The sequence below is a fragment of the Blennius ocellaris genome (assembly GCF_963422515.1).
Source record: "Blennius ocellaris genome assembly, chromosome: 16".
NCBI classification, from domain to species: Eukaryota; Metazoa; Chordata; class Actinopteri; order Blenniiformes; family Blenniidae; genus Blennius; species Blennius ocellaris.
In genome coordinates, this window is record NC_137665.1 from 23,419,584 (window position 1) to 23,491,672 (window position 72,089).

Sequence of the window (72,089 nt, forward strand, 5' to 3'; positions counted from 1 at the left end):
ACCCAGTGCAGTTTGTCCCAAAAAAAGTCTAATAAAACCCTTTGTGTCTCCTTTATCAGTCCAGGGGGGGGCGCCATGCAGGCCACCCGGTGCCACAAAGTGGAGGCCACCAGGTTATTGATCACCAAGGCTCTCCCCCTGAAAGACATCTTGGGCAGCACCCACCTCCACTTGTTTAGTTTGCCCCGCACCTTGTCCAATAACCCCTCCCAGTTCTTCTCCATAAAAGCGTCCTCTCCCAGGTATACCCCCAAATATCTAATCCCTCCTCTCCTCCACAACAATCCGGCTGGTAATATTGGCAGACCTCCGGTCCACCCCCCCACTGCCAGGGCTTCGCTCTTTCCCCAGTTGACCTTTGCCCCCGTCAGTAAATTAAAAGAACACACACACTTATCTAAAAGGTCAACGTCTTCTTGAGTGGATATTAAAACAATGATGTCATCAGCATACGCAGATAAAACCTTTTTAAAACCTGGAGGACTGAAGCCGCTGACAGTGGACCGGATGTTGTGGAGCAGAGGTTCAATAGACGGGGCGTAGAGCATACCTGAGAGAGCACAGCCCTGCCGGACCCCCCTCCTGACCTTAAAAGGAGCACTCAGCCCCCCGTTGATCTTCAGTACACTCTCAATGTCCTGGTACAACACTTTGATCATTGCTATCAGACCTGGGTTGAGACCAAACTGGGCCAGAACGTTCCACAGATAGAGGTGCTCAACCCGGTCAAAAGCTTTTTCTTGGTCCAACGAAATGAGACCAACATCTGCTCCCAAAAAATTAGAGACGTCCAAAACATCAGGAATTAGAGACACATTGTCTCTGATGGACCTGCCGGGCACACAGTAGGTCTGGTCTAGATGGAGGACGTCGTCCAGCACCCCTCTGAGCCTGTTGGCCAGGGCCTTGGAGAGGATCTTAGAATCGGTACACAGGAGGGAGACGGCCTCCAGTTCTTCATGTCTCTCAGGTCTCCTTTCTTGGGCAGCAGCGTGATCACCGCCCTCCTGTAGCTCGGGGGCAGCGTCTCGTCCCTGAGGCTCTCTGTCAGGACCTCCAGGAGGTACCCCCCCCCCCCCCCGAGCTCCTTCCAGAAAGCCCTGTAAAACTCCACTGGGAGCCCATCGATCCCCGGAGATTTGCCCCCCTGCATGCTCTGCAGAGCAGCAAGCAGTTCTTCCTGTGTCAGGGGGTCTCCGAGGTCAGGGGTCTCCTCAGCACAAGTCCTCTGGAGTCCACCACAGAGGGTGTCAAACAGGGCCTGGTCCTCCTGGTACTGGCTCTCATAGAGCTCGGTGTAGAACTCGGCTGCTGCCCTCCGGATCTCCCCAGACTCTGTTAGATGCTCTATAAGAGGAAGATGCTCTATAAGATGGATGTTAGGAGGAGGAAGATGCTCTATAAGATGGATGTTAGGAGGAGGAAGATGCTCTATAAACTGATGTTAGAAGGAGGAAGATGCTCTATAAAGTGGATGTTAGGAGGAGGAAGATGCTCTATAAACTGGATGTTAGTAGGAGGAAGATGCTCTATAATCTGAATGCTAGTAGGAGGAAGATGCTCTATAAACTGGATGTTAGGAGGAGGAAGATGCTCTATAATCTGGATGTTAGGAGGAGGAAGATGCTCTATAAACTGGATGTTAGGAGGAGGAAGATGCTCTATAATCTGGATGTTAGGAGGAGGAAGATGCTCTATAAGCTGGATGTTAGAGGAGGAAGATGCTCTATAAACTGGATGTTAGAGGAGGAAGATGCTCTATAAACTTGATGTTAGTAGGAGGAAGATGCTCTATAAACTGGATGTTAGTAGGAGGAAGATGCTCTATGATCTCATGTTAGAGGAGGAAGATGCTCTATAAACTGGATGTTAGAGGAGGAAGATGCTCTATAAGATGGATGTTAGGAGGAGGAAGATGCTCTATAAACTGGATGTTAGAGGAGGAAGATGCTCTATAAACTGGATGTTAGTAGGAGGAAGATGCTCTATGATCTCATGTTAGAGGAGGAAGATGCTCTATAAACTGGATGTTAGAGGAGGAAGATGCTCTATAAGATGGATGTTAGGAGGAGGAAGATGCTCTATAAGATGGATGTTAGGAGGAGGAAGATGCTCTATAAGATGGATGTTAGGAGGAGGAAGATGCTCTATAAACTGATGTTAGGAGGAGGAAGATGCTCTATAAAGTGGATGTTAGTAGGAGGAAGATGCTCTATAATCTCATGTTAGAGGAGGAAGATGCTCTATGATCTGAATGTTAGAGGAGGAAGATGCTCTATGATCTGAATGTTAGTAGGAGGAAGATGCTCTATAAGCTGGATGTTAGTAGGAGGAAGATGCTCTATAAACTGGATGTTAGTAGGAGGAAGATGCTCTATAAACTGGATGTTAGTAGGAGGAAGATGCTCTATAATTTGATGTTAGAGGAGGAAGATGCTCTATAAGCTGGATGTTAGTAGGAGGAAGATGCTCTATAAACTGGATGTTAGTAGGAGGAAGATGCTCTATAAACTGGATGTTAGTAGGAGGAATATGCTCTATGATCTCATGTTAGAGGAGGAAGATGCTCTATAAGCTGGATGTTAGAGGAGGAAGATGCTCTATAATCTGATGTTAGATGAGGAAGATGCTCTATAATCTGATGTTAGAGGAGGAAGATGCTCTATAATCTCATGTTAGAGGAGGAAGATGCTCTATAATCTCATGTAAGAGGAAGATGCTCTATAATCTGGATGTTAGGAGGAGGAAGATGCTCTATAAGCTGGATGTTAGTAGGAGGAAGATGCTCTATGATTTGATGTTAGAGGAGGAAGATGCTCTATAATCTCATGTTAGTAGGAGGAAGATGCTCTATAAAGTGGATGTTAGTAGGAGGAAGATGCTCTATGATTTGATGTTAGAGGAGGAAGATGCTCTATAAGCTGGATGTTAGTAGGAGGAAGATGCTCTATAATCTCATGTTAGAGGAGGAAGATGCTCTATAATCTGGATGTTAGGAGGAGGAAGATGCTCTATGATTTGATGTTAGAGGAGGAAGATGCTCTATAATCTCATGTTAGTAGGAGGAAGATGCTCTATAAAGTGGATGTTAGTAGGAGGAAGATGCTCTATGATCTCATGTTAGAGGAGGAAGATGCTCTATGATCTCATGTTAGAGGAGGAAGATGCTCTATAAACTGGATGTTAGAGGAGGAAGATGCTCTATAAACTGGATGTTAGAGGAGGAAGATGCTCTATAAACTGGATGTTAGGAGGAGGAAGATGCTCTATAAACTGGATGTTAGAGGAGGAAGATGCTCTATAAACTGGATGTTAGGAGGAGGAAGATGCTCTATAATCTCATGTTAGAGGAGGAAGATGCTCTATAATCTCATGTAAGAGGAAGATGCTCTATAATCTCATGTTAGAGGAGGAAGATGCTCTATAATCTCATGTAAGAGGAAGATGCTCTATAATCTGGATGTTAGTAGGGAGAAAGAGGCTCTATAATCTGAAATGTTCTCTTGTTTGGTCTGATTTGGTTCCACCTCAAGGACAGTCTGGTTTTCTCAGGTCAGCTGACCAACATCTTCTCCCAGTTTTAAAATCCAGAGTGAAACACAGGAGGGTTTTTTCTTCATTTGTTTCCTCCAAAGTGGCGCAAACTGCCTCAAAATGCATCTCAGATGTATTTGTGGAAACATCCACACCAGAAGAGGTTGCTCAGACTTTTCACTAAACAATACATTTTGTCCATTTTAACACCTTTACGCTATAGAAATACATTTGCCTTTCCTCTGAATGTTCAGGTGCCCCAACTACTGCCTGTTTCTAAATATAGTGTGATTTATACTTTACATCAAGGGTGTTAAACTCACTTTATTTCAGGGACTGCAGCACCATTTTTTCCAACTGTATCATGTTAAACTCTTCAATTAAAGTACACATCACTGTGATCATTCACATCCTTGATTGTTTCTCTGCTTCGTCACACAGCAAACTTCCAACCCGGCGTATACGCAGTATCTGTGTCCGGCAGACTCCCTCCAGGTCCCTAAATATAGCATAGCAGTGAATATTAAGTGTCTCTTTTTGTTGTGTTTACTGACCTGTTGTGTGTTTGATCGCCCCCCCCGAAGGTGTGGTGAGAGAGCTGAAGAGCCGAGGAGTCATCTACAAATCCAGAGACACGGCAGTGAAGACGTGAAGCTGCAGAGGCCGCTGCTTCCCGGCTGTCATGTCCTGTCTTCTTCATTTCTGTTGAGATTAGAATCCTTAGCATCAATATTTCTTACTTCTTTGGGCAAATGAAAATAAACGTCACTTTTATAGCAAAACAAACTTTGTGTTTGCTACGTGATTCTGAGCATCTATCATGTCTATCATGTACAGCAGCCTTCATACAAGTAGACAAGTATAGTTCTAGAATATACAAAATGCATGGACACAGTCTGCCCGCATCCTCGTTGTGAAACACAAGTTTCACTAAAAACTCTTCATCTTTTATTCATCCAAAAAAAGAACATATTAATAATTAGTAGAGCTAAAACCAAAACAAAGGAGAGGAACGAAGTCCAGCAAGTTGATATGATATCCTCCACATCAATAAACATTACTGTCATGAAAATATATTCAACACAAAAACCTAAAAGAATGAAATAAAAGTGATCAAAACACATCAACTCAGAATCAGTGGGTTGCTGTTTGGACACCAGATCGTTTATTTAGCTTTAAAAAGAGCCAAAGAAGAAAGTATTTGAATTGATTTGTCCTTCCAGAAATTCGATGAAGAGGTGATGTTTGGCTGTACGACGAAGAGATGATGGAGTTACTCGTTGGTCTGAATGTCTGATGATAGGATGAAGAAGTAGTGAAAAGCATTTTGAATGACTTGTTTATTATTAATGAATTTACATTTGTAGAGTATTAATGGATGAAATTGGTGAAAGTTGAAACTTTCTGAACAGCGTTCAGAATCAATGAGAAGCTTAATGTGACACTTTCAATAGTGCAATGTCCACATTCCTGTCTGCCAGACAGATACTAAACTAAGATTTCAAATAGATATAAGACAAATAATAATAGCCTTTCATAATCATGGTAGGTCTTTCACAATCTGAATCACTGAGTCATGTTCAATGTAAATAACACTTGAAAACAGATATCTCTGTAAATGCCACTCACTGCTAATACATAACTTGGTGGTTTATTTCATGTGTGTTTTTATTTTTCAGGAAGATGAGTTAGTCCACATGTTCAGGAAGAAGCAGACTGCCTCTGCTGTCACAATAATGTAGTGATAATGTCAATAGTACCTGCTGTGCTTAAACAGTACTTCACAACAGAAGAACAGAATAAGGTATTGGTGTCAGAAATTACAGAAGAAGAAATTAGCAAAGCAATTTCCAAACTAAAAAACAATAAAAGCCCTGGAGCTGATGGATATACCTCGGAATGGTATAAAACCTATAGGAAAACCTTGTCCCCAATGCTGTACAAAACTTTTAACTGGATTCTGAAAGGTGGAGCAATTCCTGATTCGTGGAGGGAGGCAATAATCTCAGTGATTGCAAAGGAGGGCAAGGAAAAATCATTGTGCTCAAACTACAGGCCAATAAGTGTGCTCAATGTAGATTATAGAATGTTTACTGCAATCCTAGCACGTCGCCTGGAAAATGTATTGCCAGAAATTATTAGTCTGGACCAAACAGGTTTTATTAAGCATAGACAAACACATGATAATATCCGTCGGACCTTGCACGTCATGAAACACATCAAAGATAAGAACTTGGAAGCAGTTATAATGGGGATAGACGCAGAAAAGGCATTCGATTCTGTGAGGTGGGAATTTTTATTCAGGGTAATGAAGAAGTTTAACTTTCACGAGCAATGTATTGGGGCTATCCAAACCTTATACACAAATCCAACAGCAAGAATCAAGGTTAATGGAAGCCTGTCTGATCAGATCAAACTAGAACGGGGGTGTCGTCAAGGGTGCTCGGTGAGTCCACTTCAATTTGCCATCTTTCTTGAACCATTAAGCCAATGGATAAAACAAAATAACTGTATCAAAGGGATTACAATGGAGGGTGACGAACAGAAAATAGCATTATTCGCAGATGATGTTATGTTATATCTGGAAAATCCTAACACTTCTATTCCTGCACTGATGATGACTCTTAAAGACTTCGGAGAGCTATCAGGGTACAAAGTAAACGTTAAAAAAACACAAGTTATTGCCTTTAATTATGAGCCCAATCCAGAAGTAGGACAAAATTACAATTTGAATTGGGAACGGGACACTATAAAATATCTGGGTGTCATTTTACCAAAAGAACTTGAAAAATTAAAATCCTCAAACTATGATCACAAAATATCAGAGATAAAAAACGATTTGGACAAATGGAACCTAATACCATTCCTGAGTTAATCTTCAAGAATAGGGGTGGTCAAAATGAACATACTACCCAGGCTACTATACCTATTTCAGAACATCCCAGTGGAGTTAACTACGAAAGAATTTAAAGAATGGGACAAAATAATATCTCGATACATATGGCAAGGTGCAAAACCCAGAATAAAGTATAGAACATTACAATTACCAAAGGGAGATGGCGGTCTAGCCCTTCCATGTTTAAAAAGCTATTTTCAAGCTGCACAGTTAAGGGTTTTGATATATCTCTGTGACCCAGGATACACCGCAAGGTGGAAAGATATTGAGGAACGACTATTTGAGGGGCTCCCAGTACAAACAATAATAAATGATGAGAAATTAAGGTCCCATTGGAAAGAATATCTAAATCCATGGTTAGGGGTATCACTCAAAATATGGTCGAATATTGTGAGGAAAAATAGTTTGGGAAGTCAATGTAGGTTCCTCAGATGGATCGCGTATGATTCGGATTTTGCTCCCAACAAATTAGATAGTAGGTTTAAATTATGGGAGAATGGTCCAAAAATGCATTGGGAAGTTATCAAACATGGGACAGTGATGAGTTTCCAAGACATAAAGGATAAACATGGCCTCAAGAATCAGGACTTTCACAGATATCTACAGCTGAGGCATTATTTAGGACAAGAAATTAAAAAGGCTAATCTGAGTACACCATGGGCAGGCATCATACAGGTTTTAATGGATGCATGTAGCTCCAAGGTACAGCGGAAAGCAATCGCCAGACTCTATAAGGCAATAGAGGATCTGAAGGCAGATGACACAGAATATGTACAAGAAAAATGGGAGAGAGAAGCTAACATAGATTTGTCAGGAGAGGAATGGGAGGAGATAAGCAATTACCAGTGGAAAACTACAAATTCATTGGTTTGGAGGGAGTATGGATGGAAGAATACCATAAGGTTCTTTGCGACCCCGGCACAGAGGAAACACGGGGACACCAAATGCTGGCGATCCTGTGGGGAAGCTAAAGCAGATCACTTCCACATATTCTGGGGTTGCCCCTTGATTAATCAATATTGGGAAGAGATAGCAAAAATAATAGGGGAGATCTCTGGAACTAAGATTCCAACTAGTTTTAAGATTTTGTATTTTGGATTATTAAAGACTTTGAATTTGAAAAATAAACAAGATGGTAAATTACTGAGGATTATGGTTTTGGCTGGAAAAAAGGCAATAACCAAGAGATGGCGCCAGGATCTGGTGCCTACTGTTGATGAATGGATGGATGTAATGTTGAACATTTATAATATGGAAAGATTATAAATGATCTAAGAATTTGTCCACTTCTTAGAATGGAAGTGGACAAATTTAAGTGTAACTGGAAAGGATGGCTACTATATATACAGCAACATAGACCTGACTTTGTGTAGGACCTACTGCAACGTATGTATGCTTCTGTGGACTAATCTTGTCTGAGGGATGCATGTCTGAGGATGGTAATACTTTCTATAGAGGCCGGGCAGATATATACATATATAAAGCATTTTTTTATTTTTACCCCTGGTTCTAAGCTACAACTGTTTCTTGTATTTTTGTTTATTTTATATTTTGTCTTTTTCTTATCTGTTTATTTTCCTTTGTTTATTGTGAGTATTCCCTTTTGTTACAAGTATAGATATCATAAAGGACATTGAGTTTGGGAGAAATGTGCCTGTACTGTGAAGGATTGTCTGTTGTAAATTTTGGAAAATCACAATAAAATACTAATTAAAAAAAAAAAAACAGTACTTCACAGAAACACTTGTTGCCAGTGTAGGTTTAGCAGCATGACGTCTTTACAAACCGCCTGCGTCTCGTCAAGTTTACCATCTTTCTTGTAAAAGCCAAAGTCCTCCTAAACGCCTGGTTTTAAGTGTTTCGGTGCGTCAAAGATCTCATATTTATGCTTTATGCTGTTCTCGTGGACCTCCGTGCTGCGGCACGAGCTTGACGGAGAAAAGTGCGTGCCGGCTGATGGTGCATTCAAGGCACCCCGGAAACAAAGGATATCATTAAATACAACGTGGAAAAAAATACAATGTACAAAACAATTTTACACGGTGTATTTTTGGAAAAAGTACAACGTAAAAAAATCGATTTCACAGTATATTGTACCAATGCACAGTGAAGGGATCGATACACTCATATTTCGCACTTTTGTGTCTTGATACCAATTCATATCGATTAATTTACACATGCTTGGTGTAAACCTGAAAAGAAGTTGGGAAGTTCCATTGTTGTTGGGGGCGTGGTTTAATTTACATATGCTAATGAGAACCTAATTTGCATATGTCAGAACAAAGGCGAGATGCTAGATCAAAGGACAAACTTTGGCTTTGATTGTAACTTGCATATAAATGGTGCTTGTCCCTTCAACCTTTGTCCGTTCAACCCTCTGGCGCGATCGACTCCCTTCTACCTTCACCTGCGTTCTTCCTTCACCTGCGTTCTTCCGAGACTTTCCATACCCACGACATCGCTGGAAATCATGTCATTCACTGACTTTCAGTCCGCTGAATGCTGGTTCCCCCAGGCTGAATTCTGGGCCCCCCAGTCTGAACTCTGGGTCCCCCAGTCTGAATTCTGGGGCCCCCAGCCTGAGTGCTGGGTGCCCCAGTCTGAATTCTGGGTCCCCCAGTGTGAATTCTGGGTCCCCCAGTTTCAATTCTGGGTCCCTGACTCTGAGAGCTGGATGCCCCAGTCTGAATTCTGGGTTCCCCAGTCTGAATTCTGGGTGCCCCAGTCTGAGTACTGGGTGCCCCAGTCTGAATTCTGGGACCCCCAGTTTGAATTCTGGGTTCCTCAGTCTGCTCAGCAGTGGGAGGCGGTTGAAGCTCCTTCTGATGCTCCACAGGTAAGTGCTGTTTAGACTTTTAATAGTAGAGAATAGACAGTCATCAACCCATGACAACCCTGGAAGCCATGACTTTCTCTTACTTTCAGTGTGCTGAATACTGGCTACCCCAGTGTGAGTGGTGGGTCCCCCAGTCCGAAGTCTGGGAGTCCCAGTCTGAGTACTGGGTCCCCCAGTCTGAAGTCTGGGTCCCCCAGTCTGCTGAGGGCTCATGCCCAGATTCTGCTCTGCAGTGGATCTCAGAGGAGGCTCAGTCTCGTGTCCCGCAGGTATGTGCTGTTTAGATGTTTAGTAGTATAGAATAGACAGTCAACAACCCCATGACAACCCTGGAAACCATGACTTTCTTTTACTTTCAGTGTGTTGAATGCTGGGTCCCCCAGTGTGAGTGGTGGGTCCCCCAGTCCGAAGTCTGGGAGTTCCAGTCTGAGTACTGGGGCTCCCAGTCTGAAGTCTGGGTCCCCCAGTCTGCTGAGGGCTCGTGCGCAGATTCTGGTGAGGAGAGAGTCACAAATGAAGCAGAGTCTCATGTTCCTCAGGTGAGTGCTGTTTAGAATTTCAATAGTATAGAATAGACAGTCAACAACCCATGACAATGTTGGTAACCATGACTTTCTCTTACTTTCAGTCTGCTGAATGCTGCATCCCCGAGTCTGCTGAGCAATTGTCCTCGCATTCCGCTCAGCAGAAGGTCACGGAGGAAGCACAGTCTCCCGCTCCACTGGTAAGTTCTGTTTAGAATTTGAATAATGACCAGGAATTACAACTTATGACAAGTATGTTGGCTCAAGACAGAATGTAGACCAGTATTATAAATGCTTAAATGAACATTTCATACACCCTTAAATAGATGATGGGGTATCATAAAACATGCTGTGCTAATTAGAACTTTATAAAATAAAATGAAGTAAAAAAAAAGCCCAAGCCAGGCCTTCCCTTGATTTTGAAGGTGATCGCTGTGACTTCTTCCTCTCTGTGTCCTTCTATGGACATTAACGGTGTCTTTCCTCTCATTTTCTACCTCAAATAGCAGGAGACGTTCCAGTCATACTCCGTGAAGGACCAGGGGGCCGAGCAGCTTCAAGTGGCCCAAGACAAGAAGGCCGAGGAGCATGAGATCTGTGATCGCGCCAACAACTGCCAGACTGATCAGCATAACCAAGCTGAGCAGCACAGATCGGCTGAGCAGGACGAACAGCAGGGGCTGAACCACAAACTTCGGGTGGCTGACGAGGCGGAGCAGCGCCACCAGGTGGAGCAGCGTCGTCGAGACAAAGAACACAAGTTGTCCGATAATGAACGTTGGCTGGACGAACAAGTACAGAAGCGACGGCGACTCGCGGAGCAGGCCAGACAACGACGGCTGAACATTGATCGTCGTCTGGATGACCAGGAGGAGAAACAACGTCGGGTGGAGCAGCTTCGTGAAGCTGAGGACCGTCTCCTTGCTGAGCAGGCCGAACAAAGAAGGCTCAACAATCAACGCCGGCTGGCCGATCAGTCAGAGAGGCGGCGGGACAACAGATTCCCATCAGGCAGTGGGAGGCTCCACACCAACTGGAGACGCGTCGCAGGATGAGGAGGTGAGAATCTGTTGCCATATCATGCAGAATATTTACAACAATAGACACTTCTGAGAGTGGCTGCTGAATGAATTCAGACACACTCATTGATAAAAGCTGGTCTTGTTAGTGTTCAAGTCATTGATCATCTCTCGCTTTTTGTTCCCCTGCAGGAAACCATCTCTTCCCCAACCCAAACCTCAAGGGTTTTGTTTATTATTATTAAAAAAAAAAAAAAAAAACTCACTTTTTTGTATTTGGTATTATTGTAGTTTGTGTGTCAAGTGGAGTCAGCATGAGCTGCACTCCCCAGTGGATCCCACTATTTTAGTTCCTGGCTTATTTTCAAGATAAAGTGCTGCTGTGAGGAAAACATTGGGACAATTGTTGACGTCCCTGTGTCTCCAGTGTCCACAGTGTTGTCAGAGGAAGACAAAGTCAAAGGCAACAAAGGTTAAAAGTTCTGGTTTCGCCATATGAAAGCATCAGTGAACAGTCTAATAATGATGGAGCCCCTCCACCGACACAACCACACTCAGGACTGACCATTGGGCCTGCAGCCATTTTATTGTGAAAGAGGGTTGTCCGTCCACAAATTCACTCCAACTGGTATAAAGAGCTCTATCCTAGTGTGAGGCCCAGGATGTGAAGGGTCTGTTTCTTTTCTGTCTGTCTTGCTGCTTCCAATTGTTCACCAGGGAGGAATGAGAACACACAGTCCCACATACAGTGGGTTCAAAGAAAAAGCTTGTTTACGGTTTTGGCAGGACACTGGGCAGGACAACAGACCCTCAACACACGTCAGATACACGTGTCATCAATTATTTGGAAATCTAGCTATCAAAAAAAAAAAATATTCCAGGACAAAAAAAACATGTTTTGCATCATATGGTAATGAGTGTAAAATAAATATCATAGGTTTGAATATGAAGCAACACCAAAAACTTTCATTTAGCAGGTGCTGTTTTCAACTTAGTAGGAAGAGAATGTAAAGTTATTTTAAGTCGATGTACTGTATGTTGTCTTTTAAATCCCAACCCAGTAGTGTCACAAGGAGTCACTGGTGCTCCCTGCCGTGGCTTTTTGCCCTTATTTGGCTCTACGGAGGCTGAAAGACGAGATGAGAAAATGAGGGGACGACTGGAGGTTCGACCGAGCGCCGTCACCTCCGTCACCTCCGTCTGACGGAGAGAAGAGAAGGACACTGGAAGTTTCTTTGGCTCCTTTTTACAAATGTTTCATGCGGGAGAAAGGGAAGTGAGGGAATGTCCCTCACATGGGGGATTGACATCATTGAAGAACACACACACACACACACACACACACACACACACACACACACACACACACACACACACACACACACACACACACACAGATGTGTGATCACACCCAGATGCTGAGGAAAAGCATCCTCTCACCTGAAGCAAACATTTACATGAGCAGCTCTGCTGGTGATTTTGTCATCAGTTTATATTGTTTATTTACATGATTATATTGTGCATTTGAGATTAAATGTGGCTTTAATTGAGATCATGTACAAAAGCTGGGGGAGAAATTATGTCATTAAAAAAATAAATAAATAAATAAACAACCTGAACCGTCTTATTTTACTTATGATCCCACAACTGATGGGGAAAAAAAATGTAATGGTTTCATTATATTTATTTCAGCGCCACAATTAGGATAACCTGCGTGATTAAAGACTTTCAGAAGAAAAGCGACTAAACTTCATCATTGTGTTGATATAAAGAAATGAATGCTGACACGACTGGACAGAAAAAAAGAAAAGAACCAATTTGTTTCCTTAAAGTTGTTTGTCGTCCTGTTGAATCAAAACTTAAAGAATTAGAAGACGACAGAAGACTTGTCTTCTGGAGACGCGACGGTGTTTTGCGTGCAGTCGGAGAAGATATTTCAATTGCAATTTGTCTGCCACGAGCAGCAGAACGCTGAAGGACAAAACAAAGAAAGAAAGAAAAACAAAGGGGAAGAGTCCCTCCCTGCAGTGAAGCTGCAGCTCACCCACAAAGATGAAGAAGACGGCGCAGGAAGCCACGTCCCAGTCGGACTGGAAGAAGTGTTTGGACTGCAGCCTGGAGACCACGTGGTTGAACTGGTCCTCCAGGTCCTGCTGGACGTCTCTGGGAGTCATGGCTGGGAGACACGGGGACATGATGTCACAGCTGGAACTCCTTTGTTCGACATGTAACCCACGGTTACTCATCTCCAGTGCCATTTTATCTGCCGTCTTTTTTTACAGTCTTAAAAACTTCAATTGAAATTAAACTGATTGTTACACACCTTGTCACAACTGATAATCAACCACTTCTATCCTCTAGACCAGGGGTGTCAAACATGCGGCCCGGGGGCCAGAAGCGGCCCGCCAGACAATCTAATCCGGCCGCCATGTGATTTTTCTAAAACAAATTTTTAAGTATAAATATGAAAACTGACAGAGGCTGATCTAAAAACACTAGATTGGCAAAAATGACATTCAAAACCGCCCTTGGTCAGAATTAATTAATGCGTCCCCGAACGCCCCGCCCCCCGTCCCCCCCCACCAGTATAGTTCCTCCATTCTTTACTTCGTACAAACATGGTTTAAGTAAAAACACTCTCAGCTGGATTAAAGCTGAATTTGAACCTAAAACGGCAAAGAATGGTGCTTCTTAGACGGTAATGTTGGTAGATACCGTAATGTCTGGACTAGAAGCCTCTACGTTTTTCACGCGCTTTGATCCCTGTGGATAATACAATGACGACAGCTACCATTCTGTGGATTTTTAAGGCTTGACAGGCTTATTGCCGCATCATTTTTCACTTTTCACAGCACTCCGTCAGGTTTCTCTTGAATTCCCCGAGAAGATCACATAAATGTGTTGGTTTAGTTTCGGGTCATGTTAGAAAAGAGCCGAGTGTCTTCGAGCAAACCCTCGCAGAACTTTAACCGGCGGTAGTTCCTGATGCACGTTTTGCTCAAAGGCCATTTCCAGTTCCAGAGCTCCTCCCTCCCTCCCTGGTGATATACAAGTTGGTTAATGTTCAGTTGAAAGACCAAATATTTGAGGGCCTTGAAGCGTGGCTACTGCAGGGACCCGGCCCAACACCCACTGACTGTTGTTTCTGGATCAGATCCAGGATGCCAGGAACCACGTGAACCAGGCTCTGCTGCTCCTCAGCAGCCATGACGACAGCGACCACTTCAAGACGGGCGCTGAGGTCAACAAGGTGTGTGTAAGCAGGAGACCCCGTCCCCCCCGCCGGGTTTCTGTGTCTGTCCTCTAAAGTTCTGTCTCTTCTGCTTCTGCAGCTGATGGACGCTGTGATGCTGCAGCTGACGCGAGCGCGAAACCGCCTCACCACGCCGGCCTCCCTCACGCTGCCCGAGCTCGCCACCAGCGGACTGATGGTAACGCGGGAAGGTTGGGGGGGCGGGGCGTCCAGTCCTGGTCCTGGTCCTGGTCCTGGTCCTGGTCCTGGTCCTGGTCCTGGTCCTGGTCCTGGTCCTGGTCCTGGTCCTGGTCCTGGAGGTTTTACAGGTCTCCTGCTTCGGCACGCCTCAATCTAACGTGGGCGTCTCATCGTGTTTGGAAAAAAACAAACCAAAAAGCGAGTAAAGAGAATCCCAGAGCCGTCAGCTGGAGAGACCTGAACCATGCAGGAACCTCGAGGACGGTGCACCTGGATAGATAGATGATAGATAGATAGATAGATAGATAGATAGATAGATAGATGGATGGATGGATAGATGATAGATAGATAGATAGATAGATAGATGGATGGATGGATGGATGGATGGATGGATGGATGGATGGATGGATGGATGGATGGATAGATGGATGATACATAGATGATAGATAGATGGATAGATAGATAGATGATAGATAGATGATAGACAGATAGATAGATAGACAGATAGATAGATGGATAGATGGATAGATGAATAGATAGATGATAGATATATGGATAGATACATAGATGATAGATAGATAGATAGATAGATGGATAGATAGATAGATGGATAGATGGATAGATAGATAGATAGATAGATAGATGGATAGATATATGGATAGATACATAGATGATAGATGGATAGATAGATGATAGATAGATAGATGGATAGATAGATAGATTATTACTTTATTCATCCCAGAAGGGAAATTGTTTTGTTGCAGCAATCTGGTACATACGAATATTATAAAATACAATAGAATAGAAATAAAAATAAAAAATAAAAAATAAAAATATCTGGGGATAAGACATGAAGTAAAACACAGAACGGAACATGAGCACTTAGAAATAAGCAGGAGATAAAAGCAAGATAAATAGTAAGGTGCAGTGGCAGAGCCATTAGAAGTAGACATTATACAATAATAATAACAATAATTGTCAGGTTTAGGCTACAGACATTTATTAAATCTGCAAGAAAGAAGAAGACAACACGAATGAGCTTTGGTTACTCGCGAGGAGAATGGCCTAGGAGCGTGTTCAGATTACACCTCCTACCCACTCTGAGCTTCAGACCATTTCTCCTGCGGTTTTATTTCATTAAACAAAGGGGAGGGTTTACAGGATACACATCATAGTAACAAAACATTCTGTGAGTTTTAACAGTTTATCAACTATGAATACAATCAAAGGACATCCCGCGCATGGGACGTGGAGATGGCAGCTGTGTGGAAGACGTGGCTCATCTTGTTTATCAGCCTCGGTCAGGTTGACCTGCTCAGAACATGTGATTAGTGAGCAGCGTCTGAGAGGCGCTGCTAAGAGAGAATACACAGAAATAAGATAGAACTTGAATATGAATATAATTAAGCACGAATATGGCAACTATATATAAAATTACTCTGACAATAATACAGATAATAACAATGTGTAATAGTGTATAATACTTGTGTATAGTACTACTAATAATGGTAGCAATAAAATAACAAACAATAAGAATATATATGTATATCAGTAATAATAATAACTAGAAAATTCCCGCGGAAATTTTATTGTGCCTGCCACCTGCCGCCCCCTGCTGCCGAGCGAGGCCGCGGTAGTGTGAAAAACATGTGGAAATCATGTCATTAGCTAGTGATTCTCGATCGCAGCGCCAGCACGAGGCTACACTCTAAATTTCAGCTCATTTGAACAAACTTTTTAGCATGCGATGCTAACAGCTAACACCGATTTAAGTGCGTGGAAACCATGTGGTCAGCTAGTAATTCTCGATCGCAGCGCCACCATGAGGCCACCCTCCAAATTTCAGCTCATTTGAACAAACTTGTTAGCATGCGATGCTAACACTTGCGATTTAAGTACGTGGAAACCATGTCATTAGCTAGTGATTCTCGATCGCAGCGCCACCACGAGGCCACCCTCCAAATTTCAGGTCATTTGAACAAACTTGTTAGCATGCGATGCTAACAGCAAACAGCGATTTAAGTGCACGGAAACCATGTGGTCAGCTACTAATTCTCAATCGCAGCGCCACCACGAGGCCACCCTCCAAATTTCAGCTCATTTAAACAAACTTGTTAGCATGCGATGCTAACACCAGCAATTTAAGTACGTGGAAACCATGTCATTAGCTAGTGATTCTCGATTGCAGCACCAGCACGAGTCCACCCTCCAAATTTGAGCTCATTTGAACAAACTTGTTAGCATGAGATGCTAACACCTGCGATTTGCCTGAAAAGCGCAGAAGTTACCTCCCAGGTGTGGCTGACCTGGAATCTGGAGTTTTATGACATTCTGAGATGGTAGGCCAATTAGCTTAGCGCGGCGGCTAACTAGCTAGTGCGCCGTGATCGCAGCACCCCCATGAGGCCACCCTCCAAATTTCAGCTCAATTGAACAAACTTTGTAGCATGCTAATTGGCATGCTAACAAGTGTTGATGCTGAGTCATTGCCATCAGCATTAAAATGCATTGAAAAGTATGGTGCCTAAGCTACTGTGTGTGTGTGAGCACTGTGTGGTCAGCCATCATGTTACTGGTCCAGCCAATCAGAGGAGCCGTGTGTGTTGCCAGGCAGATTTGGAGCAGCTTGTGTGATGTCATGGAGCCGGCTCCTGATTGACAGGCTGCTGCAGGTGGCAGAGACTATGAGACCTTATCTGAGGGAAGAAGGGGTTTAAGCACAAACGCAGGTCCCGAACAACTGCTTATAGTTGGAGAACCGTGACACTTGGGTGAAAAATTCCTTCACCGTGGGCGTCGGGAGAAGTTGAAGGACGTGCGGTGTGGTTTTCGTGTCCTCAAGAGGTTCCGTCTCCCCGTGAGGACTTGAAACAAATGGCTGAACTTTGGGGATATTGTGCGACGCCTCTTAAAGAGGCAGGCACAATTAATAATACCAATAGTAATAGTATACTTATAACTAGAAAATTCCCGCGGAAATTTTATTGTGCCTGCCACCTGCCGCCCCCTGCTGCCGAGCGAGGTAGTGTGAAAAATACGTGGAAATCATGTCATTAGCTAGTGATTCTCGATCGCAGCGGCAGCACGAGGCTACACTCTAAATTTCAGCTCATTTGAACAAACTTTTTAGCATGCGATGCTAACAGCTAATACTGATTTAAGTGCATGGAAACCATGTGGTCAGCTACTAATTCTCGATCGCAGCGCCACCACGAGGCCACCCTCCAAATTTCAGCTAATTTAAACAAACTTGTTAGCATGCGATGCTAACACCAGCGATTTAAGTACGTGGAAACCATGTCATTAGCTAGTGATTCTCGATCGCAGCGCTACCACGAGGCCACCCTCCAAATTTCAGCTCATTTGAACAAACTTGTTAGCATATGATGCTAGCAGCTAACAGCGATTTAAGTGCGTGGAAACCATGTGGTCAGCTAGTAATTCTCGATCGCAGCGCCACCACGAGGCCACCCTCCAAATTTCAGCTCATTTAAACAAACTTGTTAGCATGCGATGCTAACACCAGCGATTTAAGTACGTGGAAACCATGTCATTAGCTAGTGATTCTTGATCGCAGCACCAGCACGAGTCCACCCTCCAAATTTGAGCTCATTTGAACAAACTTGTTAGCATGAGATGCTAACACCTGCGATTTGCCTGAAAAGCGCAGAAGTTACCTCCCAGGTGTGGCTGACCTGGAATCTGGAGTTTTATGAGATTCTGAGATGGTAGGCCAATTAGCTTAGCGCGGCGGCTAACTAGCTAGTGCGCCATGATCGCAGCACCCCCATGAGGCCACCCTCCAAATTTCAGCTCAATTGACCAAACTTTGTAGCATGCTAATTGGCATGCTAACAAGTGTTGATGCTGAGTCATTGCCATCAGCATTAAAATGCATTGAAAAGTATGGTGCCTAAGCTACTGTGTGTGTGAGCACTGTGTGGTCAGCCATCATGTTACTGGTCCAGTCAATCAGAGGAGCCGTGTGTGTTGCCAGGCAGATTTGGAGCAGCTTGTGTGATGTCATGGAGCCGGCTCCTGATTGACAGGCTGCTGCAGGTGGCAGAGATTATGAGACCTGATGTGAGGGAAGAAGGTGTTTAAGCAGAAACGCAGGTCCCGAACAACTGCTTATAGTTGGAGAACCGTGACCCTTGGGTGAAAAATTCCTTCACCGTGGGCGTCGGGAGAAGTTGAAGGACGTTCGGTGTGGTTTTCGTGTCCTCACGAGGTTCCGTCTCCCCGTGAGGACTTGAAACAAATGGCTGAACTTTGGGGATTTGGGGAGAAAATGACTCGTCAAAATGTATTGGCGCGGATGAGACAGAATCCTGCGCTCCCTATCAATTAAGTCCCCTGGAGGGAGAACCGTGTCTCTCTGAGACAAAAGTGTCCCCTCGTGAGAAGCACAACGCCTGTAGCTACATTTTGATGTATAATATGTTGAGAAAGACGAAGAAATGTGTCTGTGGTGACGAGATAAAAACTTTTTTTTGTTTGTAAAACGGCGGTTTCTCTCACTCTGACCGAAATCTTGTCACTCTAACTTTTCACATACACACCCATACAAAACTGGAAAAAGGAGGGAAAAGTTGATGACATTCAAAGGCTCACAGTTTAAAATTGGTGAAACTTTTGAAAAATCTGAGGACATATCTGAATACAGAACAAGTGCGGCAACGTTTTAAGAGTAAGTTTGAGTCTGTAGCTGAAGATTTGGCGACGTGATGTGGCGTGGAAAAAGTGTGATTTTTTTTTCTGTTTTTTCTTGGCTCCCATGTTAAGCGGAAGTAAAAATCATCGCCGTTTTTTACGTGTTGTTCGGAAGCCGTTTGCGATATCCATAATCCAAATGGATGCACAGGATTCCCGATAATTCCCTACGTAGCGATATGCTTTTTGTCTACGTACTCCAAACGGTGCGGGACTAGTAGGCCTGCAAACTTTGTGCGGCAGAGGAAGAATAATATTTAAAAAAAACGGCGCTTTCCCAGGATTGTAATAATTGTGCGACGCCTCTTAAAGAGGCAGGCACAATTAATAATAATACCAATGGTAATAGTGTACTTGCACATGTATAAATATATGTATATGTACATGCAATGTGCCATCTGAAATACATGATATAATATAAGTCTCAATGTAATTTAGTCCAGGTGGTGATGATTGAGGCTCTGACGGAGGTAGAAGAGTTAAAAAGTCTTATTGCTGAGTCTGGTTTCTGCAAAGGTTTCTCCTTGTTGAGGGAGTTTTTCCTTTCCACAGTCGCAAACACACCTGCTTGCTCATGTGGATATGTTGGGCTTTTCTATTTTCTCTATAACAGCAAATTGGAATGACTGTAAAGTATTTAAAAATAATAAAAAAAGAGTATAGAACTAAAACCAATAAAAATATACATTTGGTTTTATTGGAATTTTATAAACAAAAAATTCCAGTGATTACCTTACCTTGATTTAAAAAAAAAAAACCAATGAAAAAAGCAAAATATGAAATTAGTTTTTTTTCCACGTTATGAATCATATCATGCATTACTTATTTGGATTTGGTTTTCAGAAAGATGCACATGCAGACAGAGATGGGTGATTTGCACATTCTCTAACATTTGTGGACTTGTTCAATAAAGCTACACATTCTTCAAAAAAAAAAAAAAAAAAAAAAAAAGTATCACTTGTGCTTCAGTCGCAGTTTGCAGACAAACAGCTGAAGTGGAAATGTAAACAGTGAATGTAGTCAACCACATGAAATATAACCCACCAATTCTCTAATAAATGTAATTATGCAGACCATCAAATAAAGCTGACTGAATAATGAAAAAAAAAAAAAAAAAAAAAAAAAAAGTCTTATTGCTGTGGGGAGGAAGGATTTCCTGTTCACCCTAGAGGTTCACCCTAGAGGTTCACCTCTAGTGTGAACCTCTAGTGTGAACCTCTATGGTGAACCTCTAGGGTGAACCTCTAGAGTGAACCTCTATGGTGAACCTCTAGGGTGAACCTCTAGAGTGAACCTCTATGGTGAACCTCTAGTGTGAACCTCTAGTGTGAACCTCTAGGGTGAACCTCTAGGGTGAACCTCTATGGTGAACCTCTATGGTGAACCTCTAGTGTGAACCTCTAGTGTGAACCTCTATGGTGAACCTCTATGGTGAACCTCTAGGGTGAACCTCTATGGTGAACCTCTAGGGTGAACCTCTAGGGTGAACCTCTATGGTGAACCTCTATGGTGAACCTCTAGTGTGAACCTCTATGGTGAACCTCTATGGTGAACCTCTAGGGTGAACCTCTAGGGTGAACCTCTAGGGTGAACCTCTATGGTGAACCTCTAGTGTGAACCTCTAGTGTGAACCTCTATGGTGAACCTCTAGTGTGAACCTCTAGGGTGAACCTCTAGTGTGAACCTCTAGGGTGAACCTCTATGGTGAACCTCTATGGTGAACCTCTAGGGTGAACCTCTATGGTGAACCTCTAGGGTGAACCTCTAGTGTGAACCTCTAGGGTGAACCTCTAGGGTGAACCTCCAGGACCCAGAACCTCCATCAGCTGGTGGACTGAATAAAGTGACTTCGATAAGCTTCGATATCAGAGGCTTCAAACAGCTGGACTTTAAACTGTACCATTGTTCCTCATCGGGCCGTGTTAATCAGTCAAATCCTTTCTCCTCCACAAAATGTTCTCCCCCCATGCCGGGGACGTCATGGTCAACTTCTACATCAACCTGAGTAAACTGTGCCTGACGGTGTACCAGCTGCACACGATGCCCCCGAACACCACCAAGGTCAGATCAGAAAGCATGGAGGAGGTGGTGGTGGGGGGGGGGGGGGGGGACTAAACTGTGACCAAACTCTTCTTCTGACTGTTCTTTGCAGAACTTCAAACCAGCCGGGAGCTCGGTGCTGCACAACCCTGGAGCCATGTTGTAAGTCCTGAATCCCATGTTTAAACTCAGAGGTCAGAGGTCAGAGGTCAGGGGTCACTAGAGTACTGAAATAAAAATAAATGTTAAGTCCAGACAAATATTGGTGAGAAACCGTCCATGTTTGATCAATTCTTTCACGCTGGTCGCCGCCACACGTCCTTCATGTTTGTTCTGTAGTCAGTGTGGTTCTCCTCCTACAAACAGTGTGAATGTAAGGTTCCCCCTCTGCCGGGCCGTACGCTTCACACCCTGATCCACACCTGGTCTCGCCCCCTGCAGTGAACTGAACAACAACCGCTTCCAGGTGAGCCACGTCCACAAGGTGGAGTGTGTGGTGCCCTGGCTCAACGGCACGCTGGTGTTCTTCACCATCTCCCTGCAGCTGTGCCAGCAGCTCAAAGACAAGGTGACGTGTTCTAGATGCTCACATGTTCTCCACCAACACACATGTTCTCCACCAACACACGTTCTCCACCAACATGTTCTCCACCAACACACATGTTCTCCACCAACATACATGTTCTCCACCAACACATGTTCTCCACCAACATGTTCTCCACCAACTCACACGTTCTCCACCAACACATGTTCTCCACCAACATGTTCTCCACCAACTCACATGTTCTCCACCAACACACGTTCTCCACCAACATACATGTTCTCCACCAACATACATGTTCTCCACCAACACACGTTCTCCACCAACACACATGTTCTCCACCAACACATGTTCTCCTCAACACACATGTTCTCCACCAACACACATGTTCTCCATCATCACATGTTCTCCACCAACACACATGTTCTCCATCAACACATGTTCTCCACCAACACATGTTCTCCACCAACACATGTTCTCCACCAACACACATGTTCTCTACCAACACACATGTTCTCTACCAACATACATGTTCTCCATCAACATGTTCTCCACCAACATACATGTTCTCCACCAACACACATGTTCTCCATCAACACACATATTCTCCATCAACACACATGTTCTCCATCAACACACGTTCTCCACCAACATGTTCTCCATCAACCCATATGTTCTCCACCAACATGTTCTCCACCAACATACATGTTCTCCACCAACACACGTTCTCCACCAACATACGTTCTCCATCAACCCACATGTTCTCCACCAACATACATTCTCCATCAAACCACATGTTCTCCATCAACCCACATGTTCTCCATCAACATTCATGTTCTCCACCAACATACGTGTTCTCCACCAACATACATGTTCTCCACCAACACACGTTCTCCACCAACATACGTCCTCCATCAACCCACATGTTCTCCATCAACCCACATGTTCTCCACCAACACATGTTCTCCACCAACACATGTTCTCCAAGCACCACACATTCTCCATCAGCGCACGTTCTACAGCATCACATGTTTTCCATCATCACATGTTCTCCATCAACCCACATGTTCTCCACCAACATGTTCTCCATCAACCCACATGTTCTCCACCAACATACGTTCTCCATCAACCCACATGTTCTCCACCAACACACGTTCTCCATCAACCCACATGTTCTCCATCAACACACATGTTCTCCATCAACACACGTTCTCCACCAACATGTTCTCCATCAACCCTTATGTTCTCCACCAACATGTTCTCCACCAACATACATGTTCTCCACCAACACACGTTCTCCACCAACATACGTTCTCCATCAACCCACATGTTCTCCATCAACCCACATGTTCTCCACCAACATACATTCTCCATCAAACCACATGTTCTCCATCAACCCACATGTTCTCCATCAACACACATGTTCTCCACCAACATACGTGTTCTCCACCAACACACGTTCTCCATCAACCCACATGTTCTTCATCAACCTACATGTTCTCCATCAACCCACATGTTCTCCACCAACATACATGTTCTCCACCAACACACATGTTCTCCACCAACACATGTTCTCCACCAACACATGTTCTCCACCAACACACGTTCTCCACCAACATACGTCCTCCATCAACCCACATGTTCTCCATCAACCCACATGTTCTCCATCAACACACATGTTCTCCACCAACACATGTTCTCCACCAACACATGTTCTCCACCAACAGATGTTCTCCACCAACACATGTTCTCCAAGCACCACACATTCTCCATCAATGCACGTTCTACAGCATCACATGTTTTCCATCATCACATGTTCTCCATCAACCCACATGTTCTCCACCAACATGTTCTCCATCAACCCACATGTTCTCCACCAACATACGTTCTCCATCAACCCACATGTTCTCCACCAACACACGTTCTCCATCAACCCACATGTTCTCCATCAACACACATGTTCTCCATCAACACACGTTCTCCACCAACATGTTCTCCATCAACCCATATGTTCTCCACCAACATGTTCTCCACCAACATACATGTTCTCCACCAACACACGTTCTCCACCAACATACGTTCTCCATCAACCCACATGTTCTCCATCAACCCACATGTTCTCCACCAACATACATTCTCCATCAAACCACATGTTCTCCATCAACCCACATGTTCTCCATCAACACACATGTTCTCCACCAACATACGTGTTCTCCACCAACACACGTTCTCCATCAACCCACATGTTCTTCATCAACCTACATGTTCTCCATCAACCCACATGTTCTCCACCAACATACATGTTCTCCACCAACACACATGTTCTCCACCAACACATGTTCTCCACCAACACATGTTCTCCACCAACACACGTTCTCCACCAACATACGTCCTCCATCAACCCACATGTTCTCCATCAACCCACATGTTCTCCATCAACACACATGTTCTCCACCAACACATGTTCTCCACCAACACATGTTCTCCACCAACACATGTTCTCCACCAACACATGTTCTCCAAGCACCACACATTCTCCATCAATGCACGTTCTACAGCATCACATGTTTTCCATCATCACATGTTCTCCATCAACCCACATGTTCTCCACCAACATGTTCTCCATCAACCCACATGTTCTCCACCAACATACGTTCTCCATCAACCCACATGTTCTCCACCAACACACGTTCTCCATCAACCCACATGTTCTCCATCAACACACATGTTCTCCATCAACACACGTTCTCCACCAACATGTTCTCCATCAACCCATATGTTCTCCACCAACATGTTCTCCACCAACATACATGTTCTCCACCAACACACGTTCTCCACCAACATACGTTCTCCATCAACCCACATGTTCTCCATCAACCCACATGTTCTCCACCAACATACATTCTCCATCAAACCACATGTTCTCCATCAACCCACATGTTCTCCATCAACACACATGTTCTCCACCAACATACGTGTTCTCCACCAACACACGTTCTCCATCAACCCACATGTTCTTCATCAACCTACATGTTCTCCATCAACCCACATGTTCTCCACCAACATACATGTTCTCCACCAACACACATGTTCTCCACCAACACATGTTCTCCACCAACACATGTTCTCCACCAACACACGTTCTCCACCAACATACGTCCTCCATCAACCCACATGTTCTCCATCAACCCACATGTTCTCCATCAACACACATGTTCTCCACCAACACATGTTCTCCACCAACACATGTTCTCCACCAACACATGTTCTCCACCAACACATGTTCTCCAAGCACCACACATTCTCCATCAATGCACGTTCTACAGCATCACATGTTTTCCATCATCACATGTTCTCCATCAACCCACATGTTCTCCACCAACATGTTCTCCATCAACCCACATGTTCTCCACCAACATGTTCTCATCAACCCACATGTTCTCCACCAACATACGTTCTCCATCAACCCACATGTTCTCCACCAACACACGTTCTCCATCAACCCACATGTTCTCCATCAACCCACATGTTCTCCACCAACACACATGTTCTCCACCAACACACATGTTCTCCATCAACCAACATGTTCTCCACCAACATGTTCTCCACCAACACACATGTTCTCCACCAACACATGTTCTCCACCAACATGTTCTCCACCAACACACATGTTCTCCACCAACACATGTTCTCCACCAACACATGTTCTCCACCAACATGTTCTCCACCAACACATGTTCTCCACCAACACACATGTTCTCCATCAACCCACATGTTCTCCACCAACACATGTTCTCCACCAACACATGTTCTCCACCAACACACATGTTCTCCACCAACACATGTTCTCCACCAACATGTTCTCCATCAACCCTCCAACCTAAACTCCATACAGAACGATCAAAATCAAACTTCTGTACCAAATGACACACACTTCATTCATCTCACCTGATTTTTGTCAAACCAACTACTGGAGTTGGGAATCTTCAACCGGTTCTGACTTATCTACCTAGAACGTATCTAGAACTACACACTGGTCTCAGTCAGTGGCTGTACCGTGGTGTAATGTGGAGGCGCTGTAGGAGGCCTCCTGACACTGTCAGGCTAAATGTAAAGCATCTTTAGATATCCGATATCCATATCGGTCAGATATCAGCCAAGAAAACGACTCACATTTTATCGGACTGCATTTAAAAACTGGGATCTAAGCGCTCCGATCGTCATGGACGACCGGCCCCTCCGTCGGTGGCGAGTAACGTGGGGTTTAAACACATAATTGAGCTCCTCCAGCCTCGCGACATTACTCCTCGCCACCCCGGATACATGAAGAAGTTCTAAAGTCTATTGCCGCACAATGCTTATCTTGTTGGAAAGTAAACAATCACATCATGCTCTGACTGCAGGAAGTGGCGATGGAGGAGTAGCGAGGGTTGTCAGCAGGTTAGTTAAACATTGTTCTGGACACAGTCGGTGGAACTGGAGCAGTGAACTATTCACTTTGAGCAGGTGGACGGTGGACAACGTCGTCTTGTGGGTTTTGTTCCCACCGTGTACTGACAGTAAGAACTTGAATTGTTTTCCACTTTAAAGGTATAATTTGTTACTTTTCAGGGTCTTCTAATTCATTTTGTTGTAGACCAAAAAAACACACACTCTGTCTAGAAACAGTGGCGTTTAAGACGACTCTATTCACTTAAAGCAAAATTCCATCACTAGGATTTTTTCTCAGCATTCTAAAGTGATGAGGACTTGACCAGGAGCAGTTTTGAGGTATTACTGGTCACACAGGCAGCCTGCATGAGTGTCGGATGTATTTAACGTGAGGCAAATTGTAATTGGCCTGTAACCCTGGCGTGTGAAACCAACACTGTCATTAACAAACCACCTGGCACTGCACCAAAACCACATCTTGTACGTTAAGCAGCCGTTTTCCACTCAGATGTCTTCATGACGCCTGATCAAGGAGGATTTGTCTCCCAGTCCCTGGAGAAGAAGGTGTAGCGAAGACCAGGCAGGATTCCAACCAGTGTTTTAAAGTGTCTTCATCCACCTTCAGGACAAATAGTTTGGTGTTGGTGGAGCTGCTGTCTGCTTATTGAATCATGAATATTTGTCCCACTACTGTCCTCCAATGCGATGTCTCTGTCTCTCTTTCTAATGTGGCCTTTTAGACTTTCTGGAGGACTTGTGACGGCACCAGCATGGGCTTGTTTGGAATGAATATGAAGGCTTTATTAATGCTTGGTGATCATTTATCTCCTGTCCTGTTGGATCTCAACTGAGAAGGTGTCTGTTTGTGTTCCAACAAAATGATGTGGTTTCCAAATAGAAGCATGAGAAAACAGCTCAGGAGCTGAACAGTAAGAATCAAACTGAGTGAAAACGTGTTTTTTTTTTTTTTAATTTCTACCTAAAGAAGGTTCCGAGTTTACACTGCAACGTTTTGAAAACGACGTCTGTTTGCATGGAAACGGGAGAAACACTGAAAACATTGTGGTTTTTTTGACGCTGTTGTTAGTTTTTGTAATGAAACCAGACTAAACATCAACAAACAATCGCTTCAGGATTTAGTCATATGAAGACATTTATTTGAATTTGAATTTGCCGCCCTCTCCGTCACCCTCCTTCCATCTCGTGGGCGGGGGTTAATGCTGGACGTGAGCGGGGGATCCCGTCCTGGAGGACCCTGGTGTCTCCTCTCTCCTCTGGCCTGGTGAAGCAGCCCCACCTCCAACCAGCTTGACCGGCTTCCGGTTTGCGCCGTTGTCCTGCGCCCTCCTCTGGAAGCTGGAAAACATTTTTGAAAAAGGGTCATTGAGGGGGATCTTAAAACCCATAAACTTTCATCTGCAACTCGTCATTTCAAGCAACAAGGTGAAACGCTGGAAAGCAAACAAAAGTGGGGAAACTGGATCTCTACCTTGAGGATGTTGGGCAGATTCCCCCCGTTGGTCTGGGTCGTTGAGGCCTCCTCCTCCTCCTGAAGCCCCCAGTCCCCAGACTGGGCCTCGGTGGTCCGGGCTGGTTTGAGGCTTCTGGAGAGAGCCTCCTTCTCGGCCTTCAGCCGGGCCACTTGCTGCCGGTGTTTCTGGACCAGCTCCTCCTCCTTCGCGGCCGCCTCCTTCTCCCTCATGTCCCAGCGCACTTCCCAGTGCTTGTTGCTGTCGGCCCTCAGCTTCTCGCCGACGGCCTTCAGCTGGACGCAGCGTCTCTCTTTCAAGTCTTTCGCCGCCAGAGCTTCTTTCAGCTGGAGCTCTTTGTCATGCAGGGCCGCTTGGACGGTGTTCAGCTCTGCACTGAGCCGGGACACTTGCAGCTGGTGGTTTTGCAGGAGAGCTTCCACCTTCACAGCCGCCTCCCTCTCCCTCATGTCCCAGCGCACCTCCCAGTGCTTGTTGCTGTCCGCCCTCAGCTTCTCGCTCAGAGCCTTCATCTGGCCGTAACGCTTCACCTGCGTGTCTCTGGCTGCCAGGGCGTCTTTCAGCTGGCGGTCCTTCTCCTCCAGCTGGGAGGCCATGAGCCGTTGTTTTGCCTCCATGGCGCTCAGCTGACTGTCCTTCTCCTTGTGCAGTCTGGTGAAGTCCACCATCTGCTGCATGCAGGCGTCTCTGTAGTAGAAGAGCGCCTGGCGCAGGGACTTGATCCTCAGGGAAGTCTCACTGGCTTGGTTGTTCTCCATTTTTGAAAAACAAGAACTGTCCAAAACTGGGAAGCTGTATCAGATGCTGGGAAATGGCTGTGATCTCGCTCGTGTCTCTGAAGGACTGAGTGCAGATAGACGTCTGCAGGCTGCTCTCACTGGCCTCGGGTCAAAGGATCAAAGGATCAAAGGATCAAATGATCAAAGGATCAAAGGATCAAAGGACAGGTTTACCTCGAATTCCCATTGGAATTCCCCTAATGCAGATAGGCGAACAAACTGTTCTGGGGTCAGATTGAATATCTCCATCACCCACTTTGTTGTTTTTCCTGCACCTGAAGCTTTGACAGCAGGAATATCTCAGTGGAATACTTGAGTGAAATAATTTAAAAAAAATGACAAAACGTTATCTATTTTAAAAATATAGATACTAAAGACAAAATAGATAAAGTGTCAATAAAATAACTGTTACAAATTCCCTGTGAAGTGTATTGTGTGTTGTGTTAGAATAGGGATTTTTCGTCAGGCATTATTTTGGACAGCCCAGTCAGGTGATGGGGTCCTTGTGTTACGTCCCGGCGAACGGAGTTTTTCTGGTAATAATAAGACGGTCCTGAACCCCTCGTTACATGTTGAATGCGTTCGTGAAGAAGTAAGTCTTTAATAGTCATCAAGCATGCCTACAAGTGTTCATATTCAGTGTATAGGTCGGTAGATGTGTGTTTGGTAACAGTTCTGTGTCATTTAGCTCGGATGTAAATGACGCTAATGCTAATCGGCTAGCTCTGTCTGCACGTGTGTGACACTATAAGGGATTTAATTCAGTTTATGGAGTATTCTTACCACTGGTTATTGATTTGTACGTTCTTTATGTGTTACAGAAAACCATTCTACATTCTACATTCGCCATTCATCATCATTCTACATTAATCATCGTTCATTCGTTATACATTCACTTATTTATCATTCGTGGGGAATCCACGTTCTGTACTGCCAGCTGATTCTATTAAAAGGGATAAAGTCAACACCCGGTGTCCATATCTGCTCTCTGACCGGAGTAGTCGTCCTGGATAAAGTGGTCCCAGCATCATAGTCATTCACAAGCGCATAATCGTCAATAATAACAACCAATAGAAAATCCTCTACTATTAAAAGCAAAATCAACATTTAAAATGAGGCTTAATTTGTCAAAATCACCTTGTGTTACAGTGTGAGGCGACACTTTTCAATAAAATGCAGATGCAATTCATGGCCTCTGTTTGCTCTGACCTGGTGGTGGTAGACTGGGTCCTTGTGTCGGCCTTGCCTCACCATACACCAGTGGTTCTCAATTATTTTCTGTCACGCCCCCCCTAGAGGACAGAATTTTTTTCAGCCCCCCCCCCCCCCTGAATTGTACTACCATTGAGAACTTGATAATATTTATTTATTTATCTGTATAAACCACTGTATGAGTTGCTGGCACCAGCATTCTGCATACAATCGCCTGATTATCAAAATAAATCTCTATGGTGTGAGGTTTTATGCACCTTGTGATGTGGTGGGCAACTTTGTAAGAGGCTAACGGCTTCTTTGTTTACTGATGCCGCGCTGACACAATGACCGGCTTGTTGGCCATACTCATGGAGTTTACCATGAAACAACTCCAGTAACTGTGTATGGTCTCCAGGTGTATGGTGTATGGTCTCCAGGTGTATGGTGTATGGTCTCCAGGTGTATGGTGTATGGTCTCCAGGTGCCGTCTTCATTTATTTGGTTTCATGCTCCGCTGCCAGAGTTTTTAGGCATAAAACACAAACGGGTGTTTCCTGGTTCCCGACGTGTTCACGGTAAACCCAAGGGCGACGTAGCATCGTCATATCTCCTGCTCTTACTAGCTTTATGTTTACTCTCACCTGTTTTCTTTTCCTCTGATGCCTCATCCTTTCTTCTTTTCACTCCTGTCAGAAACTTCTCCACCTCTCCTCCTCCTCCTCCTCCGCCAGCTCTGTACACCGGTGTTCATGTGTAGTACTTCTTCTTCTCTACTGGCTGAACAGGCAGCCTGTTGATTAGTTTGAGCACTGCTGCCACCTAGTGGCTGGAGGCCCTTTTTTTAATCCTTCAAGCATGAATAAAGACACTAATACTGAAAGTCGCGCCCGCCTCACGCCCCCCCTGACACCCCACCACGCCCCCCCAGGGGGGCGCGCCCCACCATTTGAGAAGCACTGCCTTACATGGACTTGCATGGCGAGCTGGTTGGGAGGTTCTGGGGCTGCTTGGTTTTCAGGGACGGGGTCTGTCTGGGCCTGAAGTGTCCTAACCACAATGCTTTACACTGAACCCAGGTCACATGACCCCTGAGCTGTTTGCTTTTTCAAATGCGTCGCCGTCACTCCTGTGGAAACTCACCGAGCTGCGCTTCCTCCCCTCAGATCTCCGTCTTCTCCAGTTTCTGGAACTACCGGCCCTTCTAATCCCCGTCCGGCCGCTCCAGAGGACGTTTGTACATATTGATCAGTCTCCAGTGTTTGCATGGCGAAGATATATACCAACCCGCTCCGTCACGTCTCAGAACCGGCTTGATTTGTGTGACGAGTGGAGAAGCTTCACGTTCAGCCTCCCATGTTTTCACCCCTGGTCCTCCAGGTCCAGGTCAGACCTCACACACACTGACAGTTAGGTTATTGTGGGCGACTTTGATGTTTGTTGAGGGAAAACACTAGAAACGGAGCAGGAAACTGAGCCAGTGTGTGAGGAGGTCCAGGAGGTCCAGGAGGTCCACTCACACACTGCTGGGGAAAGAAGCTTGAAGTTTGACAGCAAACATTTCATCAATTCCAGAAGAAAAGGGAGAATGAGTGACCCTCTGAGGTTGAATCTTAACGACACACGTCAGGTTGTCACAGGGAAGTAAGTCACGCTGATGAGATCCAGGTCAGTTATGAGATACGACGTTTCCAAGTTGAACAAAAGCTGCTTCATGTGAAACACAACCTCAGTGGGTCGATCAGCTCGTACATATCAGGGATCAGGTCTTATGGGAAAACGGCTCGGCTGTGCGTGTGTGTGTGTGTGTGTGTGTGTGTGTGTGTTTATGTGTACGTGTGTGTGTGTGTGTGTGTGTGTTTATGTGTGCGTGTGTGTGTGTGTCTGTGTGTGTTTATGTGTACGTGTGTGTGTGTGTGTGTGTGTGTGTGTGGGCCTATGTGTACGTGTGTGTGTGTGTGTGTGTTTATGTGTACGTGTGTGTGTGTGTGTGTGTGTGTGTGGGCTTATGTGTACGTGTGTGTGAGTGTGTGTGTGTTTATGTGTACGTGTGTGTGTGTGTGTGTGTGTGTGGGCTTATGTGTACGTGTGTGTGTGTGTGTGTGTGTGTTTAAGTGTACGTGTGTGTGTGTGTGTGTGTGTGGGCTTATGTGTACGTGTGTGTGTGTGTGTGTGTGTGTTTATGTGTACGTGTGTGTGTGTGTGTGTGTGGGCTTATGTGTACGTGTGTGTGTGTGTGTGTTTAAGTGTACGTGTGTGTGTGCGCGTGTTTATGTGTACGTGTGTGTGTGCGTGTTTATGTGTACGTGTGTGTGTGTGTGTGTTAATGTGTACGTGTGTGTGTGCGTGTTTTTGTGTACGTGTGTGTGTGTGTGCGTGTTTATGTGTACATGTGTGTGTGTGTGTGTTTATGTGTACGTGTGTGTGTGCGTGTTTATGTGTACGTGTGTGTGCGTGTTTATGTGTACGTGTGTGTGTGCGTGTGTGTGCGTGTTTATGTGTACGTGTGTGTGTGCGTGTGTTTATGTGTACGTGTGTGTGTGCGTGTGTGTGTGCGTGTTTATGTGTACGTGTCTGTGTGCGTGTGTGTGCGTGTTTATGTGTACGTGTGTGTGTGCGTGTATATGTGTACGTGTGTGTGCGTGTTTATGTGTACGTGTGTGTGTGTGTTTATGTGTACGTGTGCGTGTGCGTGTTTATGTGTACGTGTGCGTGTTTATGTGTACGTGTGTGTGTGTGTGTGCGTGTTTATGTGTACGTGTGTGTGTGCGTGTGTGTGCGTGTTTATGTGTACGTGTGTGTGTGTGTGTGTGTGTGTTTATGTGTGCGTGTGTGTGTGTGTCTGTGTGTGTTTATGTGTACGTGTGTGTGTGTGTGTGTGTGTGTGTGTGGGCCTATGTGTACGTGTGTGTGTGTGTGTGTGTTTATGTGTACGTGTGTGTGTGTGTGTGTGTGTGTGTGGGCTTATGTGTACGTGTGTGTGAGTGTGTGTGTGTTTATGTGTACGTGTGTGTGTGTGTGTGTGTGTGTGGGCTTATGTGTACGTGTGTGTGTGTGTGTGTGTGTGTTTAAGTGTACGTGTGTGTGTGTGTGTGTGTGTGGGCTTATGTGTACGTGTGTGTGTGTGTGTGTGTGTGTTTATGTGTACGTGTGTGTGTGTGTGTGTGTGGGCTTATGTGTACGTGTGTGTGTGTGTGTGTTTAAGTGTACGTGTGTGTGTGCGCGTGTTTATGTGTACGTGTGTGTGTGCGTGTTTATGTGTACGTGTGTGTGTGTGTGTGTTAATGTGTACGTGTGTGTGTGCGTGTTTTTGTGTACGTGTGTGTGTGTGTGCGTGTTTATGTGTACATGTGTGTGTGTGTGTGTTTATGTGTACGTGTGTGTGTGCGTGTTTATGTGTACGTGTGTGTGCGTGTTTATGTGTACGTGTGTGTGTGCGTGTGTGTGCGTGTTTATGTGTACGTGTGTGTGTGCGTGTGTTTATGTGTACGTGTGTGTGTGCGTGTGTGTGTGCGTGTTTATGTGTACGTGTCTGTGTGCGTGTGTGTGCGTGTTTATGTGTACGTGTGTGTGTGCGTGTATATGTGTACGTGTGTGTGCGTGTTTATGTGTACGTGTGTGTGTGTGTTTATGTGTACGTGTGCGTGTGCGTGTTTATGTGTACGTGTGCGTGTTTATGTGTACGTGTGTGTGTGTGTGTGCGTGTTTATGTGTACGTGTGTGTGTGCGTGTGTGTGCGTGTTTATGTGTACGTGTGTGTGTGTGTGTGTGTGTGTTTATGTGTGCGTGTGTGTGTGTGTCTGTGTGTGTTTATGTGTACGTGTGTGTGTGTGTGTGTGTGTGTGTGTGGGCCTATGTGTACGTGTGTGTGTGTGTGTGTGTTTATGTGTACGTGTGTGTGTGTGTGTGTGTGTGTGTGGGCTTATGTGTACGTGTGTGTGAGTGTGTGTGTGTTTATGTGTACGTGTGTGTGTGTGTGTGTGTGTGTGGGCTTATGTGTACGTGTGTGTGTGTGTGTGTGTGTGTTTAAGTGTACGTGTGTGTGTGTGTGTGTGTGTGGGCTTATGTGTACGTGTGTGTGTGTGTGTGTGTGTGTTTATGTGTACGTGTGTGTGTGTGTGTGTGTGTGTGTGTGTGGGCTTATGTGTACGTGTGTGTGTGTGTGTGTTTAAGTGTACGTGTGTGTGTGCGCGTGTTTATGTGTACGTGTGTGTGTGCGTGTTTATGTGTACGTGTGTGTGTGTGTGTGTTAATGTGTACGTGTGTGTGTGCGTGTTTTTGTGTACGTGTGTGTGTGTGTGCGTGTTTATGTGTACATGTGTGTGTGTGTGTGTTTATGTGTACGTGTGTGTGTGCGTGTTTATGTGTACGTGTGTGTGCGTGTTTATGTGTACGTGTGTGTGTGCGTGTGTGTGCGTGTTTATGTGTACGTGTGTGTGTGCGTGTGTTTATGTGTACGTGTGTGTGTGCGTGTGTGTGTGCGTGTTTATGTGTACGTGTCTGTGTGCGTGTGTGTGCGTGTTTATGTGTACGTGTGTGTGTGCGTGTATATGTGTACGTGTGTGTGCGTGTTTATGTGTACGTGTGTGTGTGTGTTTATGTGTACGTGTGCGTGTGCGTGTTTATGTGTACGTGTGCGTGTTTATGTGTACGTGTGTGTGTGTGTGTGCGTGTTTATGTGTACGTGTGTGTGTGCGTGTGTGTGCGTGTTTATGTGTACGTGTGTGTGTGCGTGTGTTTATGTGTATGTGTGTGTGTGCGTGTGTGTGTGTGTGCGTGTTTATGTGTACGTGTCTGTGTGCGTGTTTATGTGTACGTGTTTATGTGTACGTGTGTGTGCGTGTTTATGTGTACGTGTGTGTGCGTGTTTATGTGTACGTGTGTGTGTGTTTATGTGTGCGTGTGCGTGTTTATGTGTACGTGTGCGTGTTTATGTGTACTTGTGTGTGTGTGTGCGTGTTTATGTGTACGTGTGTGTGTGCGTGTGTGTGCGTGTTTATGTGTACGTGTGTGTGTGCGTGTGTGTGTGTTTATGTGTACGTGTGTGTGTGCGTGTGTGTGTGTGTGCGTGTTTATGTGTACGTGTCTGTGTGCGTGTGTGTGCGTGTTTATGTGTACGTGTGTGTGTGTGTGTGTGTGTGTGTGTGTGTGTGGGGCTCACCTCCACCCTCCCACATGTGTGAGGTCTCTCTAAGACGATACCACAAGACGGGGGGTTTATGACTTGTGTTTGACCTGTATTGGCATTAAACTGCACAAAAACACTATTACACAGGACTTTCTGCAGAGTCAGGTGACCAAAGACTAATTCTGGGAATTTACTGGCTGATTGTCAATCAAACCACATGCTGCATCTGGAGACCTCGTTTTTCAACATGTCATTGTCATTTGCACTTATTGAGAATAGCTACATATTGAAATTGTGTCATTTTTCAATTCTAATGTTAATATTATCAGATTCTGTGAAGTGATATTAAACCTTCCTTATGTGTTACTTTTTGTTTTTCTCTAAAACAAGGAAACATTTGTAGTTGATTGTTTGTTTGTTTTAACCAGTGGAATCTTCTTTGGTCTGTATTTGACACCTGAATAAAAGAATTCTGACAGAACTGCGTTAAATAAACGCAGTGTGGAGTTATGTACATTAGATCTAATTGCACTCTTACCATTAGGGGGCAGCAGTGAGTCACTGCAGGAGCCGGTTTGTCTGCAGTCCACGTTTTGTACTGGAACTCCACTTTCTTTTAAATTCAACTGAAGTAGAATCATTTTGGATTATCTTGCTTGGTTGTGAACTGGTTAGCATGCTAACATCACAACTGATGCAACGTGCTAACTGGTTAGCGTGCTAGCATCGCAACTGATGCAACGTGCTAACTGGTTAGCGTGCCAACATCACAACTGATGCAACGTGCTAACTGGTTAGCGTGCTAACATCACAACTGATGCAACGTGCTAACTGGTTAGCATGCTAACATCACAACTGATGCAACGTGCTAATTGCTTAGCGTGCTAACATCACAACTGATACCGCATGCTAATTTCTGAGCATGCTAACATCCCAACTGATACAATGTGCTAGCTGGTTAGCGTGCTAACATCACAACTGATACCACATGCTAATTGCTTAGTGTGCTAACATCACAACTGATGCCGCATGCTAATTGCTGAGCATGCTAACATTACAAGTGATGCAACATGCTAACTGGTTAGCGTGCTAACGTCACAACTTATACAACATGCTAACTGCTTAGCATGCTAACATCACAACTGATACAACACATGTAATCGTGGCTGTTTTTTTTTATTATTTTTTTTTATTAGTTTTGACATTTTGTTTTTGTTTTTTTCAGCTTTTATGAATTTAGAACGCTGCCCAACATCAATTTTAAATTTGAACCACTGTAGATTTTGTCACACAGACAGAAATCTTCCCAACACGCCGATGATGATGATGTTTTTCTGTACGACGATGGTGTCAGGATGTATGAAACCGTTGGGAGCTGGGCCCATCTCCTCCTCTTTTGATTTTTCTTCCTGTTTTGTCCCGGTTGGGTCAACCCCACTCACATTCCTATTGATCGATAAGCTACGTGTCTCGTGTCTTTGTGTTTCTATCTATTTGATTGGGGTCTGACGTGTGCGATGACTCCCTGTGAAGAAGTATAGTCCCACCGTGAACAAACGCCTCCATTCCAGTAAGTGTGAACGTGTCTGAAAGAGCTGCCTGTTGTATGAAATGTGATTCAACTGTGCAATAAAACCATTGTGACGTCCTCGCGGCCTCTGACCAAGCCTCTTTTATTACCGATGGGCGGAAACACTGGATGATATGGTTTTACATTGAAAATTAAAATGCTGTTAATACTCTGTGAAATCAATCATCCATGTATTAAATAATCACATCAGATTTTTTTTTTTTAACTGGGCGAAAAGTCCGTTTCTGGCCGGCACTGACGCGTTGCCATGGATACTGCAGCCGGCTGCTCTCGAATTGGATTCAGTTATTATCAATCGGTGCTTTATGCTGCCAGATACAGCCTCTCAAACCTATCAAACGAAAATAAACATTAAAACCAACGAAGAAGAGAGAGGCACCGGATTGGCTGCTGAGTTTTAGTTCACAACTTGTTCTGTTCAGTGCAATTTGTATCTGCTGTGTCTTAAGACGTGTCAACACACTATTCTTTCTTGTCTTTATTTCTTATGTTTGCTGGTGAAGTCATCCAAAAGTAACTAAAAGTACTCTGGTACACTACTTTTTTTAAATTTTAGTACTTGGAGTGAGTTACTGATTCCATGTTTTGACAAGTAGCTTGTAATTGTAACCTCCTCCAACACGGAACCTGCTGAGAGCCGGCGTTTGCGAAACAAAAACCTCAATGTTGGTCGTGTGGATGCAAACTTCATAGTGTGGACGGAGCTGTACACTGTAAAAAGTGCAATCTAGGCAAGATATTTCTTCAATTAAGTGAAAAATGACTTGTTTTTGACTAATAAGTCATTTTTGCTTCAAATAAAACTGTCTACTAAGATTATTATTCTAGTTTTAAGAGGATTATTACTTTTTTTTCTTGGCGTTGAGTATTAAAAACTAGTCAGAAGTACTGTGAGGTTTAAATTCATATTTCAGGATCATTTGCACAGCCTTAAACTCTTATTTTAAGCATTTCTATCTTGTTTAAATCATCATAATTAAGTCAAATATGCCGGTATTTATTATTGCGGCTCCACTTTCAAGTCATATTCACGAAGCTCATTTTGTTATTTCCAGTCCTCGGGTCTAATTTGGACAAAAAGAAAATATCAGTGAATAGGTCTAGATTTTAAGAAAATAATTCGAAATAATATTCCGTTATTAAAAAGAACAATTGTTTCGAGTCCAAAAAAAAAGTGATTTTCAAGATCACTGTGGGTCATATGGGGTTTAGTATTAGTCTTATTTGTGAAAATCTTGTCAAATATAATTTTCTTGTTCCGTTGGCAGATCATTTTGCTCATTTTAAGTATTAATTCTCTTGTTTTGGTATTTTTTTTGTCCGAGGATTTTTTTTTTGCAGTGTAATTGAAATGTGTTCGATTTGTCTACATTTTGTGTAACACAGGAAAAAGAAAATGGAAGAGTTCTGACAATTTCACCACTGGAGACACACATTTATTTTGAAAGAGTGTTTGTTCCAGTACTTTCCCTCTAAATGAAGTTGATCAACTTCATTTAGAGGGAAAGTACTGGAACAAATGTACAAAGTGCAAACGCTACATTTTTTTAAAAATTGCTGGTAAAACAGTAAAACACGAAGCCCGGCGTGTCGTCGTCCACGCCGCTCGCTTTATTCTCAGTGCAGAGATTTTTTTATTGATTTTTTTGGTTTCCAGAGCTTTTCGCCTTTTTCTTCCCACTTTCACGGCTCCAGAGCAAAGTTGTCGATGCCGACCTTCTTCCTGCGAGGCTGCAGAGGGAAAACGTCACACCGTCAGCAACTTTCACACTGTATTTTTTATTTATTTTTTTATTTTTTTAATTCTATGACGAACAATTACCAGAGTTCAAATGTTTTGATTGGCTCATGGGCAGGTGGCGATGGCGGCTAATTTAACAGCACACCGGATGGGGCTTGTCACTGCTGGCCCTGACCGAAACACCAAGGAAGATGCTCTATAAGCTGGATGTTAGGAGGAGGAAGATGCTCTACAAGCTGGATGTTAGTAGGAGGAAGATGCTCTATAAGCTGGATGTTAGTAGGAGGAAGATGCTCTATAAGCTGGATGTTAGGAGGAGGAAGATGCTCTATAAGCTGGATGTTAGGAGGAGGAAGATGCTCTATAAGCTGGATGTTAGGATGAGGAAGATGCTCTATAAGCTGGATGTTAGGAGGAGGAAGATGCTCTACAAGCTGGATGTTAGTAGGAGGAAGATGCTCTATAAGCTGGATGTTAGTAGGAGGAAGATGCTCTATAAGCTGGATGTTAGGAGGAGGAAGATGCTCTATAAGCTGGATGTTAGGAGGAGGAAGAAGCTCTATAAACTGGATGTTAGTAGGAGGAAGATGCTCTATAAGCTGGATGTTAGGAGGAGGAAGATGCTCTATAAGCTGGATGTTAGGAGGAGGAAGATGCTCTATAAGCTGGATGTTAGGAGGAGGAAGATGCTCTATAAGCTGGATGTTAGGAGGAGGAAGATGCTCTATAAGCTGGATGTTAGTAGGAGGAAGATGCTCTATAAGCTGGATGTTAGTAGGAGGAAGATGCTCTATAAGCTGGATGTTAGTAGGAGGAAGATGCTCTATAAACTTGATGTTAGGAGGAGGAAGATGCTCTATAAGCTGGATGTTAGTAGGAGGAAGATGCTCTATAAGCTGGATGATAGGAGGAAGATGCTCTATAAGCTGGATGATAGGAGGAAGATGCGCTATAAGCTGGATGTTAGTAGGAGGAAGATGCTCTATAAGCTGGATGATAGGAGGAAGATGCTTTATAAGCTGGATGTTAGGAGGAGGAAGATGCTCTATAAGCTGGATGTTAGGAGGAGGAAGATGCTCTATAAGCTGATGTTAGGAGGAGGAAGATGCTCTATAAGCTGATGTTAGGAGGAGGAAGATGCTCTATAAGCTGGATGTTAGGAGGAGGAAGATGCTCTATAAGCTGGATGTTAGGAGGAGGAAGATGCTCTATAAGCTGGATGTTAGGAGGAGGAAGCTGCTCTATAAGCTGGATGTTAGGAGGAGGAAGATGCTCTATAAGCTGGATGTTAGGAGGAGGAAGATGCTCTATAAGCTGATGTTAGGAGGAGGAAGATGCTCTATAAGCTGGATGTTAGGAGGAGGAAGATGCTCTATAAGCTGATGTTAGGAGGAGGAAGATGCTCTATAAGCTGGATGTTAGGAGGAGGAAGATGCTCTATAAGCTGGATGTTAGGAGAAGGAAGATGCTCTATAAGCTGGATGTTAGGAGGAGGAAGATGCTCTATAAGCTGGATGTTAGGAGGAGGAAGATGCTCTATAAGCTGGATGTTAGTAGGAGGAAGATGCTCTATAAGCTGGATGTTAGGAGGAGGAAGATGCTCTATAAGCTGGATGTTAGGAGGAGGAAGATGCTCTATAAGCTGGATGTTAGAGGAGGAAGATGCTCTATAAGCTGGATGATAGGAGGAAGATGCTCTATAAGCTGGATGTTAGGAGGAAGATGCTCTATAAGCTGGATGTTAGGAGGAGGAAGATGCTCTATAAGCTGGGTGTTAGTAGGAGGAAGATGCTCTATAAACTGGATGATAGGAGGAAGATGCTCTATAAGCTGGATGTTAGGAGGAGGAAGATGCTCTATAAGCTGGATGTTAGGAGGAGGAAGATGCTCTATAAGCTGGATGTTAGGAGGAAGATGCTCTATAAGCTGGATGTTAGGAGGAAGATGCTCTATAAGCTGGATGTTAGGAGGAGGAAGATGCTCTATAAGCTGGATGTTAGTAGGAGGAAGATGCTCTATAAGCTGGATGTTAGGAGGAGGAAGATGCTCTATAAGCTGGATGTTAGGAGGAGGAAGATGCTCTATAAGCTGGATGTTAGGAGGAGGAAGATGCTCTATAAGCTGGATGTTAGGAGGAAGATGCTCTATAAACTGGATGATAGGAGGAAGATGCTCTATAAGCTGGATGTTAGGAGGAGGAAGATGCTCTATAAGCTGGATGTTAGTAGGAGGAAGATGCTCTATAAGCTGGATGATAGGAGGAAGCTGCTTTATAAGCTGGATGTTAGGAGGAGGAAGATGCTCTATAAGCTGGATGTTAGGAGGAGGAAGATGCTCTATAAGCTGGATGTTAGGAGGAAGATGCTCTATAAGCTGGATGTTAGGAGGAAGATGCTCTATAAGCTGGATGTTAGGAGGAGGAAGATGCTCTATAAGCTGGATGTTAGTAGGAGGAAGATGCTCTATAAGCTGGATGTTAGGAGGAGGAAGATGCTCTATAAGCTGGATGTTAGGAGGAGGAAGATGCTCTATAAGCTGGATGTTAGGAGGAGGAAGATGCTCTATAAGCTGGATGTTAGGAGGAAGATGCTCTATAAGCTGGATGTTAGGAGGAGGAAGATGCTCTATAAGCTGGATGTTAGGAGGAGGAAGATGCTCTATAAGCTGGATGTTAGGAGGAGGAAGATGCTCTATAAGCTGGATGTTAGGAGGAGGAAGATGCTCTATAAGCTGGATGTTAGGAGGAAGATGCTCTATAAGCTGGATGTTAGGAGGAGGAAGATGCTCTATAAGCTGGATGTTAGGAGGAAGATGCTCTATAAGCTGGATGTTAGGAGGAGGAAGATGCTCTATAAGCTGGATGATAGGAGGAAGATGCTCTATAAGCTGGATGTTAGTACACAGCAAAAAAGCCAGTGTTAGATCAACTCTGAGAGTGTTAAATTTAACACCAAGAAAGTGTGTATATGCGTCCACTCTTTTCAGTGTTAATTTAACACTAACACTAGTGTTAATGATTTTACACTCAGCTAGTTATTTCAACACTGTAGGGAGTTCAAAATTAACACTGGCCAACACTTGTGAAGTGTCAATAGTACTCTACATTAGTGTCATTTTAATAAAATGTTACACTGATTACCAATGCATTCAGACCAATGGGTGTAAAATTTGACTACCAATAAACCCACCCACCCTTAACCAACACAACCACCCGCCAAACTTATCACAAAAAATACACAAGGCAAACACTTCTTTAGAAAGATAGTCTTGTTAAATGGCCACCACACCACATTAACAGTCTGCATGGACTCACATATAACTACAGTATGGAACAAGGTACACTTGGTCATCGGTGTCATATGAAAATTGCACAGTCTTTATGTGCTCGAGATAGGTGACGTTGGTAACCGGAATATGTACAAAAAACAAATGACCAACCAGGCAGAGACCTTCCAGGATACAATCCATGCTTAAACTTCAAATGTCTAAACAACGTTGAACAACTGGTGTGGTGTACCTTGCAAATGTAGCATGTGTACATTTCTGGTCAAAATGAATCGGTCTTCAAACCTCACAGTGAAGAAGCCTTGCTCTGATTTCTTTTACCCGAGGACTCTCTTTCACTTTGCCGACATCGATGCCATACACGGTGGTTTGGATGAAGATGAAGAAGCTGGACAGCGCGTCATCATTCGACACGGCAAAAGCATAATACCATTTCTACGGAGCCCCTCTGGTGACATTGGAGAAAAAAAAATTATTGCTCAATAACGCATGGCCACGCGTTATTAAGGCGTGGGAACGAGATAAATAAGTCGTGGCCACACGTTATTAAGGCGTGGGAACGAGATAAATAAGTCGTGGCCACGCGTTATTAAGGCGTGGGAACGAGATAAATAAGTCGTGGCCACGCGTTATTAAGGCGTGGGAACGAGATAAATAAGTCGTGGCCACGCGTTATTAAGGCGTGGGAACGAGATAAATAAGTCGTGGCCACGCGTTATTAAGGCGTGGGAACGAGATAAATAAGTCGTGGCCACGCGTTATTAAGGCGTGGGAACGAGATAAATAAGTCGTGGCCACGCGTGATTAAGGCGTGGGAACGAGATAAATAAGTCGTGGCCACGCGTTATTAAGGCGTGCGAACGAGATAAATAAGTCGTGGCCACGCGTTATTAAGGCGTGGGAACGAGATAAATAAGTCGTGGCCACGCGTTATTAAGGCGTGGGAACGAGATAAATAAGTCGTGGCCACACGTTATTAAGGCGTGGGAACGAGATAAATAAGTCGTGGCCACGCGTTATTAAGGCGTGGGAACGAGATAAATAAGTCGTGGCCACGCGTTATTAAGGCGTGGGAACGAGATAAATAAGTCGTGGTCACGCGTTATTAAGACGTGAGAACGAGATAAATAAGTCGTGGTCACGCGTTATTAAGGCGTGGGAACGAGATAAATAAGTCGTGGCCACGCGTTATTAAGGCGTGGGAACGAGATAAATAAGTCGTGGCCACGCGTTATTAAGGCGTGGGAACGAGATAAATAAGTCGTGGCCACGCGTTATTAAGGCGTGGGAACGAGATAAATAAGTCGTGGCCACGCGTTATTAAGACGTGAGAACGAGATAAATAAGTCGTGGTCACGCGTTATTAAGGCGTGGGAACGAGATAAATAAGTCGTGGCCACGCGTTATTAAGGCGTGGGAACCAGATAAATAAGTCGTGGCCACGCGTTATTAAGGCGTGGGGACGAGATAAATAAGTCGTGGCCACGCGTTATTAAGGCGTGGGAACGAGATAAATAAGTCGTGGCCACGCGTTATTAAGGCGTGGGAACGAGATAAATAAGTCGTGGCCACGCGTTATTAAGGCGTGGGAACGAGATAAATAAGTCGTGGCCACACGTTATTAAGGCGTGGGAACGAGATAAATAAGTCGTGGCCACGCGTTATTAAGGCGTGGGAACGAGATAAATAAGTCGTGGCCACGCGTTATTAAGGCGTGGGAACGAGATAAATAAGTCGTGGCCACGCGTTATTAAGGCGTGGGGACGAGATAAATAAGTCGTGGCCACGCGTTATTAAGGCGTGGGAACGAGATAAATAAGTCGTGGCCACGCGTTATTAAGGCGTGGGAACGAGATAAATAAGTCGTGGTCACGCGTTATTAAGGCGTGGGAACGAGATAAATAAGTCGTGGCCACACGTTATTAAGACGTGGGAACGAGATAAATAAGTCGTGGCCACATGTTATTAAGGCGTGGGAACGAGATAAATAAGTCGTGGCCACACGTTATTAAGGCGTGGGAACGAGATAAATAAGTCGTGGCCACACGTTATTAAGGCGTGGGAACGAGATAAATAAGTCGTGGCCACGCGTTATTAAGGCGTGGGAACGAGATAAATAAGTCATGGCCACGCGTTATTAAGGCGTGGGAACGAGATAAATAAGTCGTGGCCACGCGTTATTAAGGCGTGGGAACGAGATAAATAAGTCGTGGCCACATGTTATTAAGGCGTGGGAACGAGATAAATAAGTCGTGGCCACGCGTTATTAAGGCGTGGGAACGAGATAAATAAGTCGTGGCCACGCGTTATTAAGGCGTGGGAACGAGATAAATAAGTCGTAGCCACACGTTATTAAGGCGTGGGAACGAGATAAATAAGTCGTGGCCACGCGTTATTAAGGCGTGGGAACGAGATAAATAAGTCGTGGCCACGCGTTATTAAGGCGTGGGAACGAGATAAATAAGTCGTGGCCACGCGTTATTAAGGCGTGGGAACGAGATAAATAAGTCGTGGCCACGCGTTATTAAGGCGTGGGAACGAGATAAATAAGTCGTGGCCACGCGTTATTAAGGCGTGGGAACGAGATAAATAAGTCGTGGTCACGCGTTATTAAGGCGTGGGAACGAGATAAATAAGTCGTGGCCACACGTTATTAAGACGTGGGAACGAGATAAATAAGTCGTGGCCACATGTTATTAAGGCGTGGGAACGAGATAAATAAGTCGTGGCCACACGTTATTAAGGCGTGGGAACGAGATAAATAAGTCGTGGCCACACGTTATTAAGGCGTGGGAACGAGATAAATAAGTCGTGGCCACGCGTTATTAAGGCGTGGGAACGAGATAAATAAGTCGTGGCCACGCGTTATTAAGGCGTGGGAACGAGATAAATAAGTCGTAGCCACGCGTTATTAAGGCGTGGGAACGAGATAAATAAGTCGTGGCCACGCGTTATTAAGGCGTGGGAACGAGATAAATAAGTCGTGGCCACACGTTATTAAGACGTGGGAACGAGATAAATAAGTCGTGGCCACGCGTTATTAAGGCGTGGGAACGAGATAAATAAGTCGTGGCCACACGTTATTAAGACGTGGGAACGAGATAAATAAGTCGTGGCCACGCGTTATTAAGGCGTGGGAACGAGATAAATAAGTCGTGGCCACACGTTATTAAGGCGTGGGAACGAGATAAATAAGTCGTGGCCACACGTTATTAAGACGTGGGAACGAGATAAATAAGTCGTGGCCACACGTTATTAAGGCGTGGGAACGAGATAAATAAGTCGTAGCCACACGTTATTAAGGCGTGGGAACGAGATAAATAAGTCGTGGCCACGCGTTATTAAGGCGTGGGAACGAGATAAATAAGTCGTGGCCACGCGTTATTAAGGCGTGGGAACGAGATAAATAAGTCGTGGCCACGCGTTATTAAGGCGTGGGAACGAGATAAATAAGTCGTGGCCACGCGTTATTAAGGCGTGGGAACGAGATAAATAAGTCGTGGCCACACGTTATTAAGGCGTGAGATATATAGGGGCTCCGTACATCCTCATTTAGCTGCTTGCAAACATGGACGAGTTTGAATACATTTGGTTTTATTTCAATCTGGGAATGAATTACAATGATATTCTTCAGGCGCTTGCAGTTAGGCATGGAGTCATTCTTAGCAAGAGACACTTAATCCGGCTGCTCAAAAAGCATAGGCTCACACGCAAACAGTATGCGGACACCGGGGAAGTCATAGATTTCATCATGCACCAGCTGGAAGGACCTGGAAGACTACATGGCTACAGGTGGATGTACAGCAAATGCTTGGAAAATGGCATTCATGCAAAAAAGGAAGATGTGCGTTTGATTCTTGCAGCTCTGGACCCTCATGCCTCAGCCATGCGGCGCTCCAGGCGACTTAACCGTAGGCAGTGCTTTGCTGAAGGACCTAACTATATCTGGCATGTAGATTCTTATGATCAGTTAAAACCATATGGAATCTGCATAAACGGTTGCATTGATGGCTTTTCCCGCAAAGTCATTTGGTTGAAAGCTGCATACACAAGCAGCGACCCACACGTCATTGGGGGCTACTTTATGGAGGCCGTGGAGCAGTTTGGTGGTTGTCCCCGGATCGTCCGGACAGATCTGGGAACGGAGAATGTGGTTGTCCGAGACATCCAGACCTACCTCCGTCACAGTGATGGTGACAGTAGATCTGGTGAACAAAGCTACATTGCAGGAGCAAGTACCACAAACCAAAGGATTGAGAGTTGGTGGGGGATGCTGCGCAAAGAAGGAATGGAATACTGGATACAGCTTCTGTGCGAACTTAAAGACGAGGGCCTGTTTGTTGGTGACGACCTGGACAAATCACTTGTGCAGCTGTGCTTTCGGAACATCATTCAGGTGAGGCTGAGGAAAGACGATTGCTTGTGTGGACTTCTCTTCCATCTCTACAACAGAATGATGAATGTGTGGTGTTAAAGCACAAACATGAACAGATATCTTTGTAACACGGTATTTCTAGGCTATTCATTGATCGATGTTAATGAGTTCTAGGGAGCAGAGGGAAACAAATGTGTGCTTGGATTTGTGATAAAGTGGTATGTCAAACGATAAGGCGACAGTGAGTCTAAATGACAAAGTACATTTATTCAGTTATGAATTAAACATGACTAATAATGCAAATATACAGCAAATTGGTCCCAATTCATACAGTAGGCCTATATTTGATTAAATCCTGAAAAAACAGAATGCTATATTATGGCGCATTTTATGGCTTTAGTTCCGCGGTTCAGCACCACCGACGGGATAGCGCTGTCTGTGGTGCTGAAGTCATAGACCCATTTGTAATTTCACAATTTTCTCTCAGCCTCACCTTTCTGTCAGTTTCGTCTTGCATCTCTAATATTCTCCAAACTATATACCATACATACTCAATTATACACTATATTGTAGCCAGTTGATTGGCTACAAGAGTAGCCTAGCCTATAGAGTAGTGACACCTTCATGATCAAATTAAAAAGTAGCAACGTGTAGTCGAATGTGACTGTGACCAAACTCTTCTTCTGACTGTTCTTTGCAGAACTTCAAACCAGCCGGGAGCTCGGTGCTGCACAACCCTGGAGCCATGTTGTAAGTCCTGAATCCCATGTTTAAACTCAGAGGTCAGAGGTCAGAGGTCAGGGGTCACTAGAGTACTGAAATAAAAATAAATGTTAAGTCCAGACAAATATTGGTGAGAAACCGTCCATGTTTGATCAATTCTTTCACGCTGGTCGCCGCCACACGTCCTTCATGTTTGTTCTGTAGTCAGTGTGGTTCTCCTCCTACAAACAGTGTGAATGTAAGGTTCCCCCTCTGCCGGGCCGTACGCTTCACACCCTGATCCACACCTGGTCTCGCCCCCCTGCAGTGAACTGAACAACAACCGCTTCCAGGTGAGCCACATCCACAAGGTGGAGTGTGTGGTGCCCTGGCTCAACGGCACGCTGGTGTTCTTCACCATCTCCCTGCAGCTGTGCCAGCAGCTCAAAGACAAGGTGACGTGTTCTAGATGCTCACATGTTCTCCACCAACACACATGTTCTCCACCAACACATGTTCTCCACCAACACACGTTCTCCACCAACACATGTTCTCCACCAACACACATGTTCTCCACCAACACACGTTCTCCATCAACATGTTCTCCACCAACACACATGTTCTCCACCAACACATGTTCTCCATCAACATGTTCTCCACCAACACACATGTTCTCCACCAACACACATGTTCTCCACCAACACACATGTTCTCCACCAACACACGTTCTCCACCAACATGTTCTCCACCAACACACATGTTCTCCACCAACACACATGTTCTCCACCAACACACGTTCTCCACCAACATGTTCTCCACCAACACATGTTCTCCACCAACACACATGTTCTCCACCAACATACATGTTCTCCACCAACACACGTTCTCCACCAACACACATGTTCTCCATCAACCCACACGTTCTCCACCAACACACATGTTCTCCATCAACCCACATGTTCTCCACCAACACACATGTTCTCCATCAACCCACATGTTCTCCACCAACACACATGTTCTCCACCAACATACATGTTCTCCACCAACACACGTTCTCCACCAACACACGTTCTCCACCAACATACATGTTCTCCATCATCACACGTTCTCCACCAACACACATGTTCTCCACCAACACACATGCTCTCCACCAACATACATGTTCTCCACCAACACACGTTCTCCACCAACACACATGTTCTCCACCAACATACATGTTCTCCACCAACACACGTTCTCCACCAACATGTTCTCCACCAACATGTTCTCCACCAACATACATGTTCTCCATCATCACACGTTCTCCACCAACACACATGTTCTCCACCAACACACATGTTCTCCACCAACATACATGTTCTCCACCAACACACGTTCTCCACCAACACACATGTTCTCCACCAACATACATGTTCTCCACCAACACACGTTCTCCACCAACATGTTCTCCACCAACACACGTTCTCCACCAACATACATGTTCTCCACCAACACACGTTCTCCACCAACATACACGTTCTCCACCAACACACGTTCTCCACCAACACACATGTTCTCCATCAACCCACATGTTCTCCATCAACACACATGTTCTCCACCAACATACATGTTCTCCACCAACACACGTTCTCCACCAACACACATGTTCTCCACCAACATACATGTTCTCCACCAACACACGTTCTCCACCAACATGTTCTCCACCAACACACGTTCTCCACCAACATACATGTTCTCCACCAACACACGTTCTCCACCAACATACACGTTCTCCACCAACACACGTTCTCCACCAACACACATGTTCTCCATCAACCCACATGTTCTCCACCAACACACATGTTCTCCACCAACACACATGTTCTCCATCAACCCACATGTTCTCCACCAACACACATGTTCTCCATCAACCCACATGTTCTCCATCAACCCACATGTTCTCCATCAACCCACATGTTCTCCATCAACCCACATGTTCTCCACCAACACACATGTTCTCCATCAACCCACATGTTCTCCATCAACCCACATGTTCTCCACCAACACACATGTTCTCCATCAACACACATGTTCTCCACCAACATGTTCTCCATCAACCCACATGTTCTCCACCAACATGTTCTCCGCCAACATACATGTTCTTCACCAACACACGTTCTCCACCAACATACGTTCTCCATCAACCCACATGTTCTCCATCAACCCACATGTTCTCCACCAACATACATTCTCCATCAAACCACATGTTCTCCATCAACCCACATGTTCTCCACCAACATGTTCTCCATCAACCCACATGTTCTCCACCAACATGTTCTCCACCAACATACATGTTCTCCACCAACATACGTTCTCCATCAACCCACATGTTCTCCATCAACCCACATGTTCTCCATCAACCCACATGTTCTCCACCAACATACATTCTCCATCAAACCACATGTTCTCCATCAACCCACATGTTCTCCACCAACATACGTGTTCTCCACCAACACACGTTCTCCATCAACCCACATGTTCTTCATCAACCCACATGTTCTCCATCAACCCACATGTTCTCCACCAACATACATGTTCTCCACCAACACAGTACAACACAATGCTTATCTTGTTGGAAAGAAAACAATCACATCATGCTCTGACTGCAGGAAGTGGCGATGGAGGAGTAGCGAGGGTTGTCAGCAGGTTAGTTAAACATTGTTCTGGACACAGTCGGTGGAACTGGAGCAGTGAACTATTCACTTTGAGCAGGTGGACGGTGGACAACGTCGTCTTGTGGGTTTTGTTCCCACCGTGTACTGACAGTAAGAACTTGAATTGTTTTCCACTTTAAAGGTATAATTTGTTACTTTTCAGGGTCTTCTAATTCATTTTTTTGTAGAACAGAAAAACACACACTCTTTCTAGAAACAGTGGCGTTTAAGACGACTCTATTCACTTAAAGCAACATTCCATCACTAGGATTTTTTCTCAGCATTCTAAAGTGATGAGGACTTGACCAGGAGCAGTTTTGAGGTATTACTGGTCACACAGGCAGCCTGCATGAGTGTCGGATGTATTTAACGTGAGGCAAATTGTAATTGGCCTGTAACCCTGGTGTGTGAAACCAACACTGTCATTAACAAACCACCTGGCACTGCACCAAAACCACATCTTGTACGTTAAGCAGCCGTTTTCCACTCAGATGTCTTCATGACGCCTGATCAAGGAGGATTTGTCTCCCAGTCCCTGGAGAAGAAGGTGTAGCGAAGACCAGGCAGGATTCCAACCAGTGTTTTAAAGTGTCTTCATCCACCTTCAGGACAAATAGTTTGGTGTTGGTGGAGCTGCTGTCTGCTTATTGAATCATGAATATTTGTCCCACTACTGTCCTCCAATGCGATGTCTCTGTCTCTATTTCTAATGTGGCCTTTTAGACTTTCTGGAGGACTTGTGACGGCACCAGCATGGGCTTGTTTGGAATGAATATGAAGGCTTTATTAATGCTTGGTGATCATTTATCTCCTGTCCTGTTGGATCTCAACTGAGAAGGTGTCTGTTTGTGTTCCAACAAAATGATGTGGTTTCCAAATAGAAGCATGAGAAAACAGCTCAGGAGCCGAACAGTAAGAATCAAACTGAGTGAAAACGTGTTGTTTTTTTTTTAAATTTCTACCTAAAGAAGGTTCCGAGTTTACACTGCAACGTTTTGAAAACGACGTCTGTTTGCATGGAAACGGGAGAAACACTGAAAACATTGTGGTTTTTTTGACGCTGTTGTTAGTTTTTGTAATGAAACCAGACTAAACATCAACAAACAATCGCTTCAGGATTTAGTCATATGAAGACATTTATTTGAATTTGAATTTGCCGCCCTCTCCGTCACCCTCCTTCCATCTCGTGGGCGGGGGTTAATGCTGGACGTGAGCGGGGGATCCCGTCCTGGAGGACCCTGGTGTCTCCTCTCTCCTCTGGCCTGGTGAAGCAGCCCCACCTCCAACCAGCTTGACCGGCTTCCGGTTTGCGCCGTTGTCCTGCGCCCTCCTCTGGAAGCTGGAAAACATTTTTGAAAAAGGGTCATTGAGGGGGATCTTAAAACCCATAAACTTTCATCTGCAACTCGTCATTTCAAGCAACAAGGTGAAACGCTGGAAAGCAAACAAAAGTGGGGAAACTGGATCTCTACCTTGAGGATGTTGGGCAGATTCCCCCCGTTGGTCTGGGTCGTTGAGGCCTCCTCCTCCTCCTGAAGCCCCCAGTCCCCAGACTGGGCCTCGGTGGTCCGGGCTGGTTTGAGGCTTCTGGAGAGAGCCTCCTTCTCGGCCTTCAGCCGGGCCACTTGCTGCCGGTGTTTCTGGACCAGCTCCTCCTCCTTCGCGGCCGCCTCCTTCTCCCTCATGTCCCAGCGCACTTCCCAGTGCTTGTTGCTGTCGGCCCTCAGCTTCTCGCCGACGGCCTTCAGCTGGACGCAGCGTCTCTCTTTCAAGTCTTTCGCCGCCAGAGCTTCTTTCAGCTGGAGCTCTTTGTCATGCAGGGCCGCTTGGACGGTGTTCAGCTCTGCACTGAGCCGGGACACTTGCAGCTGGTGGTTTTGCAGGAGAGCTTCCACCTTCACAGCCGCCTCCCTCTCCCTCATGTCCCAGCGCACCTCCCAGTGCTTGTTGCTGTCCGCCCTCAGCTTCTCGCTCAGAGCCTTCATCTGGCCGTAACGCTTCACCTGCGTGTCTCTGGCTGCCAGGGCGTCTTTCAGCTGGCGGTCCTTCTCCTCCAGCTGGGAGGCCATGAGCCGTTGTTTTGCCTCCATGGCGCTCAGCTGACTGTCCTTCTCCTTGTGCAGTCTGGTGAAGTCCACCATCTGCTGCATGCAGGCGTCTCTGTAGTAGAAGAGCGCCTGGCGCAGGGACTTGATCCTCGGGGAAGTCTCACTGGCTTGGTTGTTCTCCATTTTTGATAAACAAGAAATGTCCAAAACTGGGAAGCTGTATCAGATGCTGGGAAATGGCTGTGATCTCGCTCGTGTCTCTGAAGAACTGAGTGCAGATAGACGTCTGCAGGCTGCTCTCACTGGCCTCGGGTCAAAGGATCAAAGGATCAAAGGATCAAAGGACAGGTTTACCTCGAATTCCCATTGGAATTCCCCTAATGCAGATAGGCGAACAAACTGTTCTGGGGTCAGATTGAACATCTCCATCACCCACTTTGTTGTTTTTCCTCCACCTGAAGCTTTGACAGCAGGAATATCTCAGTGGAATACTTGAGTGAAATAATTTTTAAAAAATGACAAAATGTTATCTATTTTAAAAATATAGATACTAAAGACAAAATAGATAAAGTGTCAATAAAATAACTGTTACAAATTCCCTGTGAAGTGTATTGTGTGTTGTGTTAGTATAGGGGTTTTTCGTCAGGCATTATTTTGGACAACCCAGTCAGGTGATGGGGTCCTCGTGTTACGTCCCGGCGAACTGAGTTTTTCTGGTAATAATAAGACGTTACTGAACCCCTCGTTACATGTTGAATGCGTTTGTGAAGAAGTAAGTCTTTAATAGTCATCAAGCATGCCTACAAGTGTTCATATTCAGTGTATAGGTCGGTAGATGTGTGTTTGGTAACAGTTCTGTGTCAATTAGCTCGGATGTAAATGACGCTAATGCTAATCGGCTAGCTCTGTCTGCACGTGTGTGACACTATAAGGGATTTAATTCAGTTCATGGAGTATTCTTACCACTGGTTATTGATTTGTACGTTCTTTATGTGTTACAGAAAACCATTCTACATTCTACATTCGCCATTCATCATCATTCTACATTAATCATCGTTCATTCGTTATACATTCACTTATTTATCATTTGTCGGGAATCCACGTTCTGTACTGCCAGCTGATTCTATTAAAAGGGATAAAGTCAACACCCGGTGTCCATATCTGCTCTCTGACCGGAGTAGTCGTCCTGGATAAAGTGGTCCCAGCATCATAAGCCCCGTCTCCACCGCACAAAAGCCCCGTCTCCACCGCACAAAAAGTACCAGCCTAGACCGGTCTAAACCGCTCCGGTTCGCGTCTCACGACAGGAATGCAGTCTAAACCGCTCCAGACCTCTCCAAAGGCGACCGCTTTTCCGCTACCCTTCCGTTGGGGTACCAGGACCATGGAACGGGTCTGAGCTTGAGCTGCTGTCTGCTGGTTGGTCAGTGATTTACGTCATTCTCAGAAGTCCCGCCTCTACACACGGCAACACGGGTTTCATTTCACAAGATGTCGAAAGAAAATACGTGGACCGGTGCGGAGGTCCAGCTCTTCCTCTCCATTATAGGAGAGGAGGGGGTCCAGCAGGAGCTTGACGGGGCGGTGCGGAATGAGAAGGTGTTTCGAGTGGTGGTGGAACGGATGGCGGCACATGGCTTCGTCCGCACGCCAGCGCAATGTCGCTGCAAGCTAAAGAAGCTGCGCAGCGACTACCGCCGGCTGAAGGACCACAACGGCAGGAGTGGATCCCAGCGGAAGCACTGACGGTGGTATGAAGCCATGGATGCTATTTATGGCCACCGACCGGCGAGTCAGGGACGTGAAGGCGGCGTGGACACAGCAACGGCGCTGCTGGAGTCGCTGATGGAGGAGAATGGTGAGTTGAATGCTCCAAAATGTGCTGACAACCTCTGCTCATTGTAGTTAATAAACCCTGTGACTATGCATTCATCCACGGCTTTCCTCAGAGCCTTTCTTTTAACAATTGCATTGAAAACAATGCCAAATGCTGTTTGTTTTGGTTAGCTTCAGCCGCTAGCGCGGTCTTAACGCTAGCCTGTCGTGTTTTTAGCATGTGGGCTATGCTACATTTCAGGAAGTGGGAGAGGCAGCTTCCACCTCCTCCGGCACCAGTGCCGCGCCACAGTCCCCTCTGTCCCCGACGCCGTCAGCTCCATCACCCTCCCCGTCTGCTCCATCACCCTCCCCGTCTGCTCCATCACCCTCCCCGTCTGCTCCATCACCACCACCACCCCTGACTGAAGCAGCCAGTTGTAAATATTGTAAATAGTTGTTATTGTGTTCTGTTAATACAATTTTGATTTTCCATACGTGTTTGTGTTCATTGAATCAATATCAGCACAGAAGTAGCAACTTTCCATATCATGCCATCAATACAGATATGGCACTGTGCCAACAGTGAAACTGACATGTCCTTTATTTGTGATGCTGAATATGTTAAGTAAAGGTAAGTGTATTAATGTAATAAGATCTTGCACTTTGCTCCATAAGATATTGTCCCCCCCCCCATTATGTGAAACACATTTATTATAATTATATTGACTATACATACCAAGTCCATATGTGCAGAATCAAATGAACTCCCTAATAATGGCTCCTGAGCATGGTGTTAGCCAGTGTCAATGTAAATATTGGAATATTCTGTGTAGCAGCTATAAGCTGAAATATTACAAGCTGTCTTCAGAAAGGATAAACACTTTAAATAAGGAGGGACAACAAGGAGGCAACTGTGGTTGGAACATATATTTACAGGAACTATGTACATTGCAGGAGGTCTTTATGCATTTAAATACTGCATTACAGCCTCTCTGACGTCCTGCCATCCTCATCTGCACCCGGAGCCAGTGCCTCTGCAGGTTGGTCTGCTGCAGCTGCTGGTGTGTCCCACTGGTCGCTGTAGTCCTCTCCATGGGACTCACACAGGTGGTGCAGAGCACAACACACCACCTCCATCGACTTCACCAGGCTGATGTCACTGCGTTCCTCTTAAGAAGGCAGCGCCAACGACCCTTCAGCCTGCCAAAGGCGTTCTCCACCACCACCCCAGCTCGTGGAATCTTCCGGTTGTACACCTGCTGTTCTGCAGTCAGGTGGATGGATGAACCCAGGGACAATCATGTCCCACCACTCCTGGCTTCGGTTCACATCCACACTGCAGGTCCTCTGCAGCGACTCCGGAGCAACAACATGAGCGGAAACACATACAGAGCACATATTTTCATATCATAACAACATATTATAAGCTGCACAATCATGCAAAATGTCTGAACACGCAACTACTCCAATTTGCTTTGTACAATTACAATACAACAAACACAAGGTCGAATGATGTGGAGGACAACACGCGAAATGGACAAAACACGTGAAAATGACGCTGATGCACGGACATGACTACAAAGAAACATGGAACAACAAACATGCACAACTTGTGTACGAGCCACAATGGTCATAACAACCTCATTCTATAGATTATCAGGTAATGACTGTAAAAACAGGAGCCAACGTGCTATAATCAGGTAATGAAACTAGTCACATGTCATGAAGATTTCACTTTTGTGAATTGTAACGGCAACTCTATGAACTCACTACGTTTATCACGAGGTCATATTACACTTCATAAGCTGTGTCTGGCTCACATTAAAGGTTAAACATGTATTATAGCAGCAGTTACATTGTTGGAAAGTCACAGAGAATGTTTGTTTGTCGTGAGGCTGCTTACTCTGTTGCGTCTCCTTCTTCTTCTCCTGTCCACCGCGTGTGTCGGGAACGCTATCGACCGCAACAATGACATTCTTCTCCTGTGTGCGCGCAGCACTGCTTCCTCCAGCAAAACGTGTTCTTGCACGTAAAACAACAACCATGCAAGCACAACAACGACCACCACTTATCCTCCATGTTGCTCCGAGCTTCTCCCACAATCCTTTTCCACGCTTCTTTCTTGCGTGATGACGTCACCCACTGCGTCGTTACGCGGCGCTCAACATCCCGCCCACTTTTGACGCTCCTCTCTGCAGTGGAGACGGTCGGGGTTAGTGCTTCCGAACCGCTCCGAACCGCTCCGCTCCGGCCCGGCACTTGTGTGCGCTGGAGACGGGGCTTAACAGAACCACATCATCTGCAAAAAGCAGAGAGGAGATCCTGTGGTGGTCAAACCAGACCCCCTCCGGCCCCTGGCTGTGTCTAGAGATTCTGTCCATAAAAGTAATGAACAGAACCGGTGACAGAGGACAGCCCTGCCGAGGCCAACGTGCACTGGGAACAGGTCTGACTGACTGCCGGCAATGTGAACCAAACTCCTGCTCTGGGCGTCCAGGGACTGGACAAGTCGCTCTCTCAGGACAAACACGGAAGTTACGGCTGCAAAATGTAACAGTTAACTAAACAACAAGTGCAAAGTGGAGGATGTAAACAACAACAGAGGATTCATAAGATCCAGATCTGCAGCCAAGCTGAGACGACTGTTGTAATGTCACATATCTGCAGAGCTCTTAAGCCCCGCCCACTTTTGAAGCTCCTCTCTGCAGTGGAAACAGGTACCAGACCCACTGTACTGCTCTGTTCCTGCACTTTAGTGTGGTGGAAATGGGGCTTTAGTGAGAGATTTTTTAAAGTTGTATTCCCTGACCGGGAATCGAACCCGGGCCTCGGCGGTGAGAGCGCCGAATCCTAACCACTAGACAACCAGGGAGCTGTGGTTTGATGGGATTGATAGAACATTCTACAATGTGTATGATTTGGAGGTCTCACTATAGCCCTACCTCAACACTGGTGGTGATGGAAACGTGTGCAGTGAATTTCATTCTGAAGAGACGGTCCCTCCTTCGGAGCACTTCCTGTGACCCACTTCCTGTCGTCTCTGGGCCAATCCCAGTGGAGGATTCCTGACCGCAGTCATCCTCTCTTCAAGGGGGGGCTCAAGAGGCTCTTCCTCTCGGTTCTCATCCTTTAGGTGGACGTCACTCACTGGGTCCATGTTTACGTTACAAAAACCTTTGTGTGAAAACCTGAAGCGAAACGTCAGAGCAGCACATGGAGACGCTCAGGTCAGAAGAGCTTCCAATCAAACAAGGAGGACTTGGCATCCCAAATTTCAAATTTCATCATTGGGCTGCACGACTAAAATTCATGGCAGAGTGGGTTAAAAAAAGCCAATTCTGTTTCCCAGATTTAGAAGGTCTAGGTTTGGATAGGGTTCAGTTAGAACACCTTCCGTTTTTATGTTTTACTGAAATATATACCAACATTAAGAAAAAGTATATATTGAAAAATATCTGTAGATCTCTCAGTGCTATTTGTAAATATTTTGGGCTTGACAAATATTCATTCTTGGCTCCTGTTGCTAATAATCCAGATTTTAGACATTCCTGTACTGATGCTGGGTTTAACGAGTGGAGAGAAGCTGGCATCATAAGAAGTTTGGATGTTTATGCAGACGATGCTCTTAAGTCTTTTCAACAATTAAAGCACGAGTTTAATATTTCTCAAGCCCACTTCTTTCGATATCTACAAATGAGAAGTTACCTTAGTTCTATTGAATACTACAAACAAGGTGGAAAAACCAATGTGCTAGATAACATCTTATTAAAGGCAGCTGCATTGAAAAGTAAAACAATGACACACATTTATGATCAAATTACAGCAAACAACAAAGGTTTAATAAGTATTAAACAAAGCTGGGAACTTGATTCTGGTGTTCAACTGGAAGACCAGATATGGAGCAAAGTATTAGACCATGCAAGACGAATGACTAAATCAAACCAATCACATGAAGTACAATATAAAATCATTAACAAGCTGCATGTGACTCCTTTAACTCGGAGTAAATATGATGACACATGTACAACATTTTGTTTGAAATGTAAAAAGGACACAGGAACTTACTTCCACTTAATGTGGACTTGTCCTCTCGTTGCATCATTCTGGTCTTCGGTTGTTCAGGAAATTGAAAGATCTTTGGGGATTAAAGTGCCACTGGATCCCAAATTGTGTATTCTGGATGTAAATAATTGTGTTCCGGAAACAAAAACAATGTCTATAATGCTGAATGCCGCTCGCCTTTCCATACTCCAAGTCTGGATCAAAGAACACTCTCCTACTTTAACTCTTTGGTGCGAGAAACTCTTGACACTGTTGCATATGAAAGACTGCATAATGCACTGGATGGAACCCTGGACACCTTCGTAAATGACTGGTCTCCCCTTAAAGACTGTTGTGGACGTGAATGTCAGACAATAACATGTATTAATATGGACTGAAAACAAGCTGTGAACAATTATTGGAACCCCCCCCCATGAATATGGTCTGTGGTCTGATGATGCTTAAACTGCAAAAAGTGTTCATTAATAACAAGCAAAAACAAAACAAATACAACAAATAATAGATAATTTATGTCTTTTAAGCAAAAACAAACAAATAAATAATAATAATAAATTAGGCTAAATGACCTTGTCTTATTAATATTGTCAATGTGAGCACAATTTATTATTATTTATTATTATTATTATTATTGTTAATTGTTTGCTTTTTCTGTGCTATTTTTTTTGTTAATTTTTATTTTATTTTATTGTGTTGGTGTTGCTGTTTTGTTCTTTCTTTGTGTTTACTGTCAAGAAGAAAAACGGAAAAATGAAAATAAAGAGTTAAAAAAAAAGAATAGCTTGACAAAACAAAACACCCAGTATGAACGTTTCGTCTCATTTACAGCAAGAATGAAGTGGAACCTTGTGTTGGTGCAGTGAATTGACTCCAGCTGTTTGTGGAGAACAATCTGGATGAGGTCTTTTCACTGATGGATATTTTGATCAGCAGCCCAATGTGACCACAGCGTCTCATGAGAAACTAACTTCCTATTTGAACGACCGTGCGTCTGTAAGAGAGCAACAAAGGAAGATATACCGTATATAGAAGGAGTCGTCTGATAATATCTTTTCTTTTGAACCATTTTGTCTCCTTCAGCTGCCAGTCCTGCTATTTTCATATGTTCAAGTTTCCAGTCAAATAAAAGCATTTAGTTTAAAGGTCAAACATACTGTAACTCCAACATGTACAGCAGAAGACGGTGAAATCACTTTAGAGACGCAGAAGTGGACTTTTCTTCACAGTTTTATGTGAAATTCATCACCGTGAATAAGAAAATGTCAATAAGTTGGGCTGCTCTGTTCTTCAAAGAGGCTCTTTGCTCAGTTTGAACTTTCTGGGAAGGTTTTGATAATAAGAAATATTCCTTTGTTTTAGATCTTGAATCCAGTTGGAAGTCACATAGTAAATTCAATTCAACTTTATTTATATAGCACCAAACACAACACAGTCATTTGTAGGTGCTTTTAACAGAAAAATACTCATCATATCCGCAGGAGCAACAGATTTATTTGGAAAAGAAAACCTCCATCTAACAGGAAGAAACTTTGCATGAACCAGACTCAGAGGTGGCGGCATTCTGCTGACTGGTTGGGGTGAGAGGACAGAGGAGAGGAAAGGACAGAGACATACAGTTAGGGACATACATATTTGGACTGAGACATTTTTTTTAAAATTTGATTCTGAACCCGGGCCGCGGTGGTGAGAGCGTCAAATCCTAACCACTAGACAACCAGGGAGCTTTCATTTGTGGAGAGGGATTGAAAACTCTTCAATGTTTATGATTTGGAGGTCTCACTATAGCCTCACCTTATTTTTCTTTTTTTTTTTGGGGGGGGGGGTCATTTCTGCAAATTTTATGGTTTACAGGTCCGTTTTTGTCAGAAAAACTTTTTTCCATATTTTTCATGATTTGGAGGCCTTCATTGTTCATCATCAAAAACTATTTCCACAATTTGGAGCTCTTTTACTTTTTTTCTGTATTTATTTGATTCCTGTTGATAAAACTTTGTAGCCTCTATTAACAATATAAAGTCATTCTCATCAGAGTTTCACATTTTAACATTTTCGGGTGGTGGTGGTGTGCCTCCAGATTTTTCCAAAGAAGAAAATGTGCCTTGGCTCAAAAAAGGTTGAAAAACACTGTTCTGGACCACCTCAGAGAGGAGAGGCAGTGTCTCAGGCTCAAACTCTTCACGAACACCAGGGGGCAGTAGAGGAGTATAAACGTCAACACAGTGAGCACTCCAGCTAATGCTAATCCCCACTGAGGCCACTTTGTCAACAACATGTTGTATGGGGTTAAATAATATCCTGGATTGCTGGAGGAGACAATATTGACAGTCTTTTGGTGGCGTGAAGCCTCTCAGGGTGTCCACAGACACCTGAAGCTTGTCCATCCTGGACCTGCACTCAGCCTGTCTGCATCGCTGCCTCAGGACTCGCTTCCCTCATTGATCCACAGGTCTGGTTTGATTTGAGCAGATTGACACCTAAATGGTGCAGTACTGTCCAGACCATCAGCACAGGAGGAGTGGAAGTAGGAGACACATCATCTGGGCAGATGGGGGAAGACACAATGGTCTCTGTGTACCGAGCAGTGGTCATAAAGGCAGGTCAGGTAAAGGTCAGGTAAACCAGGCCTGATCAGGTTTCAGGACGTCGTGTCTCAGAGTTTTCACTGAATTATCTTTCTGAGAAAAATCCTTTGGCTTTGATTTCAGGTCAGATCGGCGACTGGAGGAACTATTTCTCTGCTGAACAGAGTCGACGAGTGGAAGGACTCCTTCAGGAGAAACTGGGAGATTTGTCTCTGGAGTTCATCTGGGAGGAAACTGCAGCTTGATGAGGTTGATCATCAGTTTCACAGAGAAATAAAGGTTCCTCACATCTGCTGTACCAGCTCTAGATCTGTTTACAGAAGGTTTGTTAATTTGAGGAAAAAAATATTTGAAACTAAAAAAAACAAAAAAAACAAACCTTAAACATTCAATCTGTAGGAAAAACCTTTAATGGGCTCAGATGCTGTATAATGCTGTTTTTTGGGGGATTTTTTGTTAAAAGAGACATTTTTAAATACATTACAGTCATTCCAATGTGCTTTTCTAGAGAAAATAGAAAAGCCCAACATTTCCACATGAGCAGCAGGTGTGTTTGCGACTGGAAAGGAAAAACTCCCCAACAGGGAGAAACTTTGTAGAAACCAGACTCAGAGGTGGAGGAATTCTGCGGACCGGTTGGGGTGAAAGGATGGAGGAGAGGAAAGACGGAGAGCTAGACTGGGTGGGGAGATACATACAATACCCTTGTTAGTGCTACTACATTATTTTTCATTATAATACAATAATCACAGTGATCCAAATATTTTCCAGCTGCCATGAGATTAAACCAGCCTGAGCAACAACAGAGCAAAAACCAAAACAATGTCCTCTGTCCTCTGGATGTGAATGGAACTGTTGTGGGGGGGCCCGCAGTACCACCCCGGGGGCCGAGGCCACCGGGGCCGGACGCCGCCACTCCGGTACCCAGCAACCCACCGGACCCGGAGAGCCACGCCCCAACCCGGAAGGCACCAGACGGAGCGCGCAGAGAGGACCCCCCCAGGCCAGAGGGGCCCACAGGAGAAGGATAAAGGGCCCCGGGCCCCGAGCCGAGCCACCAAGCCGGGACCGGCCAGTGCAGCGCGGGCAGGGATTGGCCCAGAGACGACAGGAAGTGGGTCACAGGAAGTGCTCCGAAGGAGGGACCGTCTCTTCAGAATGAAATTCACTGCACACGTTTCCATCACCACCAGTGTTGAGGTAGGGCTATAGTGAGACCTCCAAATCATACACATTGTAGAATGTTCTATCAATCCCATCAAACCACAGCTCCCTGGTTGTCTAGTGGTTAGGATTTGGCGCTCTCACCGCCGAGGCCCGGGTTCGATTCCCGGTCAGGGAATACAACTTTAAAAAATCTCTCACTAAAGCCCCATTTCCACCACACTAAAGTGCAGGAACAGAGTGCCGTGGAGCGCCGTGTGCACAGTGGCCATGGAAGTGCCGTTGAGGGTCTGACGGAGCCTCCGTGTTCTGGCGTTGAGCTGCCGGAGCGTGAGCAATTCCAAAGTGGCTGCTCCTGCGTTTGAACAGAAAGCTACAGGCTCCTGTGTGCGCGGTGCTCCCACAGCTGCAAACAGAAAGCTCCAATACGATGCAAAGTCCCAAGCCCCACGACCAACATTAAAGTTGAGCAGCAAAGAAAAGAAAAGGGAAAAAAAAACCAACCAGAGCAAAGCTGACCACACCGACAGCAGAGGATTCGTCCAGCCGACATATTAACATATTGAGGGTGTGTAGTAAATCACTGACCAATCAGCAGACAGCTCCTCAAACTCAGACCCGTTCCATGGTCCTGGTACCCCAACGGAAGGGGAGCGGAAAAGCGGCCGCATTTGAAGCGGCTTGGAGTGGTTGTTTCTGCATTCCTGCGGTAGACACGTGAACCGTAACGGACTATACCGGTGTTGGGGGCCACTCAACCTCATGGAAGGGGGGGGGGGGACCACGTTTTGAGAACAAAGGACCACATGCCTACAACTGAAAAAGTCTGCCATTGGTCACGTGATCACCCCCTGGACCCCCCCGTCCAAGGTGCAATACTAGAGGCCAACGGCAGGGGGAGCCTGAGAGCTCCCTCACCAGCTGGAATGTCCAGGGCGGGCCCTCCGTCAGGATTGGTCCACATGACCCCGAGCCCACTGGAAACCCGACACCAGCCAAAAGGTATAAAACACCCCCGCGGGGGTGACTTCTTTCTCTCCAATGTTGAAACTTGCGTAAAGACGGACGCATCCGTTTCGCACGGAGACGAAGTGTCACGTGTGCCCGCTGACCGGGCCGGAGTTCCACACCCGGCCGGACGAACCGACAACCACCGTGGAACTACTTCTACTTTTCCCTTTTTCCTTTTTTTTCTTCTTCACCGGAGTCCGAGTGTGCAGCTGCCAGCGCACCGTCCTCCCGCATGCAGACCTGAAGCCGCTTCTTCTCCCCCCTCCTCAAAAGAAGTGCTTGATCATCCTCGGATCATCCTGTGGACTTTTCCCTGTCCACAGACCATTTTAGCTTGTTTCCCTGGGACGCCAGAGAGAAAAACAAGCTCCAGCCGGGAAATCAACGCACTTTCCCCGGCCGCAGCACGTTCACCCTCGTCAAACTGAGTAAGGCTTAGAGTCTGGGCAGGCAATGAGAATAACGTGACTGTAATATTGCTGTGTGTTTATTATTGTGTTGAAGTCAGGGACGCCGATCCCTGTTTCCAACCCATCTGTGTCTGCGCGTCGGATTTACATCCACGCGAACCTTCTCTCTCTCTCTCTCTCTCCCTCTCGCTCTCTCTCTCAACCTGCACAGACCATTTCTAGACTGTGTAGTCCAAGACAGTGTGCAGAGCTGAACATATTCTGTCCACTGCCCTTCTCCCCCCTCCTTTTCTCTCTCCGCTCCATTAAATGATCGCGTAAAAGCAGCCGCGCGCTGCTGCATGCGCTTCTGTGACCGTGTGTAGTTCACTGTCCCTGGGATTTCTCAGCCGCGAGCCCCCAGGCGTGCTCCAAGCAGGCTCACGAGCCGTGCACGAGCACAGTGACGTCACGCTGTCCAGAAAGAGTGCGCCAAGCGCCTCTGGTGGCCGCGTTGGTGATTGCAATCTCTTGAAAGACCGCCACTCGGTGGACAAGTCGAGTCATTGCATTCTCCCTCCGTGCGCCGCCGCGCCCCTAGTGGTCGTTCCGGTTACTGCCTCGAACTAGACGCCTGCCGCCATCTAGTGTCCGTTCGAGGTCATTACACCCACACACACTGACCCTCCAACGCCTGCCGCCACCTGGTGGACGTTCGTGGTCATTACATCCCCACTCAGGCTTCCACACACACTCTCACACACACACACACACACTCACTCTTTCTTTGTACATAGTGTTTGCTGTTTAATAGATTAGATCTTCGTGTTTGATTGTTTATTACTTAATTGTGTTGTTTTAATAAATGATTTATGAATTATTTTGGAATAAATACTTTTTGTTAATAAACGCATTTTAACTGAATTGATCGATTCTTGGTTATCATTGTGTATTTATTGTTGACAATTCACTGGTTTGTAACAGTCTGTGCTCGAAGCTCACACCTTCCTTGTTATTTAATATTGTTATATTTACACAGAAATATTAACTTTACTTAAATAACCTTTTTGACAAACGAGACTGAAATTTGGTATTAGCTATTTACAGCTTAGCTGGTGGTGCCCCGATTTAATTATTATTTGATAAATAACCAATTTATGCAAATTAATAATTTTTATTAATAAATTATTTTTGATAATTTATTAACTTTTGAGTAATTACTCAATTACTCTAGGAGTTGCTGATGAGTAACTAACCATTTACTTCATTAGTAATTCCAATTTTTCCTAAATTACTTTCAGTAATCTATTACTTTCAGTAATCCATTACTTACAGTAATTATTTATGCTAATTACCAACCATAAATCCCAACATAATGGTGCCGCCCGTGTGAGGCTGTTTTAAAACCAGTATTGTCACAATATCTGCATAATTTATCCAGAATTGTCTGTTTAGTTTTACAACCGATAACTTTGTTTTTCTCAGAACTTAGTTTTTCGAAGAACACGTTACAGCACTGCTAAGCAAAGTCAATTGTGTTTGTGAAGTGGTAAAGCCTTCTTTTTCTTGCATTTTCATGCATTCTTTTATTTCTAGCATAGAGATAAATGTACACTAACCCGCTATTGCTCACCCAAGGTGCTAACACCACCCTGTTAACTTGAGAGAGGTTACAGTTAGAGCAATTAGCAACCTTTAGAGTTGGAAGCTACAGGTGTAACCATCACCTGTGCATTAACAACATTTTGGCACTTTTCAAAACACAGCTTTCGCGTGACTCCTACCATGAGTAGTCAGAGACACTGCGTGCTCGGAGCAGAGACTCCTCGGGAGCCACATGACCCAGCCCTGCAGACTGTGGTCGCTGGTCTCCTATGCCTCTCCACACAGGAGAGAAGAAACCTCAACAGCTACAGCTTAGAGACCTGTGAAGCAGAGATCAGGCAGCTGTTAAGCTATGTGAGGAACCCGGTTGGTCAGGTAGAGCTCACCATTCCGGATGTGTTAGGCCACATTGCACTGCTCTACCAGCGCAAGGCCGAGCTGCAAGCTCTCGAAGCTCAAGAGCAGCTCTCCCAGCTGCAACTTTACAGTTCGCAGCTGAGGATTAACAGTGCCCAGCTGAAGCTGGAGAACTCCCGCCTGCGACAGGAGATCCAGGCCAGGGACGATCAGGCTCCTTATACGGAACCTATTGGGTTACAAACCCGAACTTCTGTGAAAGAAGTCAAAACAGACACATCATCTGATGATTCATCAGAAGATGAGTCAGGTTATGGCTCTCAGCACAATGAGCCAAACCACATTGGGGTAAAACCTGGTGCAGCTCTCAGCAGAGCACATCTCCGCAGTCGGGAAAATGTCCAGTCAGATGGACAAATTACCCCAGTTATGCGCATTCTTGAAGCTGTCCAGTCAAGTGGACAGCCTCCTCCAGGTCTCTACAATCCTGAGGTGGTCCAGTCAGGTGGACCGCCCACCACAGGTGAGTGTAGACTTGGAGCTGTCCCGTCAGGGGGACAGACTGCATCAAGCTTCCCCGCAGCCATGGCGAGGGGGGGGCTTGACATACAGCCAGGGGGGCGTGGCACAAGACACCTGCCCAGTGTTGTGGGAGTTGACTGCATCCCACTGAACCGACACCCAGTCACCCCAGCTTTTCACTTTAAGGACCGCAGGGTCCCGGTGTGTTATGACACACATGCATCGGTGCTTAGCCGCACCTCAATGCGCTCTCACAGCTCTTTCACTCCTTTTCAGGAGAATGAAAAGAGTTATTTTGCAGCACCTCACCGTGCTATCAGCTTTGGCCCTCCACTCACTGGAGACCCTCTTGGTCATCATGACCCTCACTCTCTCCACCGGAGAGAACCAGGGGGGTCTAGCTCAGATGACTCGGACCATTCCGGTCCCCCAAGGGAACGTGGTCTTCGGACCCACCAACTTGAGTCCCTTGCAGAGGACATAGAGCAGTTCAACCCAAACAACCGGGAGGTTAGTATAGAGGACTACCTCCGGGAGGTTGAACGCTGCCTCCTCGACCTGCCTCATCCTTCGTCACGTGAGAAGCTGAAGCTTCTCTGGAAGACGACGTCCAGGAGCGTCCATGTGTACATGGAATCCCTCCCACTTGCCGTCAGAGACCATTACTCATCCCTCTGTCATGCACTTAGGGAAGAGTATTCTCTGTACAATGATCCTGCCTCTGCAACCTTTGGTGCACTTGCCATTACTCAGAAGGAGGTGGAGCCTCCCAGAGAGTATTATAGGCACCTTAGGGCCGCCTACTTCCAAGGCCGCAGCGCACCGGGGTTGGATGAAGACCAGACTTTAAAGTCGCTCTTCATTAACAACCTCCACAACAGTGTGCGGTTTGATGTCGCTCTGTTCTGCAGGACTACAAACCCCACCATGAAAGACCTCCGCAAACACGCGCAGATGGTGTGGGAGCTGCGTCACAGTTCAGGTGAAAACCATGATGGTGACGCAGGCGTCCTGAGAACGCAGGCGACCGGAAACACGAACCTGTCACCTGTAGGTCACGAGGTCCCCTCCCCCACACCTGCTGTGGATGGGGGACCCGTTAGATGTCCACAACCTCGACCACGAGGTGGACAACAGCCCAGAGGTAAGAGATCAGGCAGACCGAGACCTCACCACTCCCAGCGGAGAGGTAAGTCTCACAACCAAGGCCGAGGTCAGACCAAAAACCACTGGGACGCAGACGTCCCACAGTGGATTAAAACCTGCCTCAAGGAGGTGATGCAGGACCTGAACCCGCCTGGTCAGAAGGGACCCGGCTCCCCTGAGGAACCGGACTCCCGGCCCCTGACCGCATGACTAGGCCGGTCGCCTCTCCCCTCCGCACACAAAGTTTGCTTTGTCAGGAGGAGGAGGAGGAGATCCAGGAGGTCAAAAAGGCCCTCAGAACCAACAGAGGAGCCCCCTTTGACATTCTTGGGTGATCTTGTACGCAATGGCACTGCCAACCGCGTATACACTTCAGTGATGGTAGGGGGTGTAGACACCCTCGCCCTGCTTGATTCTGGGTCAGGAATCACCCTCATGTGTTCAGCCACCTTCACGCAGGTTGCTAGAACCATGCGTGCCCTAGGAAAGCCACTTCAGGTGGAAGAGTGTAGCATAAACATCAGAAGCTTCACTCAGGACGTGTCTCCCATCACTAAACGTGTCTGGGTCGACATAACTTTCCAGGACATGTCGGTGACACATCCCATCTATGTCACTGACCTGAACACAGAGGAACTGCTTATTGGTCAGGACCTCTTAAACCGACTGGCCGTGCTGATGGACTGCAACCAATGGCGCCTTTGGTCCCAAGTCCCCAGCCCGACTCCCCTTGGCCCTGAACCAGGCCACCAAGCTTTCAACAGCAGAGTCGATGCCATCCAGTCTAGAGGTCCCCTACCAATACTTGGGTCTCTCCCAAAGTTTGACCCCAGCCAATCCACTTCAAGGCTCCCTGACAGTCAGCATCCGCTGCAGGTGACGAGCCGAGACCCAGTTCAAGCACATCACTCTTTACTCTTGTCACTGAAGGACGTGAGTTCTTCTTTGTACATGAGTACTTCTTTGCACGCCCACCACACCGTGGGGGGTGCACACATGGATGGAACCTCGGTTCCGGAGACACCTTTGGCGCGCTGGTCCGAGAGATCGGCCACCGACGCCGGCCTACTTAAAGTTCCGAGCCACCGCTCACTTTCAGCAGGGTCAATTCAGACCTTAACCAAGGTCCCTGGTTCATGTGCCTCCTCGACTCGCTGTCCAGATCCCGACCCGGTGATCTGTGACACATCTCTTCTGGAGCTGAACAATCGTTCAGCCAACCCGCGGGTCCACAATCTGACACACGGTCAGACTAAAGTGACCGCATTTCCATCTTTAGAGATGTCAACTGACAGTTCGTTTCACAATCTTGAACTGATGGTGCCTCTCACTGACAACCTGCTGTCGTCCCCCACCTGTGACGACACGCATGACACCGCTCTCCTCATTCCCACAACCAAAACCAGCACCAGCGCTCACCGTGTTAACCTCGAACAGGTTCTCCATGGCACAAAACCGAGCACTGAAGGTGACCTGGTTGTGCAGGCTCCGATGACTCAACCAGAGAATACAGACACTTCAGGTAAACAGACCGCGTCTGAACCAGGAGAACCTTATTCAGGTTTCGAGTCAAAGACCGAGCCACACCCTGCTAAAGCTAGCGCTTTACACAGCAGAAACGAGGAGATGCCGTCATTGCGGTCTTCCGCGATTATCACACGATCTTCGCGCGAGTCTCGCACGAAAGGGGGGTCACAGACCTCCCTCCGGCGTGCGTCCCCACTGACCTCGAGGCACCGCCATCTTGTGTACACCAGTACATACTCTTTCTAGCTGTATACGCGGTAAAGCGGTGCTGGACCACGAAGGTGGTCCCCGCTAACCAGTATCAGCTAGTTTCTTCCTTTGGCAACCGCCAGTTCGCCTGGAACCGGTGCCACTTCGGCTACTTAGACCACCATCGGTGTCTACCATCCTTCTCCACACCATGATGAGTAACATTGCTGCTCACGGCAACCCTCATCTATGTGGATGACTTCCTCATGCGTCACTGTACCTGTGAGGAACATTTAGCCGAGACACGACACGTCCTTTATCAACTTCTGGTAGCGTGAACCAAACTTGCTCTCAGCATAGTGGGGTGCCGCATCAAAGTTGAATTCATTGGGCTCATAGGTGGCGCTGATGGGACTGAACCCCAGCAGGGAGAGTTCACGCCAGTCAAAACCTCAGAGCCCGACTAACGTGTCATAACTTGGGAGCCTCCATCTTAACACAGCCATTCCGGCTGCTGCCCTCCTTCGGAACCAAGCGTTCAGCCACTGGAGCTTCCCATCTTTGGTCGACTCAGACAGGCACACATGCCACACCCAGTGTCATGGCTGCCCTGTACGACATTTTGGTAATGGAGGCCAACCTCCATTCACCATACCACTCCCAGTCATTTTCCTAGGTTGACCGAGTCAACCACAGCACCACCCACATACTCCGGTATGGCAACAGCGGTGGTACAGATGGAGATGTGAGCCTCCAACGGGTGTTGGTGACCAATCGGTCCACCATACACCACTCCACAGGTTCCACTCCTCCAAAGAATGACTGGTAGAGAAATGACCTTACACTGCACCTTCTGGACCAGCCAGAAGAGGTTAGTGTTGTCACGGCCTGCACTGCAGAGCCACTCAATCAATTTACTCCCTCGGAGTAAGGTCGACTCCTCCCCTAGTGAGGGGGGAGAACCTCCATTCCAGGAGCAGAACATATTTTAATCAGTAGGGTTTAGTGCCAGCATGCTCAACTCCCATCAGGTGCATGTACTAACCCCTGCCACCATCAGAAATCTAACCCTGCCTCCTTAGACAACATGAGCAGTTACAAAGCTCGAGTCGAACCATTCAGGGAAATATAGTCACTGTAAACTCATATCCAGCTCTGTTAACACCACTTAGCATGCCTTAGACTCAGTCGAGTATTGGTTAGGAGAAATAACCCCTGTGTGTAGTCGTAGATCTCACACGAGATCGAAGGGAGATTAGCTCCTCCGTTAGCAGCTTCAGTACAGGTAGAACCACCTTACTTAGCTCCACTAACCCGGGTTGAGCAATTTCTCAAGACTAACACCACCACGGTTATACAACCTTCACAGATACATCTGACAGTCTCGGCAGTGCTATTTTAACCTCTGTGAAACCACAGAGCCAAGAGTTGTGATTTCTTCAAAACTTAGCCATTATTAACAGAAATAATGTGTACAGTTTTAAGCCTCTGTAGTGAAAGTTGGGGTATTGGAAGGGAACACACACGTGCACCTCCACACACCACACTTCACTCTCACTCCTCACCAGAGCAGGTGCACCAAAACCCCCAGACGGCTGGTGGCTTTTGGACACTTGCTCACTGGTGCAACCACATCCACAGTTTACAGATCAGACTCTACTCCTTGTATCCGGTACCTCCGCTTTTGTAAACTTGTCCTCGAGCTGCCTACTAACCCATCTCCCTCCTGTTCTTCAACTTTCCTGCCCCTTTCCTACCTCTTTCATTTTCACTGGTGATGCACTTGTAAGAAATGAAATGTATAGGTGCTTAGATAGTTAGAACAGGAATAGTAGGTCTGCCCAGACTAGCCTTACCCTGCCCAGACTAGCCTTGCCCTGCCCAGACAATAACCTCCTGTATGAACTGTTGGACAGAAATGACCTTGTGTTTCACAGGACATTGGGACATTCACAGACTCATAGACGTTTCGGCCCAGGTTTGCTCCAAAGCCTGAGATCCGCATCCCACTCTTCGGACCAAAGGGGGGATGTTGGGGGCCACTCAACCTCATGGAAGGGGGAGGGGGGGGATCACGTTTTGAGAACAAAGGACCACATGCCTACAACTGAAAAAGTCTGCCATTGGTCACGTGATCACCCCCTGGACCCCCCCGTCCAAGGTGCAATACTAGAGGCCAACGGCAGGGGGAGCCTGAGAGCTCCCTCACCAGCTGGGAGGTCCAGGGCGGGCCCTCCGTCAGGATTGGTCCACATGACCCCGAGCCCACTGGAAACCCGACACCAGCCAAAAGGTATAAAACACCCCCGCAGGGGTGACTTCTTTCTCTCCAATGTTGAAACTTGCGTAAAGACGGACGCATCCGTTTCGCACGGAGACGAAGTGCCACGTGTGCCCGCTGACCGGGCCCGGAGTTCCACACCCGGCCGGACGAGCCGACAACCACCGTGGAACTACGTCTACTTTTCCCTTTTTCCTTTTTTTCTTCTTCACCGGAGTCCGAGTGTGCAGCTGCCAGCGCACACTCCTCCCGCATGCAGACCTGAAGCCGCTTCTTCTCCCCCCTCCTCAAAAGAAGTGCTTGATCCTCCTCGGATCATCCTGTGGACTTTTCCCTGTCCACAGACCATTTTAGCTTGTTTCCCTGGGACGCCAGAGAGAAAAACAAGCTCCAGCCGGGAAATCAACGCACTTTCCCCGGCCGCAGCACGTTCACCCTCGTCAAACTGAGTAAGGCTTAGAGTCTGGGCAGGCAATGAGAATAACGTGACTGTAATATTGCTGTGTGTTTTATTATTGTGTTGAAGTCAGGGACGCCGATCCCTGTTTCCAACCCATCTGTGTCTGCGTGTTGGATTTACATCCACGCGAACCTTCTCTCTCTCTCTCTCTCTCTCTCTCGCTCTCTCTCTCAACCTGCACAGACCATTTCTAGACTGTGTAGTCCAAGACAGTGTGCAGAGCTGAACATATTCTGTCCACTGCTCTTCTCCCCCCTCCTTTTCTCTCTCCGCTCCATTAAATGATCGCGTAAAAGCAGCCGCGCGCTGCTGCATGCGCTTCTGTGACCGTGTGTAGTTCACTGTCCCTGGGATTTCTCAGCCACGAGCCCCCAGGCGCGCTCCTAGCAGGCTCACGAGCCGTGCACGAGCACAGTGACGTCACGCTGTCCAGAAAGAGTGCGCCAAGCGCCTCTGGTGGCCGCGTTGGTGATTGCAATCTCTTGAAAGACCGCCACTCGGTGGACAAGTCGAGTCATTGCATTCTCCCTCCGTGCGCCGCCGCGCCCCTAGTGGTCGTTCCGGTTACTGCCTCGAACTAGACGCCTGCCGCCATCTCGTGTCCGTTCGAGGTCATTACACCCACACACACTGACCCTCCAACGCCTGCCGCCACCTGGTGGACGTTCGTGGTCATTACACCCCACTCAGGCTTCCACACACACTCTCACACACATACACACACACACTCACTCTTTCTTTGTACATAGTGTTTGCTGTTTAATAGGTTAGATCTTCGTGTTTGATTGTTTATTACTTAATTGTGTTGTTTTAATAAATGATTTATGAATTATTTTTTGAATAAATACTTTTTGTTAATAAACGCATTTTAACTGAATTGATCGATTCTTGGTTATCATTGCGTATTTATTGTTGACAATTCACTGGTTTGTAACAGTCTGTGCTCGAAGCTCACACCTTCCTTGTTATTTAATATTGTTATATTTACACAGAAATATTAACTTTACTTAAATAACCCTTTTTGACAAACGAGACTGAAATTTGGTATTAGCTATTTCCAGCTTAGCTGGTGGTGCCCCGATTTAATTATTATTTGATAAATAACCAATTTATGCAAATTAATAATTTTTATTAATCAATTATTTTTGATAATTTATTAACTTTTGAGTAATTACTCAATTACTCTAGGAGTTGCTGATGAGTAACTAACCGTTTACTTCATTAGTAATTCCAATTTTTCCTAAATTACTTTCAGTAATCTATTACTTTCAGTAATCCATTACTTACAGTAATTATTTATGCTAATTACCAACCATAAATCCCAACACCGGTCTATCCCTGCACTTTTTGTGCGGTGGAAACGGGGCTTAAATGGAGAAAAAACCAGTAAGCCTATAGAAAGAGCTCAATATTGTGGAAATAGATTTTGAAGGTATTTATGTCACTAAATTGAGAAAAGACCAATAAGAAACAGCTCAACATTGTGGAAATAGATTTTGAAGATGAATAATGGAGGTGAGGCCTCCAAATCATAAAAAATCTGGAAACATGTTCCGACAAAAATGGAGGTAAGGCCTCCAAATCATGAAAATTGCAGAAAAGTTTTTCTGATGACAGATAACGGAGGAAAAGCTATAGTAAGATTTCCAAATCATAAACTTTGCAGAATTTTCTATCCCACCCCCACCAGCAAAGAAAACAGCTCCCTGGTTGTCTAGTGGTTGGGATTCGGCGCTCTGACTGTTGTCTCGGTCTATGGACCGAACAGCAGTTCAGAGTACACAATCTTCTTGGAGTCCCTGGGAGGGGTGCTGGATAGTGCTCCAACTGGGGCTCCATTGTTCTCCTGGGGGACTTCAACACCCACGTGGGCAATGACAGCGAGACTTGGAAGGGGGTGATTGGGAGGAACGGCCTCCCCGATCTGAACCCGAGTGGTGTTCTATTATTGGACTTCTGTGTCCACACTTTGTCCATAACCAACACCAT

General features: G+C 45.6%; 1 protein-coding gene across 1 annotated transcript; it reads left to right on the forward strand.

Moving 5' to 3' along the window:
• Positions 1-13,510: 13,510 nt before the first annotated feature.
• LOC308141081 (protein rogdi homolog) lies at positions 13,511-30,635 on the forward strand (the record flags this gene model as incomplete). The annotated part of the gene is made up of 7 exons (XM_080511084.1): positions 13,511-13,525; positions 13,964-14,059; positions 14,142-14,240; positions 20,906-21,016; positions 21,108-21,157; positions 21,437-21,563; positions 30,594-30,635. The coding sequence occupies 7 exons, from the start codon at positions 13,511-13,513 to the stop codon at positions 30,633-30,635; spliced, it is 540 nt and encodes a 179-aa protein (XP_080367210.1).
• Positions 30,636-72,089: the final 41,454 nt, after the last annotated feature.